The following is a 72,089-nucleotide window of genomic DNA, read 5'->3' as shown; positions in this document are numbered from 1 at the left end:
ATAAGAAAGAAGAGGAAGAGAGACAAGGTAGTCCCCCCCCCCCCCCCCCCCCCCAAATCAAGAATGTTGACGAGTGAGTGTTGCTCCAAGGAAGAAGCTAGTCCAAGAATGTTGGATGATGTTCCTCCCCTTTGGAAGAAATAAAGGCAAAGGTACAATCCTAAAGATGTATGGTGGCCCAAAAACCTGCTCAAGTATCCTTGTGTTGATGCTGGTGGTCACCCCTTCCAACTGTGCTAAAAAGAACGAATGTAGATTTGGCAAGGATGTCTATTGAACCTGTTCCAATGAAGCATCTGTCTCCTCAACTAATAAAGAGACCTCTGACAACTATTGTTCATAAGGATCCATAATCACACCAACCTGTAAAGATTGATCATGTAGAGAATGGACATGAGGGTTAGAGTGAGCCCTCGCAAAAACTATAGAAGGATCATCTTCATCAAAGAGAAGATGTAAATCATCAAGGCTATCTCCCAAATCTGTAGTGTGTGACTCCATGAACAAACTTGCAGTGTCTACCATGTAGTCATCAACTAAAGTTGGAGCTAGAAGACAACATGTACCCTGTTGTGTTGGACCTTTCACTATGACAATATAAGCATGTGGACTATACTGATGTCATGATTTCTCACTACAACTGTCAATAGAATCCCATGTGTCTAAATCTATTGAATTACTATCACTGGTGTCACTATCATTCCATAGTGTATGATGTGCAGAGAGGATTAGAGGATAAGCTAGGTGAACTTTCCTCAAAGTGAGCATCCTTCTCCACAAAAATCTCATGAGTCTCAGGATCGATAAGTCTATATGCCTTAGCATTGTCTTCATAACTGATGAAAGTACAAGGCCTAGGTGTTGGTGCCTTGCATCCCCTAGAAGATAGGTTTGCCCATGCTGAACAACCAAAGACTCTAAAGTGACTCACAAGTGGTTTTCAGTTGCACCATGCCTCAAAAGGGGTCTTTCCATCTAAGGCGTTATGAGGAGATTTGTTAAGTATGTGAGTAGCACTGCTAATGGCTTCAACTTCAAGTGTTGGATCAAGAGACTTGGCTTCAATCATGAAACTTGCCATGGTATTAAGAGTTCTAATCCTCATAGCTACAACATCTATCTTGTGCGGACTGAATGCTGGTAGATTCTGAAGATCAATCCCCTCAAGTTTGAAAAAGTCTCTAAGTATTTTGTTCACATATCTATTCTCATTGTCCATCTGTAAAACCTTGATGGCTTTCCTTGATTTGTGTTCAACATGAATCTTAAAGGCTTTAAGCTTATCAACCACTTCATTCTTGTAATGAAGGAAGTAGACCCATGTGAAGCATGAAAAGTCATCAAAAAAAGTAAGGATGTAGCGGCCTTGGCTGATTGATGTCATTGCAAAAGGTCCTGCTAATACCATGTGAACCACCTAGAGAACAACTAGTGCTCTAGAAGACTTCCCTTTATCATACTTCTCCTCAAGATGCATATCCACTGAACATGATGAACACTCACCCTTAGAAAATTTAATGTTAGGTAGAACTTTGACTATGTGTTTTGAGAAAAGTTGCTAAAGATGGCGGAAGGCAAGATGACCAAACTGCTCATGCCATAATGTAGTTTGTGAATTAGAGTGAGTCAACAAGGCTTGAGAAGGAGACTTAGGCACAAAGTGGGAGAAGGAATAAAGCCTCTTGTCATGATTGACTTTCCCCACTACAACCAATGAATCATCTTTTAGACTTCACACCATCATTGAATCTGGAAGGACTCAACTTTATGACCATCTCCAAGGTGAGTGATTTGGTAAACTAAGAGGAGATTGGGGCTAAGGTTTAGAATGTAGAGAACATCTTTGAATTCCCCATTTTCCATTTCCACATGTCCTTTTCCTTCAACTTCCATTTTGGTATCACCCCCCACGAAGATATGTGGTACCTTTGATTGCTTCAATGAAGAAAAGTCTCCCTTTAAAGAACCCATGTGGTAGGAGGCACCTGAGTCAAGTATCCATTCCAAAGAAGAACTTGAATTTTCCATAAGTGATTTCCCTTTTCCATTTGAAGAGGTTGGATTTGAATCCTTAGAAGTACCTGGCACTTGAATTTTGTTCTTCTTGAGTAGATTTTCCAACTCATCGATTATTTTAGTCTTGCAATGATGCTCATCATGATTTGGCTTTTTGTAGTATGCACAAAAAACTTTGTCCTTCTTTTCATTACTTCCCTTCTTGTTGGAAGAAGAAATTCCTTGCTGTGAGGAGGATTGTTGTGTCTCATACTATGATTTCTTCTTCCACTGCTTCTTCTTCTTGTTGCTAGAACTTTTCACTCCTTGACTTGATTGGTGCTCATCACTAGCCACCAATCTTTGATCTTTGATGTCATGAGAAGCCCCAAATCTATCAAGTGAGATTTTTCAACAATCAACATCTCTAAAAATGCATCAAATGTAGGTTTCTGGTAAGTAGTCCCCATGGTTAACCTGTGAGTATTAAAACTCAAAACAAAGATGCATACTCTGAAGGTAGCCTCTTCAGGATGTGATGAATCAACTTGTCATCCTTCATGGGATTTCCACAATCTTTAAGGAGTTCCCTATACTCATTGGCTCTATTGATGTAATCCTACATTGTGTCAAAGTTCTTTGGATCCAAGAGAAGTAGATCATCCTCAATCTGAAATCCCTTTTCCTCATCCACCTTACCATACAATGATTCAAGTTTGTCCCATGTAGCTTTGGATTCTGTGAAATTGGCAATGTGGAAGAAGAGATCTCTATGTACACAACTCCTGATAATTCCTAAAGCCTATTGGTCTTTTTTTTCAAATCAATAAGTTTTTTAGCATCAGTAGATTTGGTAATTGTACTATCAACATAAAGACTATAACCTTTTTCCATTAATCTACTCCATGCAATATCTTTCCAAGTAGAATAATTATGTGAAGTTAGAAGTGGACATTTAGGTGAACCCATGACATAGAAAATGAAAAGAGCACACAAAGAGATAGAAGAACACAGTATACACCCTCACCTTTTCACTCAATCAAAAGACCCCCCCAAAAAAAATGCTTTTGGCACTTTATAAGTAGTACGTGTACAATGGGCCACTTGTCAAAATGTACAAAGTGGACTTCTAATTTTTTTTTCTACAACTTCCTTTTGAGGCCCAAATCTATCACTAAGAACTGTAGCTCAGATGTACACAAATTCTGAAAAGTAATCAAGGCATTACAATGTAGAAAAAGCCCTAATTCTAAAAGTGAGAATTTTTTTTCATACAATCCTTGAATCTGACTACAGATCTAGAAAGTAGACAAAAAAATAATGCACTTTTAAAAAAACTAGAACCTATTTTCATGTCTAGATGAGCCTGTACAAAGCATTTGAAGTTGCAAAATGTAGGATTAAATAGGTACAGTCACCAAAAAAATCCAATTTCTAAAAACTCCTTGCACCGAAACTAGAAAAGAACATACCATTGGAAAATTTAGAAAATTCTACCCAAAATCAAAAAAAAGTGCACCTAATTTGGAGTCTAGATGACCAAGTTATGGGTTCTCAAAGTCAGGCTACCAAATCAAAAAGAAATCTAGAGAGGGGACTGGAAAGAAAAATGTGTGCTTAAATTTGATGGTCAAATGGCCATTGCAGTAGTTATAAAAGTCCTGGTTTTGATGGTCAGATGATGTTAGCAAAAACTCAGCCTGTGATGATGTCATGATGACATCAACATCATATGAAATCATATAGCCTATACAGACGGATGATGTGTACAGTATGGATTCACTGACTAGGTGTGCTAACATGTTAGAGGTTGGGGTCTGACTGATGTGGCACACTATGAATAGGCCACATGTCACTTAGGTGGCACTGGAGGGTGACATGTACTAGAAGATGATGTAGAGATCGACTTACATGGGCAGGCTAGGCTCACGTGTACTATTGGTCTACATAGGATGTGGCACTTGTACTTACAGCTAACGAGGAATGTTGGGTGGCTGCTCAGTGTCCATGTGTCATAAGTATATCCATGTGGTGAGCATGTGAAGCTTCTTGGCAAATAAAATGATGCCACATGGCTTGGATTTTGCTATGTCTATATGGCAGGAACAATGTCGAATAGGTTTAACAATGTCAAAATAAATGTTGCAGTCGCTAGTTTTATTTTGTAGGCTACCAAAAAGGTTTTGCAGTAGTCTGCATTGCCAAGTCTTTTTGTGGTCATCAGGATAAGCCACAGTGTGTTGGACTTGTAAGATATGTGGCCAGACTTTATGGGCAGTCACCGAGATAAGCCGCAGTGTGCCAAATTTAGATAATTGAAGCCCACTGAATGGAATAGATGCCATAGAATATTCCTTCAAATTGCAGGGTTGGGGTGTGACTGCCTAGTTCTACAAAAAAAAAAAAATCTCTGCTAGCCTGAATGGGCAAAAAAAAATTGAAATAATATAGATGAAAATTGCAAAAAATTGTAGAGAATAAAATTGTAGAGATTAAATAAATTATAGATCCAAAAAATAATTAATGAGATCTGTAAATGACCATACTTGAGTTGCAAATTAGGGCCTCTAGGTGCCGATTTGCAAAAAAAAAAATTGCCTCATGATCAAATTTGGCTAGGGTAGCCAAATTTATAGTCGATCTTCACTGAATCAGTGTTCTGGATGCAATGGCAAAGTCAGATCTAGCTCTAGATGCTCCCAATTTCTATAGTACTCTGGATTCAAGTTGAGGTGCTAAAGCAACAATGTTCTCAAATGGCTATGTGAAGATAAAATCTCTAAGCTCTGATACCATGTAAGAATTTTCCTTAGGGAAAAATTCACCCAAGAACTAAGAACTCAAACACAAGCACAACTGTAGACCAGAAATGAGTGTGATCAGAATAACAATGTATTCAGTTCAATATGCCTTAGGAGTACACTAAGAGTGTCTATATATAAAAGCCTCTTAGATGCATCTAGAAGATCTAAGAATTAGCTACATGATAATTCATACAACTAGGCACATGTCCACCAGATATGGGTTATCCTCCATTAAGCATGAAAGTAAGTGTGATGATGAAAGGATAAGCCTACAATGGTGTAACATGCAAATCAGTGTTGTAGACAACATGTGCTAAATTAGAGTTGCAAACTTCTGTGTTGTCAACATGACAACTCAAAAAGGTACACAAACTCCTAAGTGTCTCACAAAATAAAATAATAAAATAATGCATTAAGTAAACTTGAGTAAATGTAAATAGTAAATACATATTTACACCAACATAAACAAAAAACACTTCATTGTTCTTCTTATCCTGTTATTGCTTGATCTATATTGTAAACATGTCATAAACATAATTTGCATTGCTTAATGAAAATATTAACAAATAGAAACACACATAAAGCATTCATCATAGTTTTGACACTAGGATTTTACATGGAAATTCAATTTGGGAAAAATCACCAGCAACATGCCACTCTTTTTCACTCTTTTGAAGTGATCTCTATTAGGAGCAAACCCTGTTAAAGGTTACAAAACACACTACTAAATGTGACCTGGTTATAGGATTTATTCACCCTATTAAGAGTGGCCTTGTAAGAGGAATGTGATCATTCTATTTAGAATGTCACCTAGTTAAAGGATTTACACAGACTGTTAACTCTTCAAATGATTGTTAGGTCAACCTCTGTTAAAAGGATTTCAATACAAATTGTTTACAATGACTAGAACAAAAATAGTAGGTTTGGATTTGTATGATTGCAACTCACTTTTGTAGGTTCAGATCTTTGTTTGGTCCTTATGTTGATTTACTGATAAGCCTTCCATTGATATCTATGATATTGATTTTCTTGGACACCCTTCAAGCAATCATTAAACTCTTCTCATCAACACTTAAGCTTTCTTTTCTAATGTACTCATCAATAACAACATCATATCTGCAAGCTTTCTCTATTAGCTTCACATCCACTCAAACTATTTTGCAATTTTGATCAACCTTGTTCTGTATGTCTCTCTTCACATACAAGCTTCACACATACACACTCACACACTCTCATACTCATCATTATCTCTTTCAATAGGCAATTTTTGTTTTATCATTTTCTACATCTACCATAGATCTTAGGGTTTATAATTAGGTTCAACTTGATTCACTATATATGTCCATCTTCTTGATCTTCTTCTAGAAACTTCTTTAGAATTTGTTTGTTAATTCTTTACCTAATCCTTGCCTTGAATTCAATGATTAAAATCATCAATCTTATCTTCAACACAGTTTACATCTCCTAAGATATCAACTAGATCGGCTTGATCTCATGATTTCCTAGAATTCATTCTTATATTATCACTTGACAATCTCTAAATTCTAGCATTTGATCATCACTAAAATATTTAGTCACAGTAAATCTTTTTGGCTCAGTATCAACTGTCTTTCTTGGTCGATGCTAATTCTCGATCAACGTTATATTTTCTTGACACTAACTATAGCTCGGTTGACACTAGCATTACTCAGAACTAACTATATTTTATACTTATGCTCTACTTTCCTTACCTTTCTTGACAAAAACAATCACTTTTCTTTATTAAAGTCTATCTAATCAAATGTCCATTGTAACTTCCCTTTTCATAACTCAACCTTTCCTCTAGGTTCTATTATTATGAGCAACTTCTAAAATCTTCTCCATTAATCAAATAGATATGGCATTTAGATTAGGTAGCAATATGTCCCATCAATAGATTTGACATTAATGACAAAACAACAATTGCTCCAATTGTAAGTTTCCAACACTTCTCTCCTCATTTTGAAATCCATTATTCATGCTATCTATTTATGGGTATTCATTATCATCCTCAAGCATTCATTTGAGAGCAAGAATCATCCAAGGTATCATTCAAGCAAGCTTTCAAGGAGCATCCAAGAGTTCAATCCTTAAAGAATTTAAGGGAATATCTACATTCATGGATATATGATTTGGTATCAGTGGCTCTATTTACATTTTTGAAGATATTCTACATCATTATCTATACTCAAGAATCATTATGTCTTTGTGGATAGTGAATTTGGATCGATTCGTGGAGGTTTGACAAGTGAGGTGAATATTTATGTGTGTCTTTCTTTTTACATCCTTTATCATTTTAAGTTTGATTCCTCATTTAGGCTGAATAAGGAAATTCACCGCCCTCGTCCCCCACCCAACAAAATAACTTTTTCCTTTCTAGTAAGTGCAGATCTTTAATTTTTTAGAATAACAATTTGGATCTTGAAAACTAGGGTTTTTTATTATAGGTTTGGCTCCAAATTTCAAAATTTTGTGCAAAGCACATAAGGGACGACCTTGATACTTACCTAGCTCATCCCTATGCTAATACAACCAGATTTATCTGTTTGAATGATCCAAATTGAGAATATTTTTTCATTCCAACAATTTTTTACAATTTTTTTTAGATTTGAGTATATTCTCCTTATTGGATTCTGAGATTGGTTTTGTGATTGTTGTAGCACTTATCTTTATGCTTCATATGTAATCCTTCCATTCCTTATTCTATCATATAAGTCCATTCCTTATTTTCATCTTAATTAGTTATTATATACTTGCACTCAATAATCATATAATCAAATCAATTTAAAACATTATAATTAAGGGAAAGAACATTATTATGTTAGATAACTAAGAGGGGTAGAAATAAATTATCTACATGATCTTTAAATAATTCACAATACTTTTAAAAAATTAAACTATCATTAAATCCACTCCGTAAATAGATTAACCCTAATCAACCAAATCACAATAGTAAATAACAGTTTGAACATGTAAAGAGTAAATAACATGCAAAAACTTCATTCACACATTAACACCAATATTTTTAATGAGGAAACCCAATATGGGTAAAAACTACTTGGTTCTTGTCACTCAATAATAATTCACTCTTCTAAAGTGATCTTGGTTAAGAGCCAACCCTTTCAAAGGTTACATGCACATTTTCTAGATGTGACCATGTTAGGGGATTTTCACCAAAGTTCATCTAGACCTTATCACCCTTCAATGAGTGGCCTATCTAAAGGACCTAGAAATATTCAATGGAATTTTAGCTTACAAAAGGATTTACAAATAGAATTGTTAGGTCCACTCAGTTAAGATATTTTCTACTACAATGGTTAGAGAGTAACGGTGAAATGATATGATGAATATGAAACTACCTTTGCTTGTTCAAATCTCCATTCCACTCAAATATTTCCTTACAAATTGGCCATCACACTAACTTCTTCAATCCACTTTACTTCACACTTTAGATCTACTTGGTATGCCCTTATGTATTTTCTCACTCAGCAACTCAACCAACAACTTGACCTGCAAATATACCTTCTTATTTTCTCCTTATATAGATAGATTTTTTCCACTTCATCACATTCATTATGGTTTCCCTGAATTCCTCTCATCCACATAGTCAATAACCAACTCAAATACATCAAATATGTCACTAGGTAAAACATTTTATAGATTATGCTAGTTGTAACTTCACCTTTGAACTTGAGCTTTTCTTGGATCTCAAAACACGTCTCAAATCTTCACCATCAATTTTTACCTTTCCATTTTTATCTTTTGGTATTGCTAACTAAATTTTTCCTTATCATAGAATCCTCTAGAATAGTCCACATCTTTACTCAATGTCATTCTTTACTCGATCTTCCACAAATTAGTCTTCTTTACCAAACTGTGTTCTTGCTTCATCAAACACCTTCATCACTCAGTTAACATTATGCTCAGTTAAAACTATGCTTGTTTGGTAACCATCCTTACTTGATTATGTCTCATACTTGGTAACAATTAACTTACTTAGCATTTATTTTTTATTTTTTTACCAACCACCATTCTAGCTCAGTGCAACCCACTGATTCCTTATCTTTTCACTTTACAACTTAGTTCTTTTGTTAACGACCAAAATAACTTACTTGAGTATCATCTTAAACCTTCATTAAATGATATAGAAAAATCAAACCAATATTATCTTTCCAAACACTAATTCATTAGTTGCTCAATTAAGTTCACATACTTAACATCACTACTTCATTTCAACTTCTATCTCTACCATCCAATGTTATATTCATCACCACATCCTTCAGATGATTTGCATCTTACATGAATTAGTATTGTCAATCAAATTGACATTAGTGATAATATAAAAATTGATATAACTCTTCTACATACAATTCATAGCTTGATTATTTAATTTTGTTTCTCATCGGCATCACTTTCTTCCATCAACATTAGTTGTGTCCACCATGTTAGAAAGTTTTCCTTTGAGTATAGATATTGACAAGGGACTTATTTTACATTAGTGTTGTGATGTGGAGCCTAATCAGACTCAAAGGTTTATTTGGCATGATTTCCCTCTAGATTATTTCTATAGTGGTTTGGGGGTAGCACCCCCAAGATGGGGTCAAGGGGTAATTCCCCTATGGAGGGTTTCAGGGGCAAAACCCCTGAAGCCAAAAATGACCTTATATTGTAAAAGGTGTCAGCTACTATTTATCTATTATTCTAGCCCTAATTTTGTAAGTAGCAAAAAGCTTGTATAAAAAGGCTTAGGGTTAGGGATTTTCATAATGTATGATGCAAGAATTGGTTCTTGCAATGTTATTGAGATGTAAGGGATTACTGATTGTAATCATGTTATAATCGCTGGATCATAATAATATTGGACTTGTTGTTGGTGGACATAGCCCAAGTATTGGGTGAAACACATTAAATCTTAGTGTGTTGTGTTCTCTTTTATGCGATCTACTATTTTTTGGTATTGGTTATATTTGCATGTAATTGTTATTTTTGTCTGAGGTTAATCCTAACAAGTGGTATCAAACCCAAATGGTCATCATTTTTTTTTAGCCACACCATCGTCATTATTTTTTTTAATGATCCTTTGCAGGAAGGTCTCACGGTTGAGTGGGAGTCTCATTGTTAAGTGAGAGCTATGGTAGATGAGGGTAAGCTAAAGGTGGAGAAGTTTAATGGGCAAAACTTTCAGTTATAGAAGATGCAAATGGAAGACTATCTTTATCAAAAGGATATATGAAAGTTGTTGGAAGGAAAATCTAAGAAACAAGGAACTATGTCAGATGAGGACTGGAATATTTTAAACAGAAAGGCACTTGGAAGCATTTGATTATTCTTGGCACCATTAGTGACATTTAACATTACAAAAGTGAATATGATGAAAGAGTTGATGGAAATCCTAGCGAAATTGTATGAAAAGCCCTCCATTTAAAATAAGGTATTTCTCATGAAGCATTTATTTAATATGAAAATGGTAGAAGGTGGATCTATTGTGTATCATTTAAATGAGTCTAATATTTTTACTAGTTAGTTATCTTCTATGGGTATTAATTTTGATGAAGAAATTAGGACTCTCTTGATTTTGTGTTCTTTGCCTGAAAGCTAGAATGACTTGGTAATGGTTGTGAGTAATTCTATTTCTAGATCTAATACCCTAAAATTTAATGATTTGATCAGTGTTATTTTGAGTGAGGAAACTTCTAGGAAATCCTTAGGTGGATCTACATCAAGAAGTGCTTTGAATGCATTAAGCAAAGGTAGAATGACTGAGAGAGGAAATAATTTTTTTAAATGTGGAAAATCAAGAGGAAAGTCAAAGGGAGAGAAGTCTCAATCTAGAGGACTGAGAGATTGTTGGTACTATGGTAAAATAGGGCATAGGAAGAAAGATTGTTGGACTCAAAAGAACAATGAAGGAGGTAAACTAGAAGGGAAAAAGGAGGCAAATGTGGTAAGTAAAAAATCCAAAGAGGATGCTTTGCTTATACCCTTAGAAAGTGTTGATTATTTGTGGGTTTTAAATTATGATGCTTCATTTCATGCTACACCTCATAGAGGTTATTTCATTGATTATGTCCAAGGGGATTTTGGGCTTGTTTATTTGGGGGATAATGAATCATGTTAGATTTTTGGAAAGGGAAAAGTTAAGATTAAGTTGTAGAATGGGAATCAATGGCTACTACATGAGGTAAGACATGTTCCAAGGCTAAGTAGGAATTTAATTTCAGTAGGGCAACTTGGTGATGAGGGTTGTGTAGTTACTTTTAATAATAAAAATTGGAAGGTTTCAAAAGGTTACCTTGTAGTAGCAAAAGGTGTAAAAGTAGACACCTTATATCTTTGTACAGCTCATATTGTTACTTCTACTTTGATTATTTCATAGAAAAATGAATGTTTAGGAATAGTTGTTGCAATTGAGCAGGGAGAACAAATAGCTATTGTAGATTTTGATACAACATTGTGGCACAACAGACTTGGAGACATGAGTGAGAAAGGTGTGAAAGTATGTCATTCAAAGCAAGTTTTACTAGGTCTGAAATGTGTCAATGTGGATTTCTATGAAAGTTGTGTGCATGGAAAACAAAAGAGAGTGAGTTTTGTGAAGACTAGGAAGGAAAAGAGAAGTGAGAGATAAGATTTTATGAATATAGATGTATAGGGACCAGCTCAAGTATCTTCCCTTGGTGGCTGTCATTATTATGTTACATTTATTAATGATGCAACTAGAAAAGTATGGGTTTATTTCTTTAGATAGAAATATGATGTATTTCAAACTTTTAAGAAATGGAAATGCTTGGTTGAAAATGAGACTAGAAAGAAATCAAAATATCTCAAATGTGATAATGGTAGTGAATATTGTAGTCATGAATTTGAATATTATTGCTCCACTAATGGTATTTGTAGACAAAAAAATGTTCCAATGACTCCACAAGAAAATGGAGTGGTTGAACACATGAACATGACTATAATGGCTCATGCAAGAAGCATGAGGTTCCATGTTGGGTTGCTCTTAAACATGTGGGTAGAGGCTATCAGTACTACTAAATATTTGATCAATAAAGGTCCCTCTACTCCTTTGGGCTATGGTATCCCAGAGGAAGCATGGACTGGTAAGAAGGTGAGTTATTCTTTTCTCAAAACTTTCAGTTGTGAAGCATTTGTTCATATAGATTCTAAAAATAGAACCAAGATAGAAGCTAAGTCAAAGAAAGGTGTATTTGTTGGATATGGAATTAATGAATTTGGTTCTAGGCTTTGGGATTTTAAAAATCATAAAATTATAAGAAGCAGGGATGTCATATTCAATGAGAAAGTGTTGTACAAAGATCTGTTGTAGCAACATGAGAAGAAAAATGATTATGTAGTGTTGGATGATACTCCAAAAGCTAATGTTCCAGCAATTCCTCATTATGTGCAACAACTACAACAACAAATACCACACACCCCAATGAATGTTAAACAGTTAACAAGGATAAGTAGACCTCCAGGAATATTTTCTCCTTCTTTGTATTCTAATTTACTCATTGATGTTGGTGACCCTAACTGTTATGATGAAGTTGTGCAAGTGGATACAAAGATTCGGTGGGAGTCTACAATGAAAGAATAAATGGACTCTTTGCTGAAAAATAAGACATGGGATTTTTGCAAGTTGGCTATAGGTAAAAAGACTTTATAGAATAAATGGGTTTACAAGATAAAAGAAGAGGATGGAGGTGAGAAATGATTTAAAACCAGGTTAGTTGTAAAAGGATTTACACAAAAAAAGGCATCAATTTTGATGAGATATTCTTTCCTGTTATTAAAATGACTTCTATTTGTATTGTTTTAAGTATTGTGGCTACTAAAGATTTGCATTTGGAGAAACTTGATGTTAAAACAACCTTCCTTCATGGTGATTTGGATGAAGATATATATATGGTATAGCCATAAGGATTTGAGGTCAAAGGTAAGGAGAACTTAGTGTGCAAAGTGAAGAAAAGTTTATATGGCTTGAAGCAAGCACCTTGGCAATGGTATTTGAAATTTGATAGTTTTATGCATGAGCATGGATATAATAAGTGTCATTCAGATCATTGTGTTTATTTTAAGAGGTTGGATGATGATAGCTACATTATTTTATGTTTATATGTTGATGATATGCTTGTAGCTAGGTCTAACATGGATCATATTAAGGGGCTGAAATGCCAGTTAGCACATGCATTTTCTATGAAGGATTTGGGGGAAAAAAATAAATCCTTGGTATGAAGATTTGCAAAGATAGGAAGAACAAGAAATTGTCATTATCTTAGGCTGATTATATTGAGAAGGTGTTGCAACATTTCTCTATGGAGAATGCTAAAGTTGTCCGCACACCTTTACCTTGACATTTGAAGTTGACTAAGGAGATGTGTCCTAAGATACAAGAAGAGGAGGATAAGATGTCACCTTATGCTTCAATTGTAAGAAGTTTGATGTATGTTATGGTATGTACAAGGCTAGATATTGCACATGCAGTGGGAGTTGTTAGCAAGTATATGAGTCATCTAGGAATTGAGCATTGGAATGCAGTTAAATGGATTCTCAGATATTTGAGAGGAACATCCAGTAAGTGTTTACACTTTAGGGGATCTACTACTAATTTATAGGGCTATATTGACTTAGATTTGGTAGGGGATATTGATACCAAGCAGAGCACTGCAGGTTATGTATTTACTATTGGTGGGGCATCTGTAAGCTGTGTTTCTAGGTTACAGAAGGTTAATGCTTTATCCACTATAGAGGTAGAGTATGTTGCTACTACAAAGGTAGTCAAGGAGATGATATGGCTTTAGTTCTTCATTGAAGAATTGGGACACCCATACAGGGATAATTATTTGTTCACAGATAGCCAAAGTGTCATTTATCTTGCAAAGAATTTAGCTATGCATTCGAAGACAAAATACATACAATTGCGGTACCATTTCATTTGGTTAGTTTTGGATGATGGAAAGTTAAAAATGGAGAAGATACATACAAATGACAATCTAGTAGATATTTTTACCAAAGTAGCGACAAGGGAGAAGTTGAACTCCTCTTCAGCTTCAGTTGGTCATCTAGACTAAAGAGACTAAAGGAACAATAGAGTCTAGGGTAGTTTAATATTCCAATGGGAGTTACAAGTTTAATATTTAGATTATTATTATGAAGTCTGATCAGTCTCCAAGTGGGAGATTATTATTATGAAGTCTGATCAGTCTCCAAGTGGGAGATTGTTGTGATGTGAAGCCTAATCAGACTCAGAAGTTTATTTGGTGTAGTTTCCCTCAAGATTATTTTTATGGGGGTTTGGGGGCAGTGCCCCCAAGATGGGGTCAAGGGGCACTGCCCCTATGGGGTCTTGGGGTAGTGCCCCAAGTGCACTCCCTATTGCAGCATAAGTTGGGGTCGAGGGGCAATGCCCCTATGGGGGTTTTCACCAAAAATGGCCTTATATTGTAAAAGGTGTTGACTACTATTTTTCTATTATTCTAGCCCTAATTTTGTAAGTGGAAAAAAGCTTGTAAAAAAAGGCTTAGGGTTATGGATTTTCATAATGTGTGATGCGAGAATTGGTTCTTGAGGTGGTATTGAGTTGTAAGGGATTATGGATTTTAATTGTGTTGTAGTTATTGGATCATAATAATATTGGACTTGTTGTTGGTGGACATAGCCCAGGGATTTCGTGAACCATGTTAAATCTTGGTGTGTTGTGTTCTCTTTTATGTGATCTATTATTTTCTAGTATTAGTTATATTTTCATGTAACTATTATTTCTATTTGTGGTTAATCCTAACAATTAGTGCTCAAGTATCTCCCTAGGGTTGTGTCAATCTAGTTTGAGCCCCTTTGAAGGGTTAGAATTAAGGGTCCTTCTTTTACTTTCTCTAATTTGGGATAAGGATTTGAAAGTTAGTTGATTAATTTATAAACTACAAAAAATACAAATAAAACATTAGAAAATTTATGTTAAAAAAATTGTGAACCTTATTTCTCACACATTTTTTGTATAACAACTTGATTTGGTAGTTTATATCTTGCATTGATTTCTTCTTAATTTAGTAGTAAGATCTTGCATTCCTTTCTTCTTGATTTAGTTATTAGATCTTGAATTCATTTCTTCTTAATTTGATAGTTAGATCTTGGATTCATTTTAACTATAAAATCATCATCTTTATCATTAACATTACCTTGCATCATAAAAAGCAATATTCAAAATAATTAAATTTCATTGTGTGCCTTTATTACTTTGATTTTGTACATTCATTACTAGATCTACTTTTTATGCATTTTGATATTTTACATTGTGTATGATCTTTATCACTTTGAGTCTCACCTAAGTCATAAGCTCATGGGTTCTTTTGATCGTGAGTCGTCCTTCTTTCTTAGGAATCTTGATAAGATCACCATTCTTCATCATGATCCTAATCTTAGCATGAAATATTATTCTTCCCATGACAATGATGAGCCTTAAATCTACCTCCTCAATTCCAAAAGCTTACCAATGAATTGGTAAAATTGGCTAGTTCAAGAGAATCACAATTCAATGTCATATCCACTATAGAATCCATAAGGAAACTTATTTAAAATGATCAACATGGCATTAAAATTTTGTGTAACATGTCCCATCTTGTTGATTCCAATATTAAATCTCTAATGAATAGATCTCAAAAGATGGATATATTCTTCTTATTCTACTATGGTTTTCTATTCTTCCATTCTCTCATTCTAATGATGGATCACAAAGTGTGATCCAAAATGTTGATGCTAAAATATATATATAGAATTGAATCCAGAAGAAAAAAATTTATATATGTTCTTTCTTCTATGAGTGTTGATCCTTCCCTCCCAATTTTTACTTTTATTCCTAGTATACCAACGTATGCTAGTCAAAGAGCCTTTGGAAACATTGCTACATGTATGTGTCATTGCTAGTTATTTTTCCCTTTGATATTATCTAAGATATTATTCCTCCAAACATTTAGATTCTCCTTCTTGAGACTTATAAAGGAAAGGGCAATATTTTGTCTCATGTGAAAACCTTTCAACCTTGTACAATGATTTTGTTCACGACTATATGTTCATGGATAAGTTATTTACTAGAACCTTTTGAGACAAACCCTTGAAATAGTATTTTACTTTGTCTCCTTATTCCATTTATTCTTTTCAAAAATTTATAATGCTTTCATTCAAAAAAAAAAAAAAGAACAGTATTGGCCCTTCAATTTCTTTGGCTGACTTAATGCATTGTAAACGAGGGGTTAAAGAAAGGATTAGTGACTTTATTGTTGAATTCAAACATTTGCATTCTCAAATTTCTTATCTTGTGCCTAGTGTAGATATGCATTATATATTTATTTGTAATTTGTAAAAGGACATTAGAGATAAGGTTATTCTTATTCAATTTACTTCTTTTTCACAATCATGTATATTGTTTCATCAATATCAACTACAAGTGAGTTAGTTTGAGAGAAACACTTCAATGGTTCCTATTACCATTGATAAGAGTGATGTTGCATCTCACCATAACAATTTTTAGAATCCTAATAATTGTTAGAGTAATAAGGTATTTTCTTATTGATTAAATCATCTTGATTTAATTATTAAGTTACTTATTATTTCTAGTTTACTAAAGCTAAACTTTAGGCATATAATAATTAATTGTTATAATGAAACCTAGGTTAGTTACCCTTTAGGATTTTGATCTACTTTCAGAGATTATTTTAGTGGCGAATCTTTTCCATTTGGCAATCCCATCTCATGGGTCGATCGTCATTTGCTGAATAGCACATGTAACGTAGGTCAACCACGTCACCAGATATTTATCAAATTTGGGTCCAATGCTCGTGGTAGTCGTCCATTATCTCAATCCAATCACCAATGTAATATACATTTTAGATTTTTTTTTTCTTTTTAAATTGCCATCCTTTGCATTTTGTTTCTTATTGGACAACGTTCTTTTGCCATTACTACAACCATATAATTTTCCCTTGGGTTGGGCGTCACCTACCATTTTCTCAAAATGTGTTGACCACCAACCCCACTTAGCCAATTGTTTCCTATTGTGAGCTTGCATAGAAAGGTGTGTTTTGCCTATATTTAAAATTCCTAATTGTTAATCCTACATGATTTGCCAACCTAGATTGGACTATAAGATATTATTATTCTTCACAACTTGCTATTTTATGGTCTAGAGATTGGCATTTCTTATTGTTGCCAAAGTTTTAGAGTGTTGAGTGCATTGCCCATTGACTTGTGGACTGTGGTTTTCGTAAATTAAGGTAAATAATTTGTAATTTATTTTTTATGTGGATAGTGGTACTGGTACTAGTTTATTTTGTAATATTGTCCAGTGTCCACTGGTGACTAGACATCTCACATGCTAAGATAGGTTTGCAAATTTTATTGGGTAGTATAGTAGAATGTAGTATCGTAGCAATAGTACCCTTTTTATGAGAATGAATCATATTATTGTTATTATATGTAGTCTAAGTAGTCTATTGTCATGGTCTTTGACTTGTCACTCTTTGAGTCTTTTGTTCAACAACTAAGTTGACTTATTTTTTGTAGCCTTTATCAGTTTGCAATGTCAAACAAGAGGGGTAACATGGGTTCTAGTAGGATCCCTAAAAGTAAACAGAGGTTGCCATTACCAAAATGAAAAACCATATCCACATATTTGGTGGTGGAAATGTTGGCAACCTACAAGATTCACAAATTAGATCTCTAGTGCTTATTGAAAAAAGAGATTCATCATAAGTTGGAGACCATATTGAAGAAGTTCAAGTTAGTAAACCTGATACCTCATTCGAGGACAAACTTGAACACAATTTGGAGGCACTTCCCTTAAGTAAGGAGTCACAAATTGATATTATAGACTTGAGTTGGTTTTGGAATAGACGGGTGAGAAAACCAAAAGTGATTCCATAAATCATGATCATGCACAAAAGGGGAAAAGAAAATTGGAATAAAAAAAAGATTGATCTCACTGAGATCCATCCAAAAGGAATTTTCAATTGGAATGGGTGGAAAAGTACTAGTTCATTGAACTAGTGGCTAATCCAATTGATGTTGAACCTCCTGTAGAATGCAGATGTAAGATTTGCATAGAGATAACAAAGAAGGAGAATAGGTTGTAGCTCAAACTTGATACCATAGAAAAGCATGTTGATAAAGTTTACAAAAAATAAACTATAGATTGAGTTGAAAAATCTATACTAACTTGGAAAACAAAGGAAAACTATTTGCATATCAGAAATGCCAAAATTTACAAGTTACACAAGTAATTACGGGAGAAGTGTTCTATAGTAAAAGGTTCCATTGAAGATTTCATTGGAAAAGCAATGGAAGTGCAAATTATGAGAAAAGTAGTTCAATTAAGTGTGGTCTTTTATATTTTGAGTAAAGGGCATCCTATGATGAACTACCTTTCAATTACTGCTTTATTACACTTTTTTAAAGTTTGAAACTATTTGAACAGTCACTAGTTAGTAAATAGCAGGTGGGAATGGGCTAGTTGTCTTGCATAGGTTGAAAAAGAAGATATGAAGAAAAAAATAAAACACTCAAATTTCAATGCATTATCTCTAGATATAGTTACAAAAATTGATAATACTTCTTGGGTGTGCAAGCATGTTTATACTATAAATGATCATTTTTGTCAACACTTTCTACTATCTATTGTTAAATTGAATTGTAGTGTGATAGCCAAAAAATTATATGATTTATTAAAGAGTACTCTAATTGATTATGGAGGTATGGATAGCATGGAGATTGCAAAAAATTTGGTGTGTGTTGTAGTGGATGGAGCTTCGATTATGCAAGGTCATAAAGGTGGTCTTTGTAAAAAAATTAAGAATGATTTGGCACCCTACACTATTCCCATTCACTACATGTCCCATCAAATGAATCTAGCTTTTAGAATTATCAGCTATTTTGGTTGTGTAAGTAAAGTGGAATCTTTAATCAAACAGATTTACCAATACTTTTTTCGAAGTCCAAAACGAGTCTGAGAATTTCAACACTTTGCTCAAGGACTTACTAATGGGAGGAAGCTTCTAAAAGACAAGGATACCAAATGGTTCTCTTTGGATGGACCAGCAGATTGATTATTTTTTGAATATCTATCATTTCTTGGACTAATCCACTCTGTGCAAGACAAATTCCCTCAGCTATATTCAAGTTTAACTAATGTTAAGATATTCTTAACTTTAGCATCTATTCTCCCCATGCTACAGGACATGAGAAATATTATGAAAAAAGTTCAACAAAGAGCTATGTACATTTCAGAATATAATAAGTTGCGTAAAATGACATGTAGTAGCCTGGATACTCTATATCAATTACTATCATTAGATGAATCAAAGTTTGCAAAGTGGATAGAAATCACAGATTTGAACAATCTTGGGAACTTTTTACATATTGGTGCAAACATGTGGTATGTGCTAGGGTATGTGGAGTTGACATACCAATGCAGTACTATGCCCACGTCGACCCCAACTCCAACCCCAACAAAGCAGGAAGTAGAATCAAAACTAAAGAAGGTACTTTCATGTGTTACAAGTGAAGACGTCAAAAAGATCAAAGACTCTGTGCTTGACTTTGTCAAGTGAGTTTGCTAAAATCTTTCATCACAAATTAGATTCAGATTCGCTCCAGAGGAACTTCTTGAAGCAATGTCTATTGTTTTTCCTCAATATTGGTCTCTAAATTGTTCGAGTGATTTTTGAAAAAAGATGACAACTTTGATTCAGCATTTTTGCAAACCTAAAGTAATCAATAAAGTAACTATAATGGAATTTTAGATGAATCTTGACTGAGAGATCAATCATATTCTTTTGCAAACATAATGAGGGAACAATATAATCTTATGGAGAATCCAAATAAAGAGGGGGTGATAACAAAGCTTTGGAAAAACCTTGGTTAGAGAAATTAGTTGAGAGAGTCAATACTAGAATATTTCAAGCTTATTGATTTATGTTTGACAATGATATTGGGTTCAATGGAGGATGAAATAGTTTTCAGTACTTTGGGCTTCCTGAAGTCAAAGGTTAGAAACAAATTAGACAAAAATTTGGAGAATTGTTTCAAGCTCTATAATTCTAGGTATGAGGTAGATAGTTTTCCTTATGACAGGGCTCTCAGCATTTGGAGAAACAAATGTGGAAGAAGAGGGATGGCCAACATTTCAAACCCAAGTGGCAGTAGCAGTGGTGGTGGTAGTGGCGGTGGCAATGGCAATGGCAGTGGTTCATGTCCTGATATTGGAAGCAATGAAGATGATGTTGACTTTGGCATGCATACTGACACCGATAGTGAATCTAAAGAAAACACAACGAACAATGAAATGTTATATGCAATAAATGAGGAGGATTCTAATGATAGTGATGTTGAGCCAGTCCAAGCAGAGTGGCAACTATAGCAGCTTCTCAACTTCAAGTTCTAACATCTACATGAGTCAAGTAGTAGGCTAGTAGCTCTGGTCTTACCCATTTCAATTAAAATTAATTTATGTGCTTTAGTCGTACCAATGTCTAAGACTCTATCTACTAATTAATTATGTTTGTAGATGTTAATTTATAGCCTTCATTCACTGTACTTTTTTAGATGCTTAATTTTTTTTTTTAAACTTGTTGATGTTACAAACTTACATGTTGAGATTTTCATTAAAACTAGTTTTTACTTTTAGAGTCTACACATGTTGAGATTTGCATTGATTGTATTTTTTAAACATGTTGATATTTTCATTGATTCTAATTTTAATACAATAATACATGTTGAACTTGAGAATTTCATTCATTCTAGTTTCTAGACATTTTTAGATTTTCATTGATTCTAGTTTCTTTAATAAATTGTAACATAATGCATTTAATAGAATAAGCTTTATTTTAAAAAAAAATTATATTATAATTTATAATTATAAATCAGCCTATAACGTAATACATTTAACAATTACAAACAATTACAACCCTTTGCAAATGACTCAATGTCAAATGACCCTGAATTCCCTTTGCAAATCACTCAATGTCAAATGACCTTGAATTCCCTTGTATAGATACAAGGGAGAAACGATAGTTGTAGGTCAATTTTTAATTGTATATATAATTAGATTATAACTACATAATACATTAAGTGTGTACAATCACATTGCCACATTACCAATTGTACAATTTTTTCAAGTAGTAGGGAATTTTTTCCATCTACTCTGTGTAGTAATAGTATGTCAGTGTTTGGCTATCCAACTATCCTAATATGCTGGCTCTTGATTCCTATAAAAATTAACATTAAAAAAAGTTGAAATTAAATCCAAAATTTGAAATTAAAGAGTAACAACTAACAAAATGTGTATAGTACTATCACTTACTAAGTTGTTACTTCTTAGTGATATCAACTATGACTATCATTGACATTAACAGTAATAGTTTGAGAAGATCACCTAGCTCCAATGATGTTCTTTAGGACACCCCATTCTGCATCATTTGGAAGCTTCTTCTTTTTTGAGGTTATAGCTAAATAGTTGTAACCTCATCAACAATGAATACTTAGAAGAGATATGTTTACATGAGTCAAGAAATTTATCTATAACTACATTCATTATTGATAGTGGTTTGATGCAACTTGCAATTCTTTCTAGAGTAGTTTCCTTAGGCAAGCTGCTTAAATTAGAATTCATGGTGTTGTGCAACTTTTTCATGTAATCTTCTTTTCTAATGAATTTGTCATTTGAGTAAGTTGGATTTGGTAATCCAACATTTAGCAAGTCTAGTATGCTGTGATTCATCTTCATCAAGTCTCTAGAAGTAGATTTGAGAGTTTCATCTATTTTCATTAATTGTTCACAATTGTGATAGATAGCAAAGGTCATTATAGAGGCATCCAAGCGATTGTTTATTCCTTAGTTTTCCAAATTGTAATGGACACCCAGGAATGCCCAAAAGCTGAACCAAAGCTGGAATTATATTAATTCTAAAAATGTTGCAATCAAGTACAAAGAGATGTATTCCAAAGGCCAAACCCTAAGGGAATGACATCTAGAATGTTACAAGAGAGGATGAACGTCCTCTAATGCCAAAAAAGATATGTGATTCACACATCCAAACTCTTATCAAATGCAATTCACAATCATCCGATACAATAATCCCATGCTCAACAATGAGACTTTCAGCCCTATTTATCCTTTTCTTCATCCTTCTAGAAGGAACTAAAACATTAATTAACTGCAAGGGCTAGAAGCTTCCTCCTTCCAATAATTAATGCATACCCTAAAAAACTCCTCCCTGGAAATAATTAATTAAATCAAGAAGCTTCCGTCCTTCCAATAATTAATACATACCCTAGAAGCTACTCCCTTGTAATTAATAATTAAATTAATTAAATACAAAGTCACCTTTAAATTGAATGACTTTATAAGAAATTAATTTAATTTTTTCTTATCCTCCACTTAGACTTTGGAGAACGTGAAGGCCAAAAGATGGGATCATTACAAATCCGCCCTCCTTGAAATTGCTTGTCCTCAAGCAATTAAGTAACATAATGGACTCCAACCTCCACCTGGATCCCAATATGTGATATCCATATGGAAGTTAAACCAACTGCAAACTCGCATCATCAGGACCAACCCCTGTAGCCTAGCATTCAAAACTTGTGTTGATGAAGTCAAAATGTCACCATAAGGCAACTCCATAGAAGATCTATGAAACGTCTTCTTCCCTTTATCCATCCACATAATATATATTGGACTGGAATGCATATTATCACCATCATGCATTGAAAAAGATGTAGTTGTAGGTGAACCATATGTACTCATGCTAACTGTATCAACAATAGGTGTTGCCGCATCAAAATATATGGACATAGGAACAACATTAACTGCTCCAACAGAAAACTGAACTGAATTTGTAGTTGATGAAAACTCATAATCATTAACCTGTGTGGCTTCATTAGAAAATACATTAACCACTACATTTATACCATTAAACTCCTCATTGGATGCTTCAACTGACATAGAAGTGGTTGCTGATATGATAGTATCCTCGCATTCTCCTAATTCCACTATTGCTATGTCATCATCCCCTGACAAGGCTTCATATGTGGTCTCTTGACTTTGCACGCATGTCTCTACTGACTCTATCAAAATGCCCACATCATAGCTGGCTAGCTTTATACGTGTCTTGATCCCACCTGAGAAATCGACTACCTTCTGCTCTGGAGCAACATACAAATCATCAATGTTGATGCCCATCTGTCTAGCCATAAGTTGCAACATCATATCCATTCGCCTATTCTGCTCCTATTGCATACGTTGCCTCTTCTCTAATGTACCCAATAACTGTATGAACATCACATCTTGATCTGGACTAATATACATCTTTATCCGGCTATCAATATGATCTCCACAGGATGGCAAGACTTATAGCTCTGATACCACTATAATGGACACCTAGGAATGCCCAAAAGCTGAACCAAAGCTGGAATTATATTAATTCTAAAAATGTTGCAATCAAGTACAAAGAGATGTATTCTAAAGGCCAAAACCTAAGGGAATGACATCTAGAATGTTACAAGAGAGGATGAACGTCCTCTAATGCCAAGAAAGATATGTGATTCACACATCCAAACTCTTATCAAATGCAATTCACAATCATCCGATACAATAATCCCATGCTCAACAATGAGACTTTCAGCCCTATTTATCCTTTTCTTCATCCTTCTGGAAGGAACTAAAACATTAATTAACTGCAAGGGCTAGAAGCTTCCTCCTTCCAATAATTAATGCATACCCTAAAAACTCCTCCCTGGAAATAATTAATTAAATCGAGAGACTTTCGTCCTTCCAATAATTAATACATACCCTAGAAGCTACTCCCTTGTAATTAATAATTAAATTAATTAAATACAAAGTCACCTTTAAATTGAATGACTTTATAAGAAATTAATTTAATTTCTTCCTATCCTCCACTTGGACTTTGGAGAATGTGAAGGCTAAAAGATGGGATCATTACACAAATCCCTATCACTGGATCTCTGTACTTTATTCAAAATTTGTTTAGCAAGATTTTTTGAGGAATTGGTGAAGATACTTTTTTTACCCTAAACATCTTTTTTTACATTTTCAAATACAACTCTAAGATTGCTATTTAAATAAAGCTATTCAAACAAAGTAGTATTGTTCTTCATTATTTTGTCTCAATTTTCTTCTTTGATAAGCTTAACCATGTTTATTACAATATCCTTGACATGATGATCTTTTAAAGATGTCATTATATTTTGTGCAATTACATTCTCCATCTTTCTCTTCATTTTAGACATCTCTATTTCACTCTTTTTTTGTATTTCCTCTAGTTGCCCTTGCCAATTAGCTGCTCTCTTCCTCTCATCCTCCAATTTCTTCTTCAAATCTTGGATTGTCTTTGCAGTAGTTACCTCTTTTTTCTTCTTATCCTCAAGTTCCCTTTTCAAATCATGGATTGTCTTTGCAGTGGACTCTTCCTTTTTCTTCGCATTATCCAATTCCTTCTTCAAATCATGGAGTGTTTGAGTAGACTCCTCTTTCTTCGTGTTCTCCAATTCCTTCTTCAAATCTAGGATTTTATTTGTAGTTCACTCCTCTCTTTTCTTTGCATTCTCCAATTCATTCTTCATATGGTGGATTGTGTCATTTTTTGCAAAAGCACAAGACTCTATTTTCTTCACATTCTCCAATTCCTTCTTCAAATCAAGGATTGGTTTTAAAGTTGACTCCTCTTTTTTCTTCATATTCTTCGATTGCTTCTTCAAATTGTGGATTGTGTTTGCACTAGACTCCTCTCTCTTTTTCTCATTCCCCAATTCCTTCTACAAATTATCAATTATCCTTGCCTTAGACTCCTCTTTTATCTTTTCATTCTCCAATTCAATCTTCAAATTATTATTTTCCTTGACAATAGAGTCTAGGTTAGTTTTCAATTTCTTGTTGACCTGTGCAGTACTCTCTATAAACTTGAACAACTATGTAGTAGAGGCTTTTTCATGATGAATTTTTTTTTGCACTCATCTAATTCTTTAATCAAATTTTTTAGTTGTTCATTCATCTTTTCTTGCTGGGGAATTGCCTTTATAAAAGAAGAATTATTTATCCTATTTTGCAATTCTTTGAATCTATTGTCTGTTGCTTTCTCCTTTTCCTTCACATTATCAAGATCTGTCTATAACTTTTCTATTTGCTTTGTAAGCCTTTTGTTTTTTTCTCTCCACTTTTAGAAGTGTAGAGTGGACCATTTTGTTTCTCTCTTTTGATATATTGATTTTGTCAAAAAAATTCACTTCTGAGAAATCCATTTGAAGACTGGTAACTTGTACATTGTTATGATTTACTACATTTTCTAGTGGATTATTATCTCTAGCCAAGGGAATAATAGTCATGAAGTTCATCATTTTGGTGTTTGGATCATATGTTGGAAATTTACTGTTAGTAGATCCCTGACGTTCAGCAACTACATCACTTTTCAAAGTCTTCATAATTTGCCTATTTCTTTTGCTTGTCTAATCAAGCTTTGATGCAAACTCCTTTAAATTAAAATCTAGATTTGTCGACACAATTAAGTGTTTGAAAGGTGAATTATTAGTTGTATTGTTGTATGCTCCTCCAAATCCAATTAAACTTACTCCACCTAGAATTGTATTTTGAGGATTTCCAACATACTAAAGATGGCCCATTCCAAATCTTGGCATTTTAGGACTATTTTCAACATTTTGTACAAAAGCTATTGGTGCATATGTTGGTGAAGTTCCTACTAACATTTCTTGCATTGTAATTGTCATAAATTTTTGCCTTTTTGCACAAGGCTCATCCATGCTAGTGCCAATGCTAGTGCTAGTGGGATCAATTACAACTAGATTTGAAGATTTAACAAATATTGTGTTGGGATGACCTTCAAAGTAGAAGTATAATATTTTTTGACCTTTCTAGATGAATCATCTTCAATCTCATTGGAGAGTCCAATGATTGGTTTTCTTCATCTTTTGGGTGGGTCTAGTATTGGAGCTAGATTCCAAATCCCTTCACCAGCTACACCAATGGGTCATATACCTACATAACCCATTTTTGTATCATAGTTGCATGTTTATTATATGTTTGTTTAATAGAATCACTCATTTGAATATTAACAATTTTCCTACCCTTGGTTGACCTAGAATCCTGAATACCTTGAATGTTTCTATCAGACTCAAGGTCCTTCAATCTTTGAATATCACTGTCACTACAACTACCAAAATCATATAGTACAGTTGGATGCTCTTTATTCCAATAATTTTTGAAAAGTTCATCCTCCTTAATTTCCTCAAAACTTGTTGAGGTCTTTGGTTCACCCAAATTTTGCCTCATTTTCCAAAAATCAATCATCTTGGTTTGGCACCAAAATTTAGATGTTCATGCATCTTTAATTGCTTTCAGCATAGAACTCTTAGAAGGTTAAGATGCTTTCCTGTAGAAATTTAAGTATGTCAGAGGCTTTGATTTGTGTGACTTTGATATGTGCAATGTTCATAATTTGGGATGAAAATTCTTGCATTGAAATATTATTTTTCGTTGCATATTTTTCCAGCTCTTTCTTAACCTCATCCCATGAATCCATTTTTTTAACTTTTCTATCAATGGCATCTCTTGATATTGATATTTTTCGCAAAGTTCCCATTGGCAATAAGTCTTATTTTTATTATGTTCAATGGATCATAATTTTAGTGACTAACAAAATCAAAGCCAAAAAAAGTTACCAATTCATTTTTGACTTTGAAAGCCTTTCTCTCAAATGTGAGGCCTCCAATTATGAAAGGCAAGGAAAGAAATATCATTTTCTTTTGTTGTCAATTGAAAACTTCATCTGTGCTCTCCATCTCTCGTACATATTCCATGCAAAAACCTTTTCTATAACATGCATTGGAAGTTTGCACGGTTCAACCACTGAACTGTAAAACCTTAAGACAGTGTACTCATTCATGAAGAATAGTTAGCCAATTGAATTTCACTTCCCAGTTGAATGCAATCTTTACAAGACACAAGCAATATAGGCATCGAAGTGCCTGTGGTTTTTTGATAAATAGGTGTTGAAAAGAAGTCTACAAAATGGTTGTAGTTATTATTGTTAGCAGTCATCCTCATCTTATGTGTCCACTCATATACTAGACTTGGAGTCTTTGATTTCTTTTGGTTTTTCTCATCAAACTTATATACCTCAATATCAAGCTTGTTGTTCTCTATCTCAATATTGGGCGATGCTTTGCTAAAAGAGGTAGCACAAGTGATTTGTGAATCTTAATGTCTTCATCTTTCCTATAGTTGTACATTTTTTAGTCATTAGTAATTATTCTTGCATAGATTCAACAATGTGTTGAACAAAAATATATCTTACATCTACCTTCTCAACTAACTAAACTCGACAATGGATATTATAAATCATTTCAAGGACACTAGCCCCCACTTCCTTGTTATTGTCCAATCCTAGACAAAATGATAACAAAGAAATAATATTCTGAATCCACAACACAAAAATATCATATTTATAAGGAGGCTTATGGTCTATGTCCAATGTAATAGTAACACTAGTATGATTAGTAGACGACTCTGAGTTTAGTAAACCCTTAATATATGAATCTTGAAAAACTTTATCCAGTTTGTCATAAACCTGTGCTAGTTTATCCAAGTCAATGTGCTTGTTAAAGCTTCTTGGTTTAAACCCTAACCCTAGGTCTAACAAAGTGAAAAAATCACTCTCATTTATCGATAAAATTTTCTCATGAGTGTTTTGGTTTACAATTACATTCCTATATTCATCATAATTTTGAGTGCATAGCATTACAATTTTAGGGTAAGGGAATACTTTGGGTACAACAAGGTTTGCTAATCTAGTAACCAAAACAACTAGTTTATTTGTATGTGTACAAATACTTTTGTTATATTTGTAATAATTTCTCCCATTTTGTGGATCTTTCCACTTATTAAACAATGAATATCTAACTCCAATGATTCTCAAATCTCCATGAATAACAAGATCAAAAATATCATGACATTTATCAGTGAAACCTGGGGTTTGTAGCACTTGCCTGAGTTCTACAATGTCTTTCTTTTTCTTTATGCTTGCACTTGTACTGGAGGTTTTTAACTTTTTTTTGCCCATGTCTGCTATTGGTTATTACACAAAATTCTTCTTCAAGCCCTATTTGAAAAAATTGTAAAGTATAAACCAAAGACCATAAGAATCAAGATTTCTATTGCTACAAATTGCATTGAAAAAAATTTAAAAATTTAAATACCTAGAATCAAGAATCGAGATCTAATAATATTGGTGCTAGTAGATACTCAAATAATTGGAGTTGTCCTGTGATACTCAAGTTTCACACATTCAATCTTCTGAACACAAAATGGGATTCGGTCACTCTTTGAAAAGTTGAAATTTTAAAACCCTTTCGTATCGAACTCTGAACTTCATACTCTAAAAACATAGGTGGTTAATAGTTAAAAGTTAAAATGTAAGTATTAAGTAATTAATGTGTTTAAGTACTTTACTAATACTATGTACAATGTACATGTAAACAACATCAAGACTCAATAATGTATATAACTATAATAACAAAAAGTAAAAGTTTATTACATTAATATACATTTGAATTTTAAAATTTGTTCATTTTAAATAAATTAATTAATAAAAGTTGAAGTTAATAGTCGATGTAATTTTTGGGTCAGTTTGTGGAATGCTATTGTTGTTGTCAAGAGTCATCCAGAATTGTGACACTTATTAAAGAAACATGTCATGATTCTGGATGTTTTTTTATAACAATGATAGCATTCTCAAAATTTACCTAAAATTCATCTCGGGGCATTGATCTGACTTTTACTTAACAATTGCCGAGTCGGGATTAAGTAATTTTTTTTTTAAAGATTAAACATAATTATTATTAATATTAATCAAGTCCTGACACTTAATCAAGCTTTGCAATGACAGAACATGTGTCACGATTCTGGATGAATCTAGGCACATGGGAAAACATTCCCCAAATCGGTCCAAAATTCATCTTGGGTCATTGATCTTCCTTTTAGTCAATGGTCGGGAGTCAGGTTTCAAACATAACTATCGACTACACATGTCTTGCTTTCGAGTAGAAGTAGAATTTAACTTTAATCTTCTAAAATTTGGCCCGAAGTAGAGTTGGGGTCATTGATCTATTGTTCATTGAACGGTCCAAATCAAATCATGAATCATTAAACCTTTTGCATAACTAATATTAATTATTTAAATTATAATTTAGGGGAGAGGACCCAATAGTTGAGCGGGGTCCAATGGTCGATTACCCTATCATGAACGTAGAGTCCAATCTTCCAAAACATTTTTACTATATATTGTAATTAATTGATCTATTTGTACATATAAAAAAATCCAAACATTGATAAAAAAATATACTAAGACTTGAACACATGAAAACTTATAAATGTTATAAAAAAATAAATATATGAATTCATTAATGAGTGAAATAACCAAAATTTTTGTCTCAAATAAAAATTAAAATATCATAGCTATTTCATATATGTGTGTCGCCCAAAACATAATAATTGATTCTTGGATGGTGGTTGATCTTCCTTTACCTTTTTAATATTTTCAATCTCCTGTAGTTGTAGTGCTTGGTTCCTGATTGAATATTCGATAGCAACTTCTAATGACATATGTCATTAAAGTTATAATATAATACATAATCTTTCATATTCTGAATAGAGGTTTAAGGACACCTGGAAAGATTATGCGGGAGATATGTTTGTAACCCTGAATTTTTAATAATCCTGATAATTATAATGTTTAAGAAAACATTATAATTTCATTTGTTCTTTTCCAAACTTTTACTTAGACACCTATGGCTTTCATGTTGAATCATCAAACACTCATTTGATATTATATATCATTGTCAGGAAAATTATCTACTGGTATGTAATGGATGTAGATTCATTTTATGTTAATCTGTGTCTTTTACATATACCAATATCTCTCGACTATATTTGAGAATAGTAGATAAGGAAATCAATCTTGCTCTGTCAGCATCCAAGCCTCCTATCTGAAAGCTGCGAGTTTGAATTTCTTGAACATCATATTTCTCCAAATTAATCTTCAAATGGAATCTTCAAATGTATAAGAATTGGAGCCTTATGTTTTATATATATTACTCATTCTAAGCAATGTCGGTGGTGAACCTTTCTATCCATTTTTCAAAAGTCAGTAGAGTTTGCATGCTCAATCACTTTGTTCAATTCTTTATGCGTATCCCCTTGCCGCCCAAAAAAAATTTGATGAAGACTACCCCTTAGATTGTTGCTAAATGTGATCGTGGATTCCATACATATTGTCACCTTCTCACTGGCGTTAGATAAGGCTTGGGCATATTTTGGACTATGTCAACTTTTGGTGAATCTCAAAATTTCTCCACCACACACGAGCATTGCTCTCAATTTTTCCTTATCTCCTTTAATTCATTGATCAACTACCTCAGGCCTGCTATATTTCTATAATGGAATTTCTTCTATAAGAAGGAGAGACCTTGGGTACATCTCTACTATTGATGGACACCACAACGGATGACAATGCATCATGATCCATGCCTTACTGTGCTTGATTGCTCCTTCAAAAACCACTCGGGCTTTTCCTCTTCATGTACCTGAGCTTATCCTATCTTTTGTCCAAGATGGTCTCCATTAGCTGGGCTTGGGTTGTGTTTTGTTAAACTATCAACATGCACTGTCGTCCCCCTTCTTCAACTCGTTGTGTGAGAGCTCGTGGTTTTGTCTGCTAACTTGTACTCATCATGAAGCAGAATGAAAGATAAAGGGAGTCACGGATATATAATATATATCACACCATTTGTTTGCTTTGCCAATGCCAACCTCCAATATATCAATCGTTGGTTGGGTTTAAGATTTCGTTCCCAATAGTGACAGGAGACATGGAGATGAGTCGGGCTCGAGCCAACTCTTATTTCTTGAACTCGACTCCGGATTCAATTCTTGTGATTCCAAAATTCAAGCTCAACCTTGGTCTTTTATTGCATACACAATCACAATGTTCCCATCGAATTTTTAATGCATATGAAATTTTTAGATCATTACCCAATCTCCATGGGTAACTTAATTTGTCCTCCCAACCTTTTCCTTTATGTTGCTTACATAATGAGAGGTGTGTCAGGTTTGGTCCTATTTTTCTCTTTGTGTATCATATTGATGTCTAAATTGCTTCGCATCCTCTATCATTTCATAATATCCACTTCCCATATTACCTATAGGTGAAGAGTCAATTTTAATTTCCATTCAAGTATTTGAGGTTCTCCAATTTCCTATCTGTGGAAATAAAGAAGCCTCATTGGTATGTATCAAACATTTGATATCATTATTAGGAAGCTTGATATGTTCATAACTCGCAAAGCCCCAAATGAAGTACTTTTCAAATATTTACCAATGAATGTGAATCACCAATTAGAACTAGAGTCTCCCAAAACTTGGGGAAAACTGGAAAATGAGATATTATTAAGGACCACTAGACTTCTGAAATGAACTTGGGCCACTACTTTCGCATTTGAAACATTTGATCCTTCGGACTTGTGAACTCACAAACTACATTTCTAAGCTGACCATGAATTTACTGCATTCGGACTACAATATTGTTTTGAACTTTTATGCTTCTGAAGGAGACTTCAAAGTTTGAATTGGATTCTAGTGATGAACTGAAAGTGGATTCTAAACTTTTCTAAGTCAACCAATCTGTACTTTGAACATTGAATTTGAAGTTTGCTTGTATTGAACCTACAGGATGGATCATCTAAACCACTCAACCATTTCGACCACTTTGAACTAAGGTTCAAAGTGGTTCAAAAATATAAATTACAAGTTTTAAAACCATGTCCATATTGGGTACTAACAAGGGCTCTAGCTATGGGACTATTTTTTATGCAAAAATACAGAACTCCAACAATCTCTGGCTAAAGACAAGTGTCTTGTCCATTGTTTAATAGAGTCAACAAGAAAAGAGGATTGGGAGATGCTTGTAGAGAGGGCAGAGGGGAGCATGGCAAAACCAACAAAACAACACTCCTAAACTACAAACAAGCTCGAAGCTTGCACATTATTCAAACTACCACTACGCACAACAAAAACTTATTTACAAAAAGACAGGCTAGTAGCTCATACCTCTAAGAATGCACTTATTCGCTCATGGAAACCCATTGACTAGTTCAGAGAAGTACATGCCTGTGTGGAAGAGTGATTGATATGTAGAATGCACCAGCATTAGTAGACATCTTGTGGTGACTGGAAAGATGAATTCAACAACTACGTGCTACTGGAACTCTTGCACTTTGGGAATACCAACTTGATCATAAAAATGGCATGCCTCCCATTCCACTTGTGTTTGCTGCAACATAATAGGAATGAAATGTTGTACAATAGTTCACAATTCTACTTCATCAAAATTCATGGATTTTTTAACATGTGAAGTTTCTTTACCATCAATGCTTGTTAACAAAATCAAAGATTGCATGGTTTGACCCACCACATTCTTTGAAAGATTTCCTTGCTTCATCACTACTTTAGATTGTAAGCATTCCTCTTGCTATGGTACATATGAGAAAGATTTAGAGAGAGGAATATCATACCCTTCTTTGTTATCCGTCAATTTTTGTTCTTGCTGATACACCATATCACGCTGATCTGAATCAATAACAGAGAGGGCATTAGCAACTTCAAAAGCAAAACTTTAATGTTCCAGAAAAAGGACATCCATTGATAACCCTTTTTTTGAATCATATGCAGCAAGTCCTTCCTTTGCAACTGGTACATTTAGGTTGGTCATTAGCTCATTTGATCAAGCAACACACTCCTCATTATTTTCAATATGCAAGCAAAAGAATCCTATCATCTTTAAAGCATTATCTTCAACCAACAAGGATTCTTGGAAATCTTCATCATTAAAAATAGTTAGATTCTGAAAAAGAGAAACATTAGGAGTGGATTTGGTTTCTTCTAGAACATGCCACTTCTTTATAGCTTCCTCATCAATGTAGTCTTTTTGTCCACAAAGGTATTCTTTCATTGGTGGAGTTTTTATAGATTTCATACCACTAAGAATCAAGGCATCATCCAACCTAATTTCTTCCTTTTGTGCATCCACCAAATTTTTTACTCCAAGGCATTGTAACCAAAACTTGACTTCAGCATCCATAGCAACAATAAAGAAGCATAACTAATTGCTTTCATTAGGTAGGTGGGCTAGAGGGATTTTACGAACACTTCGATTAAATCTATCAATAAACTCCCTTACAGATTCAGCTTCTTTCATCTGAAGTTGAAAAAGATTTACCAAAAATTGATAGGAATCAATTGTGGGTTGAAATCTCTCAAGGAATCTCCCCTTAAGATCATCCCAAGTTGTGATACATCCATCTTGTAAATTTTGAAACCATTCTGGAGCTTTTCCCACAAGGCTTTGAACAAACAGTCTGATGAATACATCTTCTTCTTGCACACCAAGAATCCCACATGCCACAGTAACTACTTTGATGTAATCAGTCGGATCTTGTGTTTTGTCTCCATGAAACTTGGGAAGGTATTCCGATGACCTTTTAGTGGGAAGGTATTCTGATGACCTTTTAGTTAAGGTTGAATACCAAGCCAAGGCAAATGGTCTAATCCAAGCCCCCCGTGGCTAAGCTACAACCACTGCCATGAAACACATTCGAACTCCAAAATTGAGGATTTAACAAGTTTGTAATATAGAGTCATCAATCTCTTGCACACAGAGATAACCATAAAACTAAGGAAACAAATGTTAGGCAATGATCTTCATTTCCTTCCCCATCAGAGTCACCAAAAATCTATTAGTGAATAGATTGTCCTCCAAGAAAATACGTGCAAATATAACCCTGAATGCCCAAGTGAGAAGACTAATCAGCTCCAATAGTTGGACAAGTTATCATTGGATAGATAACCTTCCTCTAAATTTTATTAGGTACAGCTCCCCATGTAAGATATTCAATGAATTAATTATGGATGCTTTTAACCAGAAAGCACGAAAGGATTACAAGCATCTGTTCGTAAACACAGAGTAGATGCAAAAACCTAATAGCTGAAAGGAAAGGAAAGAGCAGTAGATGACACAAGATTAATTTTTTGTATGCTACATTACATAATGAAAATGAAAATATATCTTCCCTCTTCTTGAGAGAATTAAAAATTAGAGCTTTAAAAGATACTTTGAAATGATAGTGTAACAAGAAAACAATGACATTAGAATGTATTTCAAAGAAAACTGAAAATGACGTAAAGATCATGATCAGTGAAAGGAAAATACATCATAATCAAAGTTTTGATTTGTTTAACCTCCAATCTCCCTTCCCTTAATGTAAAAGACCACAAAGACTCTTTTACACATTTACAACCAAAACCACTATCAAAAGAAAAACTGAAACTCTTTTCAAAATTACATTAACAATCAATATCTTATTCCTATCTCTAACACACAGTTCAGAAGAAGAAAATGAGCCCATGCTTTACCTCTCACAATCTCCCAAGAAAATGGAATAATCTAGAAAAAAATCCCTCCCTATTGTAGCACACAGTCTGCAGTCTGGAAGAAAGAAAAGAAATTGGAACCCCCATTATGTTTTGTCTTTTTTTTTTTTATAGAATTCTGGAAATCTTCTTTCAACCCCTGCAACCTTCCTTTTCTAATGAAATTTGTCATTTCTAATAACTAATTCTTGGATGGTGGTTGATCTTCCTTTACCTTTTTAATATTTTCAATCTCTTGTAGTTGTAATGCTTGGTTCCTTATTGACTATTAGATAGCAACCTCTAATGACATATGTCATTAAAGTTACAGTATAATACATAATCTTTCATATTCTGAATAGAGGTCTAAGGACACCTAGAAAGATTATGTAGGAGATATGTTTGTAACCCTGATTTTTAATAATCCTGATAATTATAATGTTTAAGAAAACATTATAATTTCATTTGTTCCTTTCCAAACTTTTACTTAGACACCTATGGCTTTCATGCTAAATCATCAAACACTCATTTGATATTATATATCATTGTCAGGAAAATTATCTATTGGTATGTAATGGATGTAGATTCATGTTATGTTAATCTGTGGCTTTTACATATACCAATATCTCCCAACTATATTTGAGAACAGTAGATAAGGAAATCAATCTTGCTCTGTCAGCATGAAAGCCTCCTATCTGAAAGCCGCTATATTTCTATAATGGAATTTTTGCTATAAGAAGGAGAGACCTCGGGTACATCTCCGCTATCTAAAGACACCACAACCGATGACAATGCATCACGAGCCATGCCTTATTGTGCTTGATTGCTCCTTCAAAAATAGCTCAGGATTTTCCTCTTCATGTACCCGAGCTTATCTTATCATTTGTCCAAGATGGTCTCCATTAGTTGGGCTCGCATTGTGTTTTGTTATACTATCAACATGCACTGTCATCCCCCTTCTTCAACTCATTGCATGAGAGCTCACGGTTTTGTCTGCTAACTTGTATTCATCATGAAGCAACATGAAAGATAAAGGTAGTCACGGATATACAATATATATCACACCATTCGTGTGCTTTGCCGATGCCAACCTCCAATATATCAATCGCCGGTTGGGTTTTAGATTTCATTCCCAACAATGACAGGAGACATGGAGATGAGTCAAGCTTAGTGGACTCTTGTTTCTTGAGCTCGACTCCAAATTCAATTCTTGTGATTCCAAAATTCAAGCTCGGCTTTGGTCTTTTATTGCACATATAATCACAGTGTTCCCATCGAATTTTGAACGCATATGAAATTTTTAGATCATTACCTGATCTCCATGGGTAACTTGATTCATCCTCATGGCCTTTTCCTTTATGTTGCTTGCACAATGAGAGGTGTGTCGGGTTTGGTCCTGTTTTGCTCTTTGCACATCATATTGATGTCTGAATTGCTTTGCATCCTCTGTCATTTCATAATATCCACTTCCCATATTACCTGTAGGTGAAGAGTCAATTTTAATTTCCATTCGAGTATTTGAGGTTCTCCAATTTCCTATCTATGGAAATAAAGAACCCTCATTGGTATGTGTCAAACATTTGATATCATTATTAGGAAGCTTGATATGTTCATACCTCGCATAGCCCAAATGAAGTCCTTTACAAATATTTACCAATGAATGTGAATCACCAATTGGAACTAGAGTCTCCCAAAACTTGGGAAAAATTAGAAAATGAGATATTATTAAGGGCCACTAGACTTCTGAAATGAACTTGGGCTACTACTTTCACATTTGAAACATTTGATCCTTCGGACCTGCAAACTCACAAACTGCATTTTTGAGCTAACCATGAATTTACTACATTCGGACCACAATATTGTTTTGAACTTTTGGGCTTCTGAAGGAGACTTCAAAGTTTGAATTGGATTCTAGTGATGAACTGAAAGTGGATTCTAAACTTTTTTGAGTCAACCAAAATGTACTTTGAACCCTAAATTTAAACTTTGCTTGTATTGAACCTGCAGGATGGATCATCTTAACCACTGAACCATTTCAAACTACTTTGAACTAAGGTTCAAAGTGGTTCGAAAACATAAATTACAAGTTTTAAAACCATGTCCGTATTGGATACTAACATAGATATTTTTAGATTAAGCTTTGGTTGAATGTTTAAAAAGTCATTTTTTGGACACATCTCACTAGATGCACTATTTTAACAAGTTGTGTGATGACTCACAGCTTTAAACCTTAGTTGTAGCTTGTAGGTAGTTCAATGTCCATTTCATATTTCATAACAAAAATGAAGGTCTTATGACATCTCATGTAGTGGCTACATGTTGACGAAGTTAGCCCTCACAACTTCTTGTTCCTCTCCCCTATCTTATTGTTGCATAATGCAAATTAAAACTTAAATCACAAAGTGTAGTAACCAATTGCAAACATACAAATTATTTGAATTTCTTGACAATTTTCAAAATCCATGATTTGGATGAATAAAATTAATGAAACATCGAATTTTTAAAAATATAAAATTATAATTTGTAAATTGTAATCAATTATCATTCATCGATCATTAATTGCTTGATAATGATAACTTGATTTAACAATCGTAGCATTTTTACTTAATTAAAATTGATTTAGATTATAATCAATATTTGCTAAATTGCTTCAGCTTGATAATGATAAGTGATAACTTAATTTAAATTTAAATAACTGTGGCATTTTTCATTTAATTCAAAATATGATAAAAAGTTAAAAATATTATGATGATCATGATATTTTAATAAATTTACATTTCAAAATAGGAAGAAATAAATTAATTAGTTAATATTCGATATTTTATATGAACATTTACATATAAGTTATAATTTGAACTTTTTATTTTCAAATCAAATTTCAATATTATCTATGCAATTTAAATTGCATGATCGTTGATCAAGATTCAAGATTCATGATTCATAAATCATGATGTTACATGTATCATAAGTTTAACTTTAACAAACTATTTTTTTATTTATTTAATATTTTTAAATAAATTAATAATAGTTAAAACTATTATAACTAATAACTGTTAACTTGCATGGCCCTAGCCCCTGTGTTCATATATTATCAAATTTTACAAGTTTTGAAATTTAAAGGACATGCATATACATATTGCAAATTTACAGATTTTCATTGGATAATTTTCAATTGAATAATGTTTTACTATAAATCATTAATCAAATATGAAACCATAAAGGGATTGTTGAAACTCTTTTTTTATTTCTAACTTTATAACTATTAACAATTAATTTTTTATAACAAAGTCACAGACTAACATTTCAACAGTGCATTGAGATGCCAAAAAAAGAGACGTAGACTAACAAGAACAACAATTTGAGAAGCCAAAAACTATTATTTTTATTGATAATATTTTAGAGTGTACAATGTACATAATACCAATTCATAGCATTCAAAATAGCTAATTAAATCAGCCTAGTTTTACTATTTCATAATTTAAATTAAAGGGCAAGGCCCAATCCAAAGAAAAATAGATATATTAAAAATATTTTTTTTGCCCAAACAGAAAGGGTCAAGGAAATAGGATTCAAGAAGTAGGAAATAGTGAACCAAGGAATAGGGAGGCTAGGAGCATCAGCAAGTTGATGGGCCGAGAGCTTGAGTTCTTCAATCAGAAAGGTCTTTGAGCCCCTCCACAAGGAATCTCTTGGAGAAGATGATGTCATTGAACTTGTCCAGCCATGTGAAGTTAGTCTGACTGACATTGTCCCACAACAACCACTTTCATAGAAAATCCTTCCCGAGCCATGCCCACTTTTGATGGTGAGTCAATTATCGTTCATTCATGTTGAGCAGGAAGGGATGCTTATGTACAATGCTCCCTATGCCTTGCTCCCAACACTTGTCTACTATGTCTGCAAGAGGGATGCCAATGCCCAACCCTAGTACCCGCTTGACCAATACAAAAATTTTGATATCATCTTCTAAAAATGTTTCCTTAAAAATATTATGCAGAAGCATCAGAATGTCTACTTGATTATCTCCAAGGTCAAGAAGAGACACGAGGAAGCAGGAGGTAATATCTATGGACACGTGGTACCTCTTATCATTTCCTAAGAATTCATGGCTGAGGACCATGAATAAAGCATGGTGGATAAAAGGACCTTGGGCATCTTCATTGCAAACCATGGCTAGGACATCATCAAGTATCATGCCCAAAAAGGGCTTTTGCAAACCCATTGTAGTGCATTTTAGGTGAATTGGCCATATCCATGACTAAGAAACTTTGCAAACTAAGAAACTCTGCAAACCAAATTCAGATTTGAGAATTTGAGAAATGATAATGAAAGAAGAATTGAAGAGGCTATTTAATGGTAGTTGCATTAAATTGTTTGGCGTTCACAATCTTTCATATCTTATTTTTTTGTATTCCTATTAATTTTCAAGTGTGCAAAATGTACTCGCATTAATGTTAGATAGTTGAAGTGCCTGCCAAGGTGGTTTAAAATGGAATGTAATAATTGTAAATGTTAGTACCACATTTATGATTTTAATCTTGATGTGATGTTCACTACATTTTAGTTAATGGTTTCCGTGTAAAACTTTCCACATGTCTCCATTCCAGAGAATTTCATGCGACTCCAAGTCTTTTCAAGCTACTAGCCTCAAAATGCATCTTCTGTCGTTGATCTCTAATTAATCAACGGTCGATAAAACTATTGTATTAATGATACAAAAGTTACTGTAGCCAACTTGGTAATGGTGACACTAATGTAACGACATTATTAATAATAGACCTAAGACAATACACAAGTTAAATTGATTACTTAGTAGTCAGTATAGTCGCTAGCAAATACATGTGCAAATTTGCTTTCAGATTAAACAATTTTTTAGTTTACCACTAAAGATTAGTCAAGACCATTATTATTCATTTTCCTACAAAACAAGTAATTCGCCTCTAACATTATTAATTCATTTTTGGCATAGTCATCATTTATTTATTTGTCATTAAAAAAAAATCACCACATTTAAAATGATTTTTGCTAGGGAAAGAAACAAATTGCCAACATATAATATTTTATTTCCCTACATGGAAAAAAAAATTAATCTCTTTATAATTTACAAATCCATGCATTCAATACAATTGCAATTTATCTTTTTCCACATCAAGAATGTCTCATTTTCTATAGATCTCTAAATTCAAGCCTTTTTTGATTTGCTTTTCTATTTTTGTGATAGGTGTTTGCATGCAAGTGATTCATTGGGGTTCTGTAAATTTGTATTTCTCAAATTATGCATGGTATCGGAACTCTAGACTTTCATGCCCATGTTCTCTTCATGAGACTTTTGGCCTTGATTTTTATATCTATATTTTCCAATAAATGATTTTGTATTGGATCTAGGGGAACTTCATTTTAGGTCACTTTAAGCCCAAATGAACATCACTGTTGAGCTTAGAGAGCTCAAAAACTCCCCACTTTCATATTAAATTTGTCCATTTCGGACAAAGTTGCAATCTATGGCAAAAACAATTGGCCCATATTGTATGACATGGACATAACTTTTGAGGTGGTAATTTTTTTAACAAAAATAATATTTTAAAAATTGGCTTAAGATCTTTTTCATTAAAAAAATGCATTCTTTTGAAGCAAGGCGCATGCTTTTGAGATAAGGCATTGTGTGTGTGTTTTTTTTTTTTTTTTTTTTTTTTTTAATAAGTTAAAAACTGAGTGCATTTATTGCATGCACAGGCTAGTGCTCCATAGCTCCACCTTGGGCCCACAACTATAATCATCTCCATCAGCCTACAAAGGCTCCCCAACATTATTTTAAGGGCATAAATTTAGGGCCCACGACAAGAGCTTTTTTGTGTTTCACACCCACTTGTTCTAGCGATCACTATGTCTTTTGGACATGGGGCCCATTTTTCTTGGCAGTCATCTATTTAGGGTACCCAAAGGCCTGTGGGCCACGTTGTCCCTGTACTCTACTTGATCCACCACTTCATGTGGCTCCCACATCCAGTCCACTGCCCAATGTGACTTTTCTTTATCAACCTTCTATTGCACATAAGTTCCTTTTAGTAGGAGCACCATAAGTCTTTGGGTCATGCTTTTTGCAATTCCTTTGTCTTAGGACTCATCACTGGCTTCCATGTTAGCTTAAGATCATCAAGGTTGCCACATAGACTTCCACATCATCCTAAGCCCCACCTACCCCCTTTTTCCAATAAACAATGGTTTTATTTCCCTTTTAGGTGGTTTTTTTGAAGGGTGGTTTCTCGGGCCATGCAATCGATCTTTGCCTAGTCACGATGATTTTGCATACCTATCATTTTTTGCCTTGGTATTTTTGGTCTTCTATCAATGTTTTTTCATTGTAAATGTAGTTTCCCATATTGTTTTGGGCATATTTGACATTTTAAAACACATGCCTTTTATGGCCATCAGAACTATTTTGTTGGCACCAACTTCCATTTTCTAGACAGATTGCTTTTTCTACCAAGTTGGATTTTTTTCTAGTATTCTAGACATTCTTATGGTGCTTTTTTCCTCAATAGCCACTTTGACCATCAAATTTGGGCTCGTCATCTACTGATATCAGTCCCTACATCATTATTGCATGTTAGCCCTTCTGGCTCTATTTGGACCTACCTTCGATGTTTCGCTCATATCTAGGGCATAAGGTCTTTATTTTTCACAAACATGATATTATCATTAAGATGGTTCTAATATCATCATGGTGGTACAAGTTATTTTCAGTTTTGATGCTTTATTATAGCTTTTTTTTTTGTTAAGGTTAGGAATTCTAATTTGCACTCCAAGAGACATCTCCAACATCTGATCTCTGTTTTAGGAAAAATTTAGATCATTGGAAAGTTGATTCTATTCTTTTTATAGTGATGCTAGTTATTTTTCTAGATTCTACTCTAGGTACATTCTATTTTTTTGTTTTAATCATTTTTGCACTCTGGTGGATATCTTGGTTGTTTTAGGTCCATGGATTATTTTTGTTTCTTTGAATGACTCGTCATGGGTTGTAATTTCTATTGTATCAACCTTATATCTCTTTTGATTTTTTTGATATCTTTTGTAGCAATTTTTTGCAAATGCACTAAAATAAAGTGTCACTCTATTGCATTTTGGGATCATGTACATCTTTGTGTCTTGTAATTGCACTACATTATAAAGTGTCATGGGGGGTTTCATGTTGGCCATTTTCACCAACTTCTTTTGTCAAATGGGTGTTCCTATTGGAAGATTGGGGAGATTATTGGAAGATTGGTTGGAAGCATGAATGTTGATAATATTCCTATGGAGGAGTACTACTATGATGATATGTTACATTCATGACTGACTTTTTGATTGATGTCAACATAGCATGTTATATGTCTACATAGCAGTTTTTTGTGGTATTTGATAGAAGAACAACAGAAAGATCAAGTTGGTATGGATGGCTAGTTAAGCATGATAACCACCTGAGGTTATGAGAGATACTTCTGAGTATCTAGTATATGTAGTTAACATCAAAAGAAGAAAGGATAAGTCTAGAAGAAGTTATGTAAGTTTTGGTGATGTTTGTTCTAAGATAGAGTTTATAGAGGCATGTTCTGGTAAACTTGTTATATCTCTTAGCATAGTTGATATCTTGAGGATCGAGGTTGAGGGCATGGAGAAGATATGTTAAGGATGAAATTGTGTGTATGAAAAGTTATTCAAGTTACAAGGTTGAAGATTAAGGTTATTGCTAAGTGTAACATTTTCTTAATGTGGTCCTATAATAATTAATTGAGAAGGTCTAACAGCCAGCTTAGGGAATTGTTTTATGGACTCGGTATAAAGGAAGGACATTTTCCTTTATCATATGTAAGGCTTTAGAATTATTGGAAAGCAGCAAAGAGTGCAGAATGTGAAGTTGAGGAGAGTAGTGTGGAAGTGAAGGAAACTACATTGCCGAGGTTTTTTTGAGTGATTCGAGGTTTGATATTTAGATCTGAGGTTCATGACCTGGTCTGTAAGTTCTAGCAGTGATTGGTTTGGTTAACAGGACAGAGGAAATGATAGAGGAAAGAAGAAGATAACAATAAATTACTTGTTTGAGCAATGAGCTCTTCTTGTAGTTGAAATTACATGTTTGGCAGTGGGCTCTTCCTGCATACATTATACCACAACTCCTAACAGGGTTGGCACAACTCCTAATAGGGTTAGAATCTCCTAACAAGGATTCAAAGTCTCCTAATAGGGATTCATTGTACTAAATGTTGTAATAGACTCCTAATAGGGTCCATCCTCTAACAAGGAATATTTATATTAGTACATCATCTTGTGGGAATCATTCCCACTGGGGTTTTCCCTTTGATCAAGGATCTCCCTAATCAACATATCTGGTGTAATTGTCTATGTGCATCTTTGTATGGTTGTTGTTTACTTTGTTTGAATGGTTAAATTTGTTTAAAGAAGAAAAATATTTTAATTCTTGGATAACTGATTCACACCCCGCCCCCAACTAGTTATCTTGGTGTACTATTGTTTCTAATAGTTCCTTCTATAAAATTAGCCTCATCACGTGTCAATGACATGTGCCTTTATAGTTTTACTTCTTATGTACTCTTGATGTTCTTGGTTCTTTATTCTATAGAAGTTCATGCATTCAATTTTAGTGTACCTATCTTACCTCTCAGCATTATAAGGGGTTATGTTGGTTCTAATTATTTCTTAGTTTGATAGAGTGAGCTATGTATTAAGTATTTATTCCTATGTACTTTGCAAAAATAGTGACTAGGTACTTATGCATTTAATTTAGATGGATCATTTACCATATGGACACTCCTTCATTCCTATTTTTGGAAGTCATGAAGAAATATTCTATCTTCAATTGATTATCTATTCAGACTTAGTCTTCTCTACCTATTCATTTTCTATTTAGTAGAGGTTCCTTATATCAGCAGTTTGATAATATTTATAGCTTCAAGCTTCAGTGGTGTTCTTCATGATCATCCTTGTATTCCTATCTCATGGAATATTCTCTAGTTAGGAGGCTTCCATAGTCCTCCACTAGTCTTTCAATATTTTCCATCTCTTCTTGGAGCAGGGTTTTTACCATGTGGTTTTCTACATATCTCCACTTTACATGGATTTGGTTGTGATTGGGTACCTCATCACACCTTGTTATCGAGACCCAAATTTACTTGCAATAGTAGTTTCTAGGTTTTTAGCTACTCCCTAAGTTTATCTTAAAGGGGGTATTAGAGTAATAAGGTATTTTCTTTTGATTAAATCATCTTTATTTGATTATTAATTCACTTATTATCTCTAGTTTAATCAAGCTAAACTTTAGGCATATAATAATTAATCCTTTTATTAATTATTATAATGCAACCTAGGTTACTTACTCTTTAGGGTTTTTATTTACTTTTATAAGGATAAATCTCTCTTTTTTTAATTTACGCATTGATACATTCAATACAATTTCAATTTATCTTTTGCACATCAAGAATGTCTTAAATTTTGTGGATCTTTGAATTCAAGCCTCCATAGCTTTGCTTCTCTCTTTCTATGACAAGCGTTTGCATGCAAGTGATTCCTCAAAGTTCTCTAAATTTGTATTGCTCAATTTCTACAATAATTACATAAAGATAAACAAATCATCAAATATAATAAATGATCAAGTGGCAGAAACACCCAAAGGTGTGCTCCCTTTGTTATATGTTTTTAAACCTAATTGTTCTTATACTCCATTATTTGAATCTTTTCATAATGTGATGACAATGCTACTCAATGCTAACTATTTTGATGTGGAGCCTAATCTGACTCAGAGATTTATTTGGCATAGTTTCCCTGCAGATTATTTCTATGGGGGTTTGGGGCAGTGCCCTCAAGACAGGGTCAAGGGGCAGCACCCTAGGTGCACTCCTTATCACAATATAAGGTGGGGTTGAGGGGTAACACCCTCGCGGGGGTTTTCGGGGGTAGCACCCCCAAAGCCAAAAATGAACTTATATTGTAAAAGGCATCAACTACTATTGTTCTATTATTCTAGCCCTAATTTTGTAAGTGGCAAAAAGATTGTATAAAAAGGCTTAGCGTTAGGGATTTTCATAAGATGTGATGCAAAAATTGGTTCTTGCAGTAGTATTGAGTTGTAAGGGATTACAGATTGTAATCAAGTTGTAATCATTGGATCATAATAATATTAGACTTGTTGGTGGACATAGCATAGAGATTGGGTGAACCACGTTAAATCTTGGTGTCTTGTATTCTTTTATGTATGATCTACTATTTTTTGATATTGGTTATATTTGCATATAACTGATATTTTTTTCTGAGGTTAATCCTAACAAGTGGTATCAGAGCTAGACGGTCATCATTTTTTTTAGCCAAACTATCATCATTTTTCTTAGTGATCCTCTATAGGAAGGTCTCACTGTTGATTGGGAGTCTCACGGTTGAGTGGGAGCAATGGTAGATGAGGGTAAGCTAAAGGTGGAGAAGTTTAATGGGCAAAACTTTTAGTTATGGAAGATGCAAATGGAAGACTATATTTATCAGAAGGACTTATGGAAGCCGTTGGAAGGAAAATCCAAGAAACAGGAACTATGTCAAATGAGGACTAGGAGATTTTAGACTGAAAGGCACTTGGAAGCATTCAATTATGCTTGGCACCATCAGTGACATTTAACATTACAAAAGTGGAGATGATGGAACGGTTAATGGAAACCCTAGCAAAATTGTATGAAAAGCCCTCTGCTTCAAATAAGGTATTTCACATGAAGTGTTTATTTAATATAAAAATGGCAGAAGGTGGACCTGTTACAGACCATTTAAATGAATTTAATATTGTTACTAGTCAGTTATCTTCTGTGGGTATTAATTTTGATGAAGAAATTAGGACTCTCTTGATTTTGTGTTCTTTGCGTAAAAGCTGGAATAGCTTGGCAATGGTTGTGAGTAATTATTTTTCTGGATCTAATACCCTAAAATTTGATGATGTGATCGGTGTTATTTGAGTGAGAAAACTCATAGGAAATCCTCAGGTGGATCTACATCAGGAAGTGTTTTGAATGCACAAAGCAGAGGTAGAATGACTGAGAAAGGAAATAATTTTGGAAATCATGGGAAATCAAGAGGCAAGTCAAAGGGGAAGAGGTCTTAATCCAATGGACCGAGAGATTGCTGGTACTATGGTGAAATAGGGCATAAGAAGAAAGATTGTTGGACTTGAAAGAACAATGAAGGAGATAAACCAAAAGGGAACAAAGAGGCAAATGTACTAAGTAACAAATCCGAAGAGGGTGCTTTGCTTCTGTCTTTAGAAAGTGTTGATGATTCATGGGTTTTAGATTCTAGTGCTTCATTTCATGCTACACCTCATAGAGGTTATTTTATTGATTATGCCTAAGAGGATTTTGGGCTTTTTTTTGGGGGGATAATGAACCTTGTCAGGTTGTTGGCAAGGGAAAAGTTAAGATTAAGTTGCAAAATGTGAATCATTGGCTACTACATGAGGTAAGACATGTTCCAAGGCTGAGTAGGAATTTAATTTCAGCAAGGCAACTCGGTGATGAGGGTTGTGTAGTTACTTTTAATGATAAAAATTGGAAGGTTTCAAAAGCTTCCCTTGTAGTAGCAAAAGGTGTGAAAGTAGGCACCTTATATCTTTGTACAAGTTATATTGTTCCTTCTACTTTGATTTTTTTAGAGAAAAATGAATGTTCAAGAATAGTTGCTATAGTTGAGTAGGAAGAACAAATAGTTGTTGTAAATTCTGATACAACACTATGGCACAATAGACTTGGGCACATGAGTGAGAAAGGTATGAAACTACTTCATTCAAAGCAAGTTTTACCATGTCTAAAATGTGGCAATGTGGATTTATGTTAAATTTGTGTGTATGGAAAACAAAAGAGAGTGAGCTTTGTGAAGACTGGGAAGGAAAAAAGAAGTGAGAGATTAGAGCTTGTGCATATAGATGTATGGGGACTAACTCAAGTATCTTCCCTTAGTGGCTCTCATTATTATGTTACATTTATTGATGATCTATGCCAAGGACAACATCATAAGAACCTAGAGGGGTAATGCGTAGATCAGTCCTAGTGGACATGTCTCCAATCTGCATCTAACAACTCCACACCATGGAACTAACTGACACTCTGGCTCCCGAGGCTAACTCTACCTCCCAACTAACATCCTGTCTAACTACCACTAGCCCACAATGCTCCACCACAAATGGAGATATAAAAGAGTCAGTAGCCCCAAAATCAAATAAAACTGCAACCATATGGCCCTGTATAATACTTGTAGCCTTGATAACTGTGGCCTGATGCTCAGCCTGGCGATTGTCAACCGCTGCAAAAGCTCTATGGGATCTACCCATGTCACCAACTGTCGGCTCTGAAAAAACCCTGCTCTGACCACTGGATGCCTGTCCCTGCGAACACTCCCTAGCTATATGACCCATGCCACCACAAGTTTAGCATGGTCCGCGAGTATAAGATCATGCACCCTGTGACCCAGACTGTTGTGGGCCTCCTGACCTGCTAGATCCGCTGAATCCTCCCCTAGAAGACTGTTGAGTCTTCACTAACTGTGACTGTGGGGCTTGCACTCTCTGATCTTGCCTAGGACCCTGTGACTGCCACTGCTTGGGCTTAGAGCCCTGATAACCCTGAGAAGGTTTCTGCTACTGCTGCTGCTGGGGTTTTGGTTGCTGAGACTGCTGGCCCCTAGAGGACCCTGCTGTATAGTTCTGATTCCCTTTTCAAGGGGGTCTCTGCTGGGAGGAGTTTCAGTTCTGAGACCGATCCCGTGACTCTTGCCTACCTCGAGTATCCTCAGCAACTAGTGCTATCTCCACTGCCTGTCTAAAGGTGGTAGGGAAGGCCATCCTAACTGGGCCCTGAAAAGAGAAATTCAGACCAATGATAAAGCGATGCACCCATAGTTTCTCGTCCTTCATGTATTCCACATAGGGAAGGAGCTCGAGAAACCTACTCTCGTACCAAGCCACTATAAGGCCTCTCTGATAAAGATAATAGAACTCCTCTATCTGTTTCTGCTGAAAATGCTCTGACAAGTACCTCTCTCAAAAATTTTCTAAGAAAGATTCCCATGTGAGGGTGTCCATCCTCACTCCACCGATGATCTCCTCCTGATGCCACTAGTTGGAGGCATCCCCTCTCAGCTGATGAACTGCTAGGCATGCTTTTAGATTACTCCCATAAGAGCGTAACCCAAAGCACCGCTGTAAGCTCTGCAACCATGCCTCTGCTACTGAACCCTCAGTGGTACCGGTAAGCAATGGTGGTCTGAGTCGAATCAATTCCCTGGTGTCATCTCCTACATGTCTAGGAGGTTTGTCAAGAGGGGGTCCTCTCTAGTGTATGGACTCTTCCTCGTGTTCACCCTGACCCTCTATCTGTCTCGGTGGGGGACTCCTAGTCCTCTCTTTGACTCTAGGCCCGCCTCCTCTGGGTCCCTCTGCTTCTACTACTGGAATCTGCTGAACTGGCTGAACTACAGGTACCACTCTCTGCTGAACTACACCAATTAAAGTCTGAAGTGCATCTATAATGTCTTGGTTCAGGTTCGGTGGTGGTGGAGGTGGAGGTGGTGGTGGAGGTGGAGGTGGTCCATCCTCCTGTCCCGCTCTACCACCCCTAGTCCTACGACCTCTGCCTCGCCGATTACGAGTAATAGGTGACATCTACACAATTAAAAGTTTGAGTTATGTTAAGAAAGCACAATGGTTTAAGGTTCCTAGTGTTGAAACACAGGCTCTAATACCAAAATGTCATGCCCAAACTACGAGGGCAAAAACACACAACTTTTTTTTTTTTTTTTTAACTAATAATTAAACATGCTCTAAGTTTGATATGATTGAGATAAAAGTTTTAGTACAGGTTCTTTACATTACAATCCTAAAGTTTTAAACATGAGGACGATAACATCGTTAAAATTTTAAAACTTTCATTATTAGATTAATATCGATAAAATTATGATATTACATTAACTTATAATGATATGCAATAAAACTTACATAAATAACAATGTACATGAATTTGGATCTAAAATTACTTGCAATATTAAATCAATCAAACCTACATTAAAACTTATTTAAATAGCCAATTAATCGATAAATTTAATCTACTTAATGGTTAAAACAGTTAGAGTACATTTAAATTAAAACTAACTAAATTAGTATTTACAAAATTAAACATAACTAAGTAACTAAAAATTATTAACAATTACAACAAAAGTCCTTAATCAAAACATAAAATAACCTTAAACTTTATTAAATCAACTAATTATACTTTAACAATTTAAAGTTTCATTTTAAACTAACTATATATATATACAAAAAAATATATTAATAAAGAACTAAAAACAAATAATTAAATAACTAACTAATCTAAAACTAAACTTAAAGTTTCAAAACTAACTAATTTAACTTACAAGCTAACTAAAACTATAACTTAATCTAACTACAACTTAACTAAACTCTTAACACTCTAACATAATTAAAACATTTAAACAAACTCAAACTAAAATAATTAAACAAACTAACCTACACCTAACCCAGCTAACTCTAACCTACTAACTCTAGTCTATACTAATCCAAGCTAACCTACCCCTAACCACTAATCATACCACTTGGCTACAAGTCAGGTCGATTTGACCCCTCCCTACACCTCTTCCTAGGCCCCACGCAACCCCAAGCCTTCACACCAGGAAAAAGGTACGCAGAGGAGATGAAGTCTTATGTTTTTGAACAAGCATCAACTTGCAACATTAATACAACCCAAAAGCTAAGCCAACGTCCAAAATCTAATGTCATGTCATGACATAGCTCTCTCCACCCAACTTTTCACGCAGCCCAAAGTAGGGGAAACGCAACCCAAGAGGTGGGCACATGAACAGAGATGAGCAAGGGAGTTTAAGGAAAAGAAAGTGACCACCACAATTTCCTCTCTCAACATAAATGTCACCTTCCCCAAACTGGCCACTAGAAATGGAGAAGGATGGGGATGGGACAAGGTGGCAGGATGACGTCACCCACCCATCCAATCCACTTTGACTTGAGACAAGACACAAAAGACCTTTTTAAAACAAGTTTAAACTGACGTCCAAGGCCAAGGAGAGCAATAAATTCATAAAGTTTAAAAGGTGATAATATAGATATTAACTTTTTAAAATATACATATTTATATATTCAATTTTATGCACCCATGAGATTAACATAAGATTTCTTTTATTTCTTTATTCTTTTAAGAAGGAATCTATGCAAGAATATGCTCTGTGGTCTTGGAAGGAATGAAATTTTCTCCTCATGTATTTTCCATAGAGTTTTTACTCCTGGGAGTGCATTTTTTTTTGAAGCAAAATTTTGACAAGGCATGGTCATGTTATTTTATGCATTTCATTTATATTACTAAGGTTTTAATCAAATCTATTATTAACATTTTTCCTTTATACAAGTATTCCAATGCAAGGGAATACATTAGGTATAGGCTCTCAATCTCTTATTTAAACATGTATGTTTTATATTAATTCTTCAAGGACATGGTATGAGTTCTAAATTCTGATTATCATTATTATTTTTGATTTCAAGAATACAAACCCTCAGTCCAATTGATCATATTTGAAGAACTTAGGAGGTGAATGATACTATACACATAATTAAAAAAAAGGTGGTGGATTATTCTAGTTCAAATTTGATTATAACCACCATGAAATTTATCAAGAAATGAAATATCTTCAATTTCGTAATATAGGGTTTGCTCTTGATTTGATCTCATCATAATACTTATACATCATATTTGAAACTCACTATATCAATTCAACTCTTCATTATCATAATTAAAACTTGAACATTCATAATTCAAGACATTATCTACCAACGATTTTCTCACAAAAATAAGCCAAATTTTTAAATTCACAAGGAAACATTGCAAGGATAATTTCATAAATCTCTTTTTTTTTCTATTATGCATCCTAGTTCAAGGCTCCACTGGGAAAGAGCTAGTAAGAAAACCCGGTGTCATTGCCATTTACAATAAGGTTTAAAATACAATTTACAATAGGATCTCAATCCCAAATTTCAACAATTAAATCAAAATTTTCCTCGTGATCAAAATCAAGGAATTTGTAATGTTTTCTGAATCTCTTTTCAAGAACCATGGAGGAAACTAATAACTAATCGGGTGACAACCAAGCAGAACCAAAAGAAATCAAACATGCATAATCATACATGGTTTACACAATAGGATTCACAATGAATCAAGACTAGGGAAAGGTGGATTCTTCCAACAGGAGAAGTCAAGCACAACACCAATTCAGATGCCCAATTGGGGCTAATAACCAAGAACTTCCGTTCTTCCTTTTAATCATGTCATACTCATACCAGGTTTGTGCTGACAGGTAGGGGCCCATAACACCCTACCCTTTATCCCTCTTCTCATCTTGAGAAGAGACTCTACACTGGTTGGAGTCCAACTAAACAGACCTTTCCCAAAATTGGTCACTTCTGCCCTCTCTAAGGGTGAGTAATACCAAAACACCCATGCAAGGAAAACTCAAAATTGCAAACATAATCAAGAAAGGAAAACAACCAAAATGACATGGTTTTCAAATCCTCCCACATACCCACAACCATACAACAGTGAAACAATAACAAGGTAACATGAACATGAAACCAAACATAAAAACTGAATAAGGGAGATGAGAATTTCCTACCTTCACAAAGAGGTAATGGAAATGAACAAGTTTGAGTAGAGTATCCCTTTCCTTCCTTCAAGCTTCAAGAAATCTTCTCTAATTGTAGAGATTGGGTAACCACCAACTAGTCCAAGGAAGGCCTCTAAATAAGCCTCCAACTCAACCACCCAAAAGAAGCAATAACTATTTCCACCCACTAGCCACTCTAGAAACTCCTAACTCAACTTACACTATGGTTAAACCCTAAGTGGAGATGAGGTGAGGTAACTCAAGATAACCATGATCAATTTTTGCACAAAGGCAAAAAGGGACTTTTTGGGTGACCTCAAAAGTCAAAAAAAAGGGGCTTAGGGGTTGGAAAAGACCCCTAACCCATACCCATACCCTTTGGTTAGAATAAAAACATAATTAAAAGCCTTAGGAAAGAGGTTAGAGTCAAATAAAATCTAGGAATAAAATAGGACCATCTAACTACTCTATCATGCAAAAAGGCACTAATCCAGATTAAGGGATGACTAACCTTGATTAAGAACCCAATAGAAAACTGATATTAACTTAAACCAACTTGGTCCAAAAGTTAAACAATTAACCCTAAACAGCACACCGAAGCACATAAACATTTTACGAGTGTCAAGCGACACTGAAAGAACACAATTATGAACATTAACATTCACTAAACAAAGAAGATGCATACATACATCTCACAATACAAATATGAGAATTACAAACAAAAAGGTTTTCAAATTTAGCACATAGAGATCAGTTTTGTTCCTCCGTAGGGTTTCTCAGCTAAAATATCTGCACACTCATTGCACACATCAGTAGTCCCGTAAAATCACATGTACATAAATTTATGCGTATTCAAAAATTCTCATAAATTAAAACATACATCAATAAGGGTTTCTTTATCCTACTTAATTCTTAATCATTTAAAATCTCTTAAATCAAAGTTTCGATCCTACCTTTACTGATTTCATCAACATACATATTCATGAACATTAAATGACAATCATCCAATATATCTGAAGTAACATCACACAACATGAAATAATAAAGTATGTTCTAAGCATCAGATAATGTCTCGACATCTCGAGCCGTGAATAAAAAAATAAGGGTAATGTATCACTATGCTACGATGGGTCGGGGTGAGGCCTCACATCCTCCCCCACTAGGCATGAACTTCCTCCTGGAGTTCATCAAAAAGGTACGGGTACTGAGATCGCATCTCCGCTGCATCCTCCCATGAAGTCGTGACCTCATCGTAACAATCCCATTGGATCCTAACCTAGTCCATCTCTCGCCCTCGAAGTGCTAGGGTCCGTCGGGCAATAATGTAGATAGGCTCCAGTGCTAGCTGTCCATCTGAATCCACCTGTAAAGCATCCCAATCTATAATATGAGACTCATCATAAATGTATCCTCTAAGTACTGAAATATGAAACACATCATGGATGCGTGATAGGATAGGTGGCAAAGCTAAACTGTATGCAACAGGTCCTATCCTCTCAAGGATCTCGAATGGCCCAACAAACTGGGGTGCCAACTTAGAGCCCTTTCTGAATCGAATCGGACTCTTGTGTGGTCGTACCCTCAAGAACACTCTATCACCAACCTGATACTCTCGATCTGTCCTCTTCGCATCTGCATACTTCTTCTGCCTATCCTGTGCTTCTCTCAGGCGCTGTCTAATCAGGGTCACCTGCTGCTCCATTTTTTTTACTAACTGGGGATTGATAGATACCTGATCCTCGATCCTGTCTCAACTCAAGGGCATCCTGCACGGTCTCCCTTACAAATCCTCATACGGAGGCATACCTATGGAAGAATGATGCCCATTATTATAGGCAAACTCGACAAGGTGAAGGTATTCCTCCCATTTGACCTAATGATCCATCACGTACATACGTAGCATGTCCTCCAAAACTTGATTCACTCGCTCGGTCTGGCCATTGGTCTAAGGATGGTATGTTGTACTAAAATTGAGCCTGGTGCCCAAAGCCAACTACAACTCTCTCCAAAATGAAGAAGTGAACAAAGAATCTCTATCAGATATGATCTTACAGGGAACACCATGAAGTCTAACAATGTCCCGCAAGAACACCTGAGCTATGTCTCGTGCTGTGAATGTAGTACGCACGGGTGAAAAATGGGCAACCTTGGTCAATGTGTCAACTATCACCAAAATGGCATCATGGCGATGAGATGACATAGGAAGACCAACAATAAAATCCATAGATATAGCGTCCCATTTCCACACTACAATCTCATGGGGTTGGAGAAGCCCGCCAGGATGACGGTGCTCCACCTTCACCCTCTGGCACTCGAGGCATCTCGCAACTATGCTAGCAATCAGCACTCTCATGCCTGGCCAATGATACAACTGCCTCAAATCTGCATGTAACTTCTTAACACTGGGGTGTGCTGAATAAGGTGCTCTGTGAGCCTCAAGTATAATGAGCTCGCGCAAACCCCCAATGGAAGGTACATACATACGTCCCCTATGCCGCAAAAGTCCATCGCACTCCAAAGAATACTCTGCAAACTTCCCTTCCAAGGGTCTTTGAGAATGTACTAACTGACTTACTTCTGCATAAAGCTCATCAGCTGGTAAGTGCTACAAGATCCGCTCTCTCAAGTCAATGCAAGTAGTCACAGATGAAAGTTCATGGCGCCTTTGGCTTAAGGCATCTGCAACCACATTCTCCTTTCCCTTGATGTAATGAACATCAAAATCATACTCACACAGGAACTCCATCCACCTTCTTTGCCTAGCATTAAGGTTCGGCTGAGAAAATATGTACTGCAAGCTCTGGTGATCAGAATGAAGCTCGAATCTATGACCCAGAAGGAAATGTCGCCATCTCACCAAGGCATGAATCACTGCCGCTAGTTCTAGGTCATGAGTAGGATAATTGAGTTCATGAGTCTTCAACTTCCTAGACTCAAAGGAAATAGGTCGTCCTTCCTGCATAAGGACTGCTCCTAAACCATCTAAAGATGCATCAGTGCACACCACAAAATCTGCAATAGGATCTGGTACTGCAAGAATCGGTGCACTCGTGAGGGCTCTCTTGAGCTCTTCAAAAGCTCTACCACACTTCTCTATCCACTTGTACTTCTTCCCCTTCCTCTGAAGAGAAGTGATGGGGTGTGCCAATCTAGAGAATCCTGAAATGAAGCGTCAGTAATAACCTGCTAGCCCCATAAAGCTCCTCACTTCAGTAACACTGGTGGGTGCTGGCCAATCCATGATAGCCCTGATCTTTGATGGGTCTACTAAGATACCATCACCTGATATGACATGACCCAAATAATGTATCTCGGGTCTGAAGAATGCACACTTCGACAAGCTACCAAACAACTGATTCTCTCTCAGCCTCTGCAATACCTGTCTTAGGTGCTCTTCATGCTCTCTCTCATCATGAGAACAAATTAGAATGTCATCAAGAAACAAAACCACAAACTTATCCAAAAAGGTACGAAATACTCCATTCATGAGGCTCATGAATACAGCTAGAGCATTTGTAAGGCCAAAAGGTACCACGGTGAACTCGTCGTGGCCATACCTAGTACAAAAAGCTGTCTTGGGGATATCACTATCCACAATCCTCAACTGATGGTAACCCGACTTTAGGTCAATCTTTGAAAATACTTGGGCACCTTGCAACTGGTCAAAGAGATCATTGATTCTAGGAAGAGGATATCGATTCTTGATGGTTACTTTTTTCAATTTTCGATAATCAATACACAACCTAAGTGATCCATCCTTCTTCTTGACAAAGATCACCAGTGCACCCCAAGGTGACACACTAGGTTGAATATGCCCCTTCTCCAAGAGTTCCTCCAACTGAGCCTTTAGCTCACTAAGCTCATGAGTAGTCATCCTATATGGTGCTCTCAAAACTGGCTCAGCTCCTGGCACTAGGTCTATGTGAAAATCCACTGCTCGCGGTGGAGGCATACCAGGAAGCTCTGAAGGAAACACATCTACAAACTCTTGAAGGATTGGAAAATCATCAAGGGATGGCTCCCTTTTTGAATCTTCCTCTCGGTCACTAATAGTGATGGCAAACAACTGACAACCCTTTTGCATGCACCGTCTAAGCTGCATAGCAGAAATCATACGAAGGGACATTGGCCTCTTCACTCTGAAGATCTCCCTAGAGATACCATCGTCATCCACACATTCCACCCTCTTCTGTCAACAATCCATCTTGGCACTGTGGGCATAAAGCCAATCCATGCCAAGGACAACATCATAAGAACTTAGAGGGGTAATGCGTAGATTAGTCCTAGTGGACGTGTCTCCAATCTGCATCTAACAACTCTGCACCATGGAACTAACTGACACTCTGGCTCCTGAGGCTAACTCTACCTCCCAACTAACATCCTGTCTAACTGCCACTAGCCCGCAACGCTCCACCACAAATGGAGATATAAAAGAGTCATTAGCCCCGAAATCAAATAAAACTACAACCATATGGCCCTGTATAATACCTGTAGCCTCGATAACTATGGCCTGATGCTCAAAAAACTCTATGGGATCTACCCATGTCACCAACTGTCGGCTCTGAAAAAACCCTGCTCTGACCACTGGATGCCTGTCCCTGCGGACACTCCCTAGCTATATGACCCATGCCACCACAAGTGTAGCATGGTCTGCGAGTATAAGATCGTGCACCCTGTGACCCAGACTACTGTGGGCCTCCTGACCTGCTAGATCCGCTGAATCCTCCCCTAGAAGACTGTTGAGTCTTCACTGACTATGACTGTGGGGCCTGCACTCTGTGATCCTGCCTAGGACCCTGTGACTGCCACTGCTTGGGCTTAGAGCCCTGATAACCCTGAGAAGGTTTCTGCTGCTGCTGCTGCTGGGGTTTTGGCTGTTGAGACTGTTGGCCCCTAGAGGACCCTGCTGTATAGTTTTGATTCCCTTTCCAAGGGGGTCTCTACTGGGAGGAGTTTTGATTCTTAGACCGATCCTGTGACTCCTGCCTACCTCGAGTATCCTCGGCAACTAGTGTTATCTCCACTGCCTATCTAAAGGTGGTAGGGAAGGCCATCCTAACTGGGCCCTGAAGAGAGAAATTCAGACCCATGATAAAGCGATGCACCCATAGTTTCTCATCCTTCATGTATTCCACATAGGGAAGGAGCTCAAGAAACCTACTCTCGTACTGAGCCACTGTAAGGCCTCTTTGATAAAGAGAATGGAACTCCTCTATCTGTTTCTGCCAGAAATGCTCTAACAAGTACCTCTCTCAGAATCTTTCTAGGAAAGATTCCCATGTGAAGGTGTCCATCCTCACTCCACCAATGATCTCCTCCTGAATAATTAAAAGCCTTAGGAAAGAGGTTAGAGTCAAATAAAATCTAGGAATAAAATAGGACCATCTAACTACTCTATCATGCAAAAAGGCACTAATCTGGATTAAGGGATGACTAACCTTGATTAAGAACCCAATAGAAAATTGATACTAACTTAAACCAACTTGGTCCAAAGGTTAAACAATTAACCCTAAACAACACACCGAAGCACATAAACATTTTACAAGTGTCTAGCGACACTGAAAGAACACAATTACGAACATTAACATTCACTAAACAAAGAAGATGCATACATACATCTCACAATACAAATATGAGAATTACAAACAACAAGGTTTTCAAATTTAGCACATAGAGATCAGTTTTGTTCCTCCGTAGGATTTCTCAGCTAAAATATCTGCACACTCATTGCACACATCAGTAGTCTCGTAAAATCACATGTACATAAATGTATGCGTATTCAAAAATTCTCATAAATTAAAACATACATCAATAAGGGTTTCTTTATCCTACTTAATTCTTAATCATTTAAAATCTCTTAAATCAAAGTTTTGATCCTACCTTTACTGATTTCATCAACATACATATTCATGAACATTAAATGACAATCATCCAATATATCTGAAGTAACATCACACAACATGAAATAATAAAGTATGTTCTAAGCATCAGATAATGTCTCGACATCTTGAGCTGTGAATAACAAAATAAGGGTAATGTATCACTATGCTACGATGGGTCAGGGCGAGGCCTCACAAATTTGAAGATTATTTCTCCACAAATGGTATTCGTAGACAAAAAATTGTTCCAAGTACTCCACAAAAAAATGGAGTGGCTAAACACATGAATAGGACTATAATGGAGCATGCAAGAAGCATGAGGTTGCATGTAGGGTTTCCCTTAAACATGTGGGTAGAGGTTATCAATACTATTGTATATTTTATTAATAAAGGTCTCTCTACTCTTTTGGGTTGTGGTATTCCAGAGGAAGAATGGACTGGTAAGAAGGTGAGCTATTCTTTTCTCAAAACCTTCAGTTGTGAAGCATTCGCTCATATAGATTCTAAAAATAGAACCAATTTGGAAGCTAAGTCAAAGAAATGTGTATTTTTTGGGTAATGTCATTAATGAATTTGGTTATAGGCTTTGGGATTTTGAAAATCATAAAATTGTACGAACCAGGGATGTCATATTCAATAAGAAAGTTTTGTACAAAGATCTATTGCAGCAACATGAGAAGAAAGAAGATGATTATGTAGTGTTGGATGATACTCCAAAAGTTGATGTTCTAGCAGTTCCTCATGATGTGCAACAACCATAACAAAAAATACCACACACCCCAATGAATGTTAGATAGTCAACAAGGATAAGCAAAGCTCCAAAAATATTTTCTCCTTCCTTGTACTCTATTTTACTTACTGATGTTGGTGAACCTGAATGTTATGATGAAGTTGTGCAGCTGGATACAAAGATTCAGTGGGAGTCTGCAATGAAAGAAGAAATGGACTCTTTGCTGAAAAATAAGACATGGGATTTATGCAAGTTGCCTACGGCTAAAAAGGTATTGCAAAATAAATGGGTTTATAGGTTAAAAGAAGAAGATGGAGGCAAGAAATGATTTAAATCTAGGTTAGTTTTAAAAGGATTTGTACATAAAAAAGGAATTGATTTTGATGGAATATTCTCTCCTGTTGTTAAAATGACTTCTATTTGCACTGTTTTAAGTATTGTGGCTACTAAAGATTTGCATTTGGAGCAACTTGATGTTAAAATAGCCTTCCTTCATGGTGATTTGGATGAAGAGATATATATGGCATAGCCATAGGGATTTTAGGTCAAAGTTAAGGAGAACTTAGTGTACAGATTGAAGAAAATTTTATATGGCTTGAAGCAAGAACCTTGGCAATTGTGTCTAAAATTTGACAGGTTTATGCATGAGCATGGATATAGCAGGTGTCATTCAGATCATTGTGTTTATTTTAAAAGGTTGGATGATGATAGCTACATTATTTTATGTTTATATGTTGATGATATGCTTGTAGCTGGGTCTAACATGGATCATATTAAGGGGTTGAAACACCAGTTAGCACATGCATTTTCTATGAAGGATTTGGGGGTAGCAAAACAAATCCTTGGTATGAAGATTTGTAGAGATAGAAAGAATAGAAAATTGACATTATCTCAAGCTGATTATATTGAGAAGGTGTTGCAACATTTCTCTATGGAGAATGCTAAAACTATCAGCACACCTTTACCTGGTCATTTGAAGTTGACTAAGGAGATGTGTTCCAAGACACAAGAAGAGGAGAACAATGTGTCTAAGGTAACCTATGCTTTAGTTATAGGAAGCTTAATGTATGCTATGGTATGTACTAGGCCAGATATTGCACATGTAGTGGGAGTTGTTAGCAGGTATATGAGTCATCTAGGAACTGAGCATTGGAATGTAGTTAAATGGATTCTCAGATATTTGAGAGGAACATCCAATAAGTGTTTATAGTTTGGGGGCTCTACTACTACTTTACAGGGATATATTGACTCAAATTTGGTAGGGGATATTGATACGAGGCAGAGTTCTACAGGTTATGTATTTACTATTGATGGGGCAGCAGTGAGCTGGGTTTCTTGATTACAGTAGGTTAATGCTTTATCCATTACAGAGGCAAAGTATGTTGTTGCTACAGAGGTAGCCAAGGAGATGATATGGCTTCAGTTCTTCATGGAAGAATTGGGACACCCATAGAGGGATAACTATTTGTTCATAGATAACCAGAGTATCATTCATCTTGCAAAGAATTCAACTCTGCATTCAAAGACAAAACACATATAGTTGTGGTACCATTTCATTCAATAAGTTTTGGATGATGGATAGTTAAAGCTAGAGAAGATACATACAAATGACAATCCAGTAGATATGTTTACAAAAATAGTGACAAGGGAGAAGTTGAACTCCTCTTCAGCTTTGATTGGTCTTCTAGATTGAACAGACTAAAAGAATAGCAGAGTCTAGGGTGGTTTCCTATTCCAGTGGGAGCTACAGGTTTCATAGTGCTATGATCAGTCTCCAAGTGGAAGTTTATTATTGTTGAGTCTAATCAATCTCCAAGTGGGAGATTGTTGTGATGTGGAGCCTAAGTAGACTCAGAGGTTTCTTTGGCACAGTTTCTCTCCATATTTTTTTATGGATGTTTGGGGGCAATGCCCCCAGGACAAGGTCAAGGGGTAGCACTCCAGGTACGCTCCTTGTCATAGTAGAGGGTGGGGTCGAGGGGCAATTCCCCCATGAGATTTTTTGGGGGCAGTGCCCTCAAAGCTAAAAATGACCTTATATTGTAAAAGGTGTTGGCTACTATTGTTCTATTATTCTAGCGCTAATTTTATAAGCAGCAAAAAGCTTGTATAAAAAGGCTTAGGATTAGGGATTTTCATAAGCTGTGATGCGAAAATTGGTTCTTACAAAGGTATTGAGCTATAAGGAATTATATATTGTAATCAAGTTGTGATCACTGGATCATAATAATATTGGACTTGTTGTTTGTGGATGTACCCCAAGGATTGGGTGAACCATGTTAAATCTTGGTGTCTTGTGTTCTCTTATGTACCATCTACTATTTTCTAATATTGGTTATATCTGCATGTAACTATTATTTCTGTCTGAGGTTAATCCTAACACTAACACCATCAAACTTCCCACAATTAGATCATCAAATACTAGAAAAATTCTTCCTAAATCTTATTATGCCAATTATTATTGTCACTTTCACTATTAACCTATTTACAACACTAGACAATGCTACTCTTTGAAGAATACTATTCAATATCTTATTAATTCTAATTCTATATTTGTTGATGCTACTATTACTCATGGAAACAAATTTGTTACATGTCCTCATCAAAATTTATAAATTTAAACCAATCCTTTACCATCTCACTCTACCAACACTATTTCCCAACCTTCTTCATCTGCAAAATATATTAGTTATGATAATAAAATTGAACAATCCAATCATGTGGAATATGCCCAACCCAAACCTATACCTCAACCTCAATCTCAACCTAACCCAAAACTTTTTATTACCTTTGGTCATGCCAAGATGATTAAAGCACCTATGGTCCTCTTTACATTACTTCTAGGGTACATCATATCCCTTCTTGTGGTGTTTTATTTGACCCTACTTTCATGGTAAATTTAATAACAAGATAATATCTTTTTAGTAAATAATTGCATAAGTATTTTTATGATTCATCTAATGTGTGGATTCAAACTTGTAATGGTTCTCTTTATTTTCCTCATGGTACTATATCTCTTCTAGTCACACTTTATGGTAAATTTATCAATACTGCATTTGTGGTCATTCCTACTTATGATCAATTTCAAGTTAAGTTTGGTATTCCTTGGCTTTATTACATGCAAGCTATTGATTCTCCTATGCAAATATGTCGTAAGTTTCCTCATGATGAAGAGATCAAAATTGTTGACCATAGTCTTTATCATCCCTTTAGACCTTGAGACTCTATTGACCTTGATTTATTATGGCCTTCTATTAATAACAAACACTACTACATCCTGATCATCTATTCCCCTCTTATCAAGTTTTTAAGGTAAAAAAATTCATGAACTTAGTGTACCCAATCTTGATCCTAGTTAGTGTTCTTCTTATCATACCAAGTGTTCCTCCTTTATCAACCTCTCCACCTCTTTCTCCTATTCCTACCCCTCATCCTAGTGTTTTCCCCTCCATTTTTCTATCACAGGGAGATAGGGAACCCATGTTAATTGATACAACCCCAACTCAAGTATCTTTTAAAACTAAACATAATTGATGTGTTCCTGATCATCCTCAATTCTACAAGCTAAATATAAAGCTTGCACTTGTGTTTCCCAAAATAATTAATCATCCCTTATACATCCTTCTTTGCATGTCTATAATCATCTTATGACTAAAATTATGGATAGTAATGATGAAATTAAACATTCATATATTGGATTATGTTATGATAATTCATAGATTAGATTCTATTATGATTTATTTAGATGAAGAATATACTCTTGATGATATTGTTGATGCTTGATGCTAATAATTCTAATGGTTTATATGAGACAAATGACCTTGATCATGATTACACCACAAATTCCTTATCAATAATTATCAATCACTCTTAGCATTGAACATAGTAATCCAAATTAATAGCATGGTTCTTTTGTTTGGAACTATCTATTTTTCCTTTCATCATTCTTGATATTTCTCTTCTTGCAAGCTTCCCACCTTTTGTTAATCAAATATTTTGCACCAATCAAAAGACATTTTATTGTTTTGTTTTTGAAATAAACATATTTTATAAAGTTTAGTTTTATATTCTTAAATTTAATATATTGTAGAAATTATTTATCTTCTTTTTTATTGGTTTGAAATCTCCTTACTATAAGAGACTTTCAAAAACATATTTTATAAAGTTTAGTTTTATATTCTTAAATTTAATATATTGTAGAAATTATTTATCTTCTTTTTTATTGGTTTGAAATCTCCTTACTATAAGAGACTTTTTTTTAAGTATGATATTTTTTAGGTTTTTTAAGATTTATTTATAATTATAAAAGAATTTTTTATTTTAAATAGTTTTATTTATTTATTATATATAATTTTAAATAACGTAATTTTCTATATAGCTAAAATTTCATAATTGTTTATTTCTCAAAATATAAGTAATAGATCAATTAGCTAGTTTATTGAGATTTGATTCACTCTATTTAAATAGAATTAAATAAGCAATTAAATTATTTCATTACAAGCATTCACAAAAATATTTCTATTAAAAAATGTATTCAATTATTATATGTATCATTATATTTATTATTATTTTCATAACTATATATTATACAATTTTATTATTATTAATATTACTAGTACTTATTAGTATAATGAAAATTTCTTAACTGATTATTAATTAAATTTATCTACACCAATTAAAAATAATTATTGAAGCCCTTCAATTAGACTCAAATTGGGGTATGCCCATTTTATTTTCTGTAATAATATAGGACTTTTGTCATGAGCAAGACTAGAGGTTTTCTTCTCCATTCTTTCCTACTGCTCATTTGAATGAAGACTTTGTTAAAAAAAATCAAATTCTATATAATCTATAGGACTTCAGCCTTTTACTGATCAAGCTAGCTAAATAATAATAATAATTTGAAATAGTTATAAATTTAGTTATTTTTAAATAAACTCTACAAAATTTATAAATCAAAAATTATTTATTCTTACATTGATTGGCTTGAGATATTATTAAGACTTTTTTGTGCCTCCTTTTACACTTACATTTTCATTTTTAAGTTTACATTAAAAAAACTATAGGTAATGAGTGGAAGCCTACAAAATTTATTATTTATTGTTTTATTATTTGTTGAAATTAATTATTTTGTATGTGTTAAGCTCAAGTAACCCAAGACCTTTTGAATGAGAAGCTCACAACTTATCATTGTGATATAGACACTTGACAAATTTTTAAGGTATTAATTAAACATTTTATAATGTTATAATAGCTTAAGTATTTTGACAAAATCTTAAGTTAATTTTTACTTCTAATTTTTACAATGTTGGAATGGTATGTTATCATTTATCAAATAAGAGTTTAGGATTTTTCAATTTTAACTTTTTAATTTAGAAGTTATTAGTTTTACTTGTTATGAAACACTATTTTAATCAACCCATTTAAACTAAAATAATAATAGATTAAAATATAATATTATAAGTTAATTTATAATATATTATGATAGTCATGATATATTTAGAATGATAATAATTATTTATTTTAATTATGTCAAGAGGTGTACTTATAAAATAGGAGCATATTTATGGGAATATCAACATATCAATATACAAAAAAAAATATGTCAATAAAAAAGAAAAGGAAAAAGGAGTTATAAACAAATTTTATTTTTTTGATATCAATTCAAAATAGCATTCACAAAACCTTGAAAAGCTAAATTAGAATGCATAATGCTATTTGGCAATGACAACTATTAACAAATATAAATATTTTTTAAAAAATAATATATTAAAATGAAAAGTCAAATTAAAATAGAAAATATCAAATGACATTCACAAACATTAATAAATATAAACTTAAAATTAAATTTCAAATGGAATTTTCAGATAGTATTTAATATGTCAAATTACATATTTCACGAGTAAATATAATTTGAAAGAGCACATTTTGAAAATTTGAAAAGACACAACTATAAAAGAGTATGTCCTCATATCATTTTTCACAATTAGTTTCGTGTATTGGATGTGAGAGCTTAGAGGGATTGGAGAAAGTTGGAGAGGTTTGATTTTTGGAAGAATATTCATTTCAATAATAGACAACAACAATAAAAAATAAAGATGAGGATAAGGATTCTATACCTAAAGAGGCCCACATTGACATTGTCCATTACGAGTTGAAGAGTGTTGATGAGGAGACCGGGGAGAACAACATTAGTGGAAAGCTTTTGTTCCTTAACAAAGCTAAATTGAAGGTGGACATGACTCTATAGGTTGATACTTGGCTCTATAATGAAATCATAACCCTAAAGAAAAGTGTTAAGGAGCTGCAAAAGAATCTGGATATTGAAAAACACAAAAGAATTGAGTTTGAAGGAAAAATCAGGAACATTCCTAAGAAACTTATTGTCTATGAATCTGGATTGAGGCAACTGATCAAGGATAGTGGCCAACAGATGGACATGATTACTACCAACTTATGTGTGGTGGTGATTAGCATTGGTAGGAGGAGCAATGAGGAAATTATTTCCCTCATGCTTGCCCAGATGACTGGTGGACCTAGCAGAAGGACTAGGCTGAACACAAAAAGGGCCATTGAAGTTGCCCCTATTTCCAATGTTGAGGGTCTCCTTCAAGAGGTTTCTGATATTGCGAAAGAGTTGTCTAAGGCTATGGAGGAGCTTGAGTAATGGGTAATTTCTTGTTTTTCTTTTGTTGGTTCGAGTTTTTGGTTTTGTATATTTATGTTGGTTATCTTTTATTGTGGTTTTTTATTTCTAGCTAGTTTATGTTTGTATGCCACTATTTAGGTTCCAAGTCCTTGTAAAACTTGGTGGACTCTATCTCGTATATTTTTATTTTTTTGTATGGAGTTTTGGGTCCCCTCAAAACCTATTTTTACTATAATCCAAAAACAACAAAAATAAAGCGAAACTTCTTATTTTTAATATTATGTTGTTTAATACAATTTGATTTTTAGTTTTAAATTTAACTTTAAAATATAAATTTTATAGTTTAAGTTTAATATTAAGATTTAAAATTAGTTTTAATATAATGATTTAAGTTTTACATTTAGTATCTAGATTTAGTTTATTTTAGATTTACTTAATTTTTTATAATATATATATCTAATATTGTATGACAATTTTACCATATTAGCACATTATTAAAATATTTTATTTTATTTTTTAATATAAAGGATGTAGAAATAGTTTAAGATCAATTTAATAATGTATCTATATGGATCACAATGTTACTATATTAATACATTATTAAAAGAAAAATTAATATAATATCATTATTTTAAATTATTATTTACGTTATTATATTTCATAAATAGTTTTAAAATATATTCATATGGATGGCAATGTCACCATATTAATACATTATTAAAATATTTCATTTTTAAATTTTTATATAATATCTATATATTAAGTAATTATATACTTTTTTGTATTTGATCATTAGTTTATTAATGAATATGTCGTGTAACAAAAATGAGTTATCAATTACAAACGAGTTAAATTTTCAAAAGTTAAATTAAAATAGAAAGTGTCATTTAATATTCACAACTATTAAAACCTCGGGTTGGCAAGGTGTTGAAGCATTATAGTGGTGGCTCTCCCCTTGGGATCACAGACCAACCATGTTGTTGAGGCAATGGCCTCTCTCAAAATAACTAAATTGGCCAAAAACTAGGACATCTCCAATCTATGGTTAGAAGGAAACTCACTGAATATAATTAAATGCCTTAAAGGTATAACTAGACCTTCTTGGGATACTAAAAACATTATATGGGAAACCAAAAATATACTAAATTCCTTGGATGGTCACTATATCTCTCATGTGTACCATAAATCTAATACTATGGCTGACATGATTGCAACTGAGGCAATTAAGTGTCAAGGGACCGTGACCTGGCAGGGTGACAAAAGCCTCCCTATGACTGTCATATTGTGCATTGATTATAATCAATGGAAAGCAAGGGCTAATTATGGATAAGGATGAACATGCCTAGAAAGATTGTTTCATTGATTTTGAAATGTAAGGACGCCCAAAAGAAAGGCAAGTGTTTTAATGATCCTGTCATTCTGCACACTTTCTAGGTGATTTTGAGAATCACTTCTTCAATTTTGGTGGCGATTGTTTTGGTAAGTTTTTGTCAGAATTCTCTACAAGTCATAAATCACATAACCAATATGAGAGGCTAAGGAAGGAGATGTGAACCATCTAACTACAAAAAATGGAAGAAATGCTCAAGGGTTTGGGAAATTTTGGAGAATGGGAACCTCACCACCTTCATGGTGAGACTTCATGAAGGAAATCTAGAGGTCACAAGTCTTTTCCAAAAGAAGTGGAGTGATGGAATGTTGAGCCTAGATGATAGAAATTATACCATCAGTGAGGAGCTCATTTCAACTGTTACTAACATTTTGATGGAAAGAAGGGAGTTTTATAGAGACTAGAAGATTTTTGATGTGGTTATTGATGATTTCCCTAGGGAGCCAGGTGAGAGAGAGACCCTTGTGAAAGATGAAGGTAAGACCTACTTTTAGCCAAAATGTATCAAAAAACTTTGGAGGTTTTTCCTACAAGCTATCATCTATTATGTCACTCTAGATACCAGATTATCTAGAATTTTCTCACACCACTTTGTCTTGTTGAACCATTTTAGGCATAGTATCAAGGTTTTTATTCCTTTTTACCTTTTGTCTGATTTAAATGCTAGTATAAATGGTATTAGGAGAAAAATGTTGCAAATCCTCCTTTACACGAGGGTCTTATTCTGCTCATTTATGAGCATATTAAAGCTCATTCAATTGGGAAATTTCTTGAGTTAAAGGGCGAGGAGGAAATTGGTAGAGATTATGATAATTTTGATGGTTTTTCGAACACTGAAGATAGTGAAGGGATACACGTTGATGATGAGGACTTAGGGATAAAGTCCAAAGGTAAGGGAAAGCATTCCACTCACAACACTCTTGGTAAATCCCCAAGGAAATATGGACAGGCTATTAATCTTATATTGGTTTTGACAAAGTAGTGACAAAACACTTGGTCATTATTGAGCTAAGATCAAAGCATGCCGAGCATAATTGTTCAGATAGTACATGCTAAGTAATATGACAGTTTAGTTCCAAGCACTAGTAGGTGTCAATCAATTAGTGTGTGTTGAGTCATTCAGGTGTCGAGCCAACATAAGGATATGAGTAAATAGTATGTGCCAAATGATTTTGGTGCCGAGTAAATAGAGTGTGTTGAGCTACTGGGGAGCCAAGTATTTATATTAAGAGCACGGTGAAGGTCAACCATCAGAGCCTTTGGATGTCGAGTGAACAATTTATGTCATAGATCTCTGTAATGGAAAAAACTTCTATGTAAACCATTTTTGGCCGACATAATCATAATTTTGATTATAAGAGATAATTATGGAGCCATATTACAAATCCTTATTAAATACATGTGACCAATTAGATTGAGGAAAGAATTAGGAAGAAATAAGGATCAACCAGAGTTGTTGATTCTTACCTATTCCATCACTGCCAATGTTTATTTAAGAAGAAAAAACCCTAAGAATAATATGAATGTGTGAGGAGATGAATGCTAAGAGTTCAAAGGGAATTCATGGTGATTTAGATGGCTATGACAGAGTTATACATTGTAGAATCTGTTTGAGAAGAACAAAATAAAGAAGTGAAAGGACAGAGGAGACATATCTAATTAGGGGGATCAAGGTTTAAATAGTAAGAAGGAGATCTGACATCAAATAGCAAGGTGCTAACTAAAGGATCATGGTGTTGAATCATTCTAACAAGTGATGCAGTGAAAATCTCTTAGCCAAGTAGTCCTAACAAGCTATTGTAAATCTCTTAATCGAGTACTTAATTGTAAGTTTAAATCCTCTAATAAGGTGAGACCTAACAATCTTTGTAAGCTTTTAACAGGGTAGATCATATATTATGATCAAACATATTGTAGCCATAATTAGCTACACTTTACAATTGTAGTAGTGAAGATTTGTGGGTGTCATCCCCATCCCAGTTTTACCTTCTCATTGGAGGGTGTCTGGGTAACCAAATTTATTGTGTTATGTGTTATTTACTTTATGCTATGGATGTGATGCATGTTAAGTTATGAGATGAATGTTGGCGATATATTTTAGAGGAAAAAAATTTAAGTGTTGATTCACCCCCCCCCCCCCCCCCACAAAACTTACTTTTCCACAATTGTTATTTCCAACAATAGGTATCAGAGCTTTGTTCTCTAGAAAGGAAAGTTTTACATCTTTGGAGGTAAGATCTTGAAGATGGAAGTCTACAATTTGGGAAAGACTATTAAGAACCATAAGATTGAAATAAAACTTGTCCTACATCAACTCAAGGAGGCAAGAGATGAATTGTAACATTCATTAAAGAGAAGAAAGGAATTGGCTATTCAACAAAATGACACTCAATACCAGGAAGAAGACACGACTAGATTGTTTAAGGATGGGAACTCAAATGAATTTGATGTAGCTATTATAGACTTGATGTAAAAGAATGGTGCCCTAACTGAAGAAGTTAGAAATCTCAAAAGAGAACAAGAAGTACAATTTGTATTTCTATGTGGGATAACTAAAATAAAAAATAAAGTTGAGGAAGACAAAGTCATGATTGAAGAAGACAAAAGAATACCGACTAACAGACTTGAAAAGAAGACATCATATGTGCAAAATCTTTTTAACATGCAATTGGATACAATGAATTAGTTGATGCTTGTAAATCGTGAATTAAATGGAAAGGACATTGAGATCGTGACCCTAAAGTTACATAACGATCTACTACAAAATGAACTAAGAGCAGAAAAGGAATTCATTAAAAGATTAAACAAACCAAGTGAAGCCATAAAACACTTTGAGAAATTGATGGAATCACCAAGACCTAATAATGATACTACTGGATTGGGATACACTAATACTAAGGAAGGAGAATCATCTAAAAGTGGTGAGCAAAGGAATAACAAAGCTAAGAACTACAAAATCACTTGTCATAATTGTGGAAAATTAGGTCATACAACAAATTTTTGCAAGAGAAAAACTATCAACCATAACCCCAAACAGAAATGCAGAGGATACTGCTACAACTGCAATAAACAAGGAAATCAAGAAAATGAATGCAAGACCAAGACCATGAGCACTCTGAGATTTGAAGGATATTGTTACAATTGTCAAAAGTAAGGACACAAAGCATATGAATCCATATCTAAGACCAAGTGGACATCAAACAAACAGACAAAAGTACACAAAAATAGAAACTCCTATGATTGGGATTACATCATAAGGTACAGTTATCACTATTGTCAAGAATATGAACATGTTCCTCAAAATTGCATAAGGACACATTTTAGAGGCAACTATAATATATGGTTGAGTGAGATTACATGCTTTAGTTGTCGCAAGACTGGTCATGTCAACAGAAACTGTCCAACTAGGTCACCAAACTGAGCAATGAATTCAGTAAAAGAAAAGAAAATGTCAATGTTGAGAAAGTAAAGGTGCAGATGAACAAAACATGGAGAAAGAAGGAAGATTGTAGTACACCAAGTTTAGATGAGGTCACATCATCCAATGGATCACGTGATCACATCACCCCCAACTAGGAAATAAAAGGTATGTGTGGAACTGACATTTGAAAAGTTATATTATGCATCAGTTACAAATATCTAAGATATGAAAAGAATAAATATGCATGAATCAAGATGGAATGAAGGAGTTAAGAGTTATTCTATAGATATATTATTTTCTATGTTGTTGCCAAGCATGGAAGAAATTGGAGTTATTGTTGAGTGATGGAGTCAAGGCTAGTATGAGCCAAGCTTGCTATGTTAGCCGAGCATGTTGAAAATCCTATGATAGCCAAGCTTACAGATGTATAAGCATTGAGCATTTAATGTCAAATTTGAAGGGTTATATAGTCAATTTTTGACTTATTTGCATTCACCAGAGTTTGAAAAGCATGAAGAACATGAAAAAAATTGGTGAAAGGAGATTCTAGTGTTTGCAAACTAGATCTAACTACTTCTTGGTAGCATTCTATGGATTCAAGAGGTATTTATCTTGTGTCGAGTTATGTTGTTTTGGTTATCGCAAACCCTAGGAAATTAAAATAGCAAATAATTCTTCTTCTACAATTAGGAAAGAGGGAAAGGAAGTTTTCAATGCTTAGTTGATTGGAAATGATGTTAGGTAGCCTCCTTTCTGAGCAATTCTAGAGATTTCATACAAAGGAGATCCGTTTGGTATGCTATCCATGATACCACCAAAGATTCTCATGATTTAGCATGTGAGATATTTATATACTGGAAATATTGGAGAGGTAGGAGACATAGATATTAGAGACATTTATAGTAAGCTATGGATAATGGTTTTTGAGGGAAGAGAATAATATCATTGAGTGAAAAGGGTTAACATGTGCCATAGACTTTCCTCAGATGTTTAAAACTAAATGGATTTGAATTGTTCTAAGTCATATACATAAAAATTAGACTTAGTTAGAGGGTGGACCAATAAGGATTTCTAAAAGGATTGTGTATAGAGTAAGAGGGTATCCTACCCTTGACCAATCGGAGAGCATGCAGAGTGATGCAAAGGAGGTTATTTATAAGAATATAGGTGTCATGTGGAACAAAAGAGGGATGTCAATCGACACTATTTCAAATCTCATTTTTGCCTTTGTAGTCATAGTTATTACCCATAAATTCTTCCAATCAAGCTGACTGAACAATGTTTCCTATATCGTAGTGGACTTAGGTTACAAAATTATGAAGAGAGATCATTCATATGACCTTGTTGAGTTACAACTACAAAAGTTATAAGAAAACTTGGAAGCCATTAGGAAAGCCAAAAGTGCATCTTGCAAGTTTGGATCATTGATTGTTTGCATATTTTTCTATGTGCAAAACACTTTCCCCTCTTTTGGCAAAGTTTCTTGGAAGACCAACAGGTTAGCTACATAGCAAATTACATAATTCATTGAGCAACTTGGAGACAATTTTGAGTCAGTTTTGACTAGTTATTTTGAGAATTTTAAAAAACTCATGAAACAAAGATTGATAATGCACATATCATTAATGGAACAACTTTACAATGATATGTGTTTCCTAGTTAATGCAGATTATACATATGTGCAAGTAGCAATACCCAGGGTCAAATGGTTAAAACCATTGCCATAAGAGATTAATGTGGATGAAGCCTCAACATCCATCACAACTTTATTAGAAAAAAAAATTGACAAGGATGCAACATCCTTTGGAAACTATGATGAGGCAAAATCTAGGATAATAATTAATTTACAAACTACCTCTGTTATAAGAAAGAAGAACAAAATAGTGAAGAAACTAAAAGAGAAGTTTGGTGAAGGTGATGAGGAAGTAGTAGAAGAAGAATAAGAAGTTGAAGAAGAAGAAGATGATGATGATGATGATGATGAAAATGAAGCAGAAGCAAAATTCCAAGCACTACTGTAACTTACACAAGGCCTAGGAGAAGATGAAGATGTTGATGCAGAAGGTACCAAAGGAGAAGAAGTCGAGGAAGCACCTAAGGCTACCAAGAAAAAGAGGAAGGAAAAGGAACAAGTAGTGGAGAAACCTAAGAAGACCATGAAGCAGCCACAATAAAATCTTGTTGTACCTTTAACTAGATCAAGCACTAGTGCAACCACTACACAGGCAAAAGAGCAAGTGACACAACAGAGTCGAGTCAGCCTATTCAAAAGACCTTCAACAGATTAAGGAAGAAGTTCAAGCCACAAGAGAATTAAAATGAGGAAAAAATAGAATCTAATGAATTATTCAAAGTGGTAAGCCACAATCCCTCTTCTAACATTGATAACTTGTGTGAAAACATTAAAACTAATGCAAATCTGTTAGGTTTTACACATGTTGATTTTGATAAGCTAGGGAGTGTTGATAAAAATAAGGTTGAAGAGACCACATATGGTATGATGGCTACTTTCAAAACTACTCCTCTAGAGATTTCCAACTCTTTACCTAAAAGTCTTTATGACAAGGTTGAGCAAAAGTGGCAATTTAGTTTGATCACTGAGAGACAAGTAAGGGAAACTACACTAGCCTAAGTGATGCTTGAATTGGATAAACAGGTGATTGCTAAGGCAATGGAGAAGCATAAAGGGAAATTTTCTCCCAAGTACCGAGCATTTAATATATTGAAGAAGAACATAGAAGATGTGGTAACCAAAAGTACATCAATTTGGAAATCTATTTATGGGTTATCCACTAAAGCAATAACTAAGAAAAGTGAACAAGAAGAGAAAGAACCTGAAAAGAATGAGGAAGAGAAAGATAAAGAGGTGAACCTAGTCAAGGAAGGTAATGTGGAGGGAATGGAAGGAATGATAGAGGAGGTAATAGTTGAAGAAGAGCAGCAAGATGTATAGGATACAT

Source organism: Cupressus sempervirens, chromosome 9 (assembly GCF_028749045.1).
Source record: "Cupressus sempervirens isolate cs-2001-9-10 chromosome 9, ASM2874904v1, whole genome shotgun sequence".
Taxonomy (NCBI): domain Eukaryota; kingdom Viridiplantae; phylum Streptophyta; class Pinopsida; order Cupressales; family Cupressaceae; genus Cupressus; species Cupressus sempervirens.
Note: the sequence above shows the minus strand (reverse complement) of the source record.